The following is a 68,987-nucleotide window of genomic DNA, read 5'->3' on the forward strand; positions in this document are numbered from 1 at the left end:
TCTCAGTGGTGTTTGGTTCCTGGTACGACCATGTGACCGGCTGGTGGGAGAAGAAACAGAGCTACTCCAAACACCTCTACCTGTTCTTTGAGGATATGGTTGAGGTATCATCCAGATTTATGGGATTCTGAAATAGTCGGGGATTCAGGGTGGGATGACATGGCTCAGTATGGTACCTGTATACAGATACAGATTTTATACAGGCTGTATGTGTCTCTGCAGGATACTGGGAGAGAGCTGGACCGCCTGTGCTCCTTCCTGGATTTGTCTCCCTCAGAGGAGGAGAAGGAGAGCATACGAGGAGGAGTGCAGTTTGACAACATGAAGAAGAACAACATGACCAACTACTCCACCGACTCGTTGATGGACTTCAAGATCTCACCCTTCATGAGAAAAGGTTGGTGTGTGAGCAAGAGCCCAGAGAGAGAGAGAAGGAGAGAGAAAGAGAGAGACAGATATGATGAAAGTGCTACTTTTTAATCTTACCTGTTTTCTCTGCGTCTCCAGGGAAGGTTGGAGATTGGAAGAACCATTTCACCGTGGCCCAGAATAAACAGTTTGATGAAGACTACCAGAAGAAGATGCAGAAAACAAGTCTCAAATTCCGCACAACAATATAAGGCTGCTTGCCATTCAGCCATTAAACAGACTATATACGTTAAATGCAATTATTGTAAGTCGCTTTGATTAATAGAGTCTGGTAAAGGACTGTAATGCCTTCTTAATTCAAAGTACTGTGAAGCTCTTTGAGAATGTGTGTAGACATGTTCATTACTCACTACACATTGGTTATGTGGAATGCAAAGAGCTATGGATATAATAAATAAACTTAGGTACGGCATTTTACATGTCATATTTTATTTAAAACCAGATATGAGGCTGCAGCACAAAAATACAACTTTAATGAGCCAATTAATGAAAAGAGGACATTGGAAAATCTCTAGCACGGTAACTCTTTACTATGACCAGTGAGAAGAGGAGTACAGGCTCGTATACTGTGGCACATACTGCAATGGTGGAGGAGACCATACAAACATTCCCACGACCGTCAATCACTAATGAAGCCCTGCCCTTTCACTGGAGGAAGGGGGAAACAGGAAGTATTACAGTGAAGTCTGATGGGATCGCTGGAATGTCAACGACAACAACTTAACCCCATCGTTACTGTAAATATAAAACAAGTCAAGCATTTCACATCACAGGGAGAAACTGCAGTCACCCTGAGGCCAGCTGGAGCGGCAGCAGCAGCTCATGTGACCCAGGGACAGGGGCCAGTTCTGGGGCGGAGCCTAGGTGTTGGTTTAGGACTGAGGACAGACACCCCAGGCTAGGTTCAGGCTCAGCTAGTTCCAAGCTGAACAGATGTAAATCCTTCTGGGACAGTGGCATGTCACTGCCCTGTCCGCTCTACGTTAAACGTTAATCTAGAGAGGAGGTTGAGGTGGTGCACAACAATTTCACAGAAGATAATTAAAGTTCTCTCAACATTAGAAATCCTGACCACCTTCGATTGTCTTTCACAGTAAATACCTTTTGTTCTTCCAACTTTATTTACAAACATCAAAAAAATAACAGTATTTACATTATTTCTTATGTTACATTGTGTATCTGTATTATATTTTCCTTTTGAGTAGTAAAAATACTTCAGGCTAGTGCTCAGGTTTAGGCCCAGTCCTTCTCTGCGTTCTATCAGAGTCCTGCGGTCTATACTACAGGTACTGCGGTGCATACTACAGGTACTGCGGTGTATACTACAGGTACTGCGGTGCATACTACAGGTACTGCGGTGCATACTACAGGTACTGCGGTGTATACTACAGGTACTGCAGTGCATACTACAGGTACTGCGGTGTATACTACAGGTACTGCGGTCTATACTACAGGTACTGCGGTGCATACTACAGGTACTGCGGTGTATACTACAGGTACTGCAGTACATACTACAGGTAGTGCGGTGCATACTACAGGTACTACGGTCTATACTACAGGTACTGCGGTGTACACTAGGTCCAACGTTGGGTGGCAGCCCTGCAAAGCTGTGGACCGTTCCATGGAGCTAGCAAACTGTTAACAGTACCAACTGATATAATTATGTGAGCGACGCGCATCTCTAATCGTCTCTGTAGACCTCAACGGTACATGCTTATAGAATGTGAAAATCCTAAGCCAGAATCTTCAAGAAAATAGCACACGTTTTGTATTTGAATATCTTGGATTCACAAAAAAAAAACATGTTAGCTTCAGCCAGAGGCACCTGTCGCAGATTCACAGGTCAGTGGGCTTGCAGGGTGTCAGTGGTGTCCGCAGGGACTTGCCTGTTTACGTAATAAACCTCACATCATAGAAGGTTAAATGTAAAAATTTGCTTTATGGGAATAGCTAATTACCAGCTGTAGAAAAAGAACGTCATGATCAGGTAATGGGTATATATTTCTAAACGTGATATGAGCCTATACCGGTAGAATAGAATATGGCACATACCTTAACATTACAAATGAAATGCATCAAGTTGAAATATCACGGACGGCAAATTAACACTATAGAAGCAAAGTATCAGTATGGAAAAGTCATTTTCACAGGGAGCACAATGCCGCGTTCTTCTTCATCTGACAACCACCACATGTAATGGCCTGGTTCAAAGCACTGGGCCCACAGGGAATGCCAGCTCACTGGACTGCTATGACGAAATACATCTGACATCACCGATCTGAATCCTGTGCCAATCCATTTCTGAATCCCAGTTGCAATGAAATGAAATAGGACCGAGATACAGTACACAGGTGTGCTTGTAGTCTGTTCTATTGTTTATATCTGTGCTTTGTCTCAGTCTCAGTGAGGTAAGCTGCAGATATTCCCTAAATAACAACTCTTGAACTGTTGAATGCAGAACACCTTGTAAAATTCCATTCAGGACACCACAAAGGGACCAGAGGTTATGGAGGCCCTCATATAATTTCTATACTTCTAAAAAGAAGTCCTCCTCACAGTCAAGCAGTTCTTATGCAGTAGAGTCGATGTTAATGTCTGTCATAATGTACTGTTTAATGCAAAAAAAACAAAAACAAATTCCCCCACGGGATTATTAAAGTATATCTTATCTTATGTTAGGTCTTGTTTGATAATGGTCTCTTTTGAGGTTCAGTCCTTGGTCCTGATGTTGTAGGGAAGAGTTGAGGGTTCAGAGGTCGATAATCTCGCTGCTCACGCTGGCTGAGTCGTCCTGTCGGCTGACTTCCAGGAAGCCCCTCCCTGCCCGCGCCTCCCGCCCCGCCCTGCCCCGCTGCCTCTCCGAATCTGGGGTGAGGAAGGGTCTCGTGTCGTCCCCCCCCTCCTCCCCCAGGCGTCCCGTCGAGGTCCTGGTGGGGCGCAGGGACACGGGACAGGAAACAGAGGAGGGGACGCTCCCCCCCCCGTCCCCGACCCACCTGTGATGGCCCTGGTGAGAGGGCGTAGGCGGGGCTGTGACCTGCCTGCTGGGCACACTGCTCAGCACGCTGCCCCCCAGAGGCATGGAGGACTCCGTGCGGGCGGAGCGGTCCTCGCTGCTGTCGGAGATCTGGGGGTCGCTGTTCCTGCGGAGCCAGGGCCCCTGGCTGGCCCCTGAGCCCGGGGAGGGGGAGGGGGAGGGGGGGCACAGGGGCTGGAACAAACTGCCCCCCCTCAGGAGATGCTCCCTGTGCAGGGCCTCGTCGATGCTGCGGCTCAGGTCGATAGGGGACGGGGGTCGGAGGTCAAACTCGTACAAGGACAGCCCGGACTCCTTCTCCCGCTCCAGACTGCCGCTCACAGAGCGCTGGAGAGGCCTGCCCAGCGCCTGCAGCCGCAGCAGAGACCCCGTGGACCCCTCGGACACGCCCCTCTCCGCGGACCGCCCCCGCTGGTTGCGTCCTCGGTTGCTGTCCTTGACGCTGCGCGCCTGGGCGCCGGGCTGCTCGGAGTTCTGGTTCCGGATCAGACTCTTACTGATGTCGGCCCCCGGGCGCTCCTGGCCGGCCCAGTTATTGGGCAGCTCCCCCGCCGTGCCCCCCCCTCCTCCTCCTCCTCCGACGCCTCCGACGCCGTTGCTCTCGGACTTCCTGCAGGGCTTTCCCCTCAAGCTCTGGACGATCTTTGACCAGCAGGTGTGTCTCTGAGCGGAGCTCGACGACTGGACAGGGGAGGGTAGATCCCCCCCCGCCCTGCTCTCTCCTCCGGCCCCCTCCCCTCTCCCATGGGCCCCCTGGGGCCTCCAGAACACCCAGGAACCCAACAGGAGAAGGGAGAAGCCCCAGGCCAGCTCCAGCAGCCGGGCCCAGAAGTGCACCAGCCACCAGCCCCAGCCGAAGTGCCTCCAGTCCCCCAGAAGCCCGTAGAGCCACAGGGTGGCGTGGACGTGGAGCCCGCAGCACAGCGCCCCCAGGAGGGCGCACACCGCCAGGACGCGTCCCAGAACCAACCCGGTCCTCCGGCCCTTAGTCTTCCCCCTGGGCTCCTCGGGGCCTCCGGGCCGGGGCCCCGGGGGACAGCGGAGCCGGGGGAAAACGTAGCAGAGGAAGCCCAGGCAGAGAGCCAGGCCCCAGCACAGGGACAGGCACTGCAGAGTGACAGGCACGGCTGGGGACAGTGCCGGGGACAGCAGGTCCGCGGCCAACAGCAGGGTACACTGGAGCACGGCCAACACGGCCACCAGCGGGGGGCGCTCTAGAGCTGCCGGTAGCAGACTCACCCCCGCCCCCTTCAGGGCGAGCAGCGCCAGTGCGGCCTGCGCCCACACCAGCAGGGGCAGGGGGAGGTTGTAGAGGGCGGTGACCGCCGGGCGCGGGAACAGGTGGCGCGCGCCGTAGGGGTCGACGATGAACAGGGTGGCCCTGGCGCCGCCCACCAGAAGCAGGAAGGCATTGGCCAGGGCCAGGGCACCTCGGTGAGGGCAGTGCATGCTGGGAGAGAGGCCCAGGCCCAGGGCGGCCCCGGCCAGGAGGAGGAGGAAGAGGCCGGCCGAGCCATAGACGTGGAGTTCCCAGGCGAAGGCCAGCGTGCGGCTCAGGTCGTCCCAGTGGAGGGAGGTGCTATTGAACGAGGGCATGGAGGCGGGGGTGGGGCGGGGCGGTTGAGGGTGTCCCAGGGGAACAGAGCGGTTCGTCGGTGCGGGGACGGGCTGATCATCGGGGCCAAACCGCCCCCGACCGATGGGCAGAGGAGGAGTGGTGAGGAGAGAGGTGGTGTCTAGAGAGATAGAGAAAGAGAGAGGGAGGGAGAGAGAGAGAGAGAGGGAGAGAGAGAGAGAGAGGGGAATCATCATACTGAATGAACATTATCAAGCAACTAGGAGTACCACAAAGTCTCCTTTTTACATCAGAAATAATAATAATACACACGGTGAGAACGAGAGGACATGCAGACGGTCCTCTGTACCACTAGGGGGAGATAGCTACCAGATACCAGAGCAGTCCAGTTTACTGACTGGGGAGTGGAGCTCTGCTCCTCTCTGTGTTAACATAAGCCGCTACATTCACACAGGTTTTATGGATCTCAAGAGCACTCACGAGCAAACCAAGGCTGATCCTTGTGATTAAACACACTAGAACGACGTCTAAACAGCTTCCCTCCAAAGAGCCCTCGGCATTGACCTCTTCCCTTTCTTTTAACCTCCACCACCATAAGAGCACCAGCCTCCCCCAGCATGGACCCAGCATGGGAACACACACACACACACACACAACCAAACATGCATTAACCAAAAGTGAAATTCATAAAGATGGCTCAAGGCTGACATATTGCTGTGATACACTGCGTTTTTGGGAACTGAAAACTGCGTCTGTGCTGGAAATTGAAAACTTCACGTCTCATATGAGTTAAGTTATTTGCCTCATAACACTCACTACAACTATTCCTTTCTCTCTCTCTCTCTCTCTCTCTCTCTGTCTCTCCCTCTCTCTCTGTCTCTCTATGACACACTAACCTGTGATTAAATCTGTGGTTCAAGGTATAACGAGCAAACGAGCAGCCGGGCAGCAACTCCACCTCCTCCAGCCCAGCTGGCCGGGGAAACACCCCACAGTACTCCAATCACAAGGCCGTTCATCACTCACAACACAAGGTCATACACCAGAACACATGCATACACACACACACACGCACGTACAGAAGAAAAACGTATGATGTATGGTGGAACAGGATAATCTTGCTAACGCTCTGACAGAGAACACTCTCTGAGTCCTACAGTAACTCACCCTGGAGAAGAGCCGGTAAGGCTGACACTTTGATGGCTCACTCCAACACGCGTTCACACCCTCTTCGTCACACACACGCACGCACACACACACGCAAACACATCCACACGCACGCACACACATATGCTCATAGATACAGGCATCCACAGACATATAAATGGCCATATATGCACTCATGGACATGCACACGCATGCACACACACACACGCACGCACGCACGCACGCACGCACGCACACACACCCTTGTTGCCTCTCATGTGTTTGACTTCCTTCTTTTACTTCTTCATTCATTTCTTCACATGTACAGCAGGACTCAGACAAGTCCCAGATGTGCCGATCACATTTCACAGCTGGAGGCACTTACCCCTACCTCCTCACACACACACACACACACACACACACACACACACACACACACACACACACACACACACACACACACACGTGCGCCCACTCACTGCTTAAAAGGCACACATGGCTGAGCACGCACACAACGAAATGATATTTACACACACACATTTACACACAAACACATTAAGTGAGTCACTAACAGGCCGACTTCAATGTATCGTACAGAAGAACCAACAGAACTGACAGAGTTGGATCGCTGATGATCAGAACACAGTCGCCATGGGACAACAGGGAGAGATGAAGGTGGTTTAAATGTGGTTTAAACGTGGTCCCGATGGCATCTGAGGGCCTCATGCGCCCCATGTGTCAGACTTTTCCTCCACTCTTCTTTTCCTTCACTTCTCCCCTCCCTCCATCCATCTGGTTTGCATTAGTCTCCCTGCGCTCGCCGTGCGCGTTCTCTCTACCCCGAACCGTCTTCCGTCTCTCTCTCTCTCTTTCGCTCACCTCGCTGCTCTTTCGTCTTCACCTCCCTTTCCTATCCTCCACTTCGCTCTCTCTCTCCCTCCGTCCTCCTGTGCATACGTTCCTCCCGCTCTACTCTGCACACCTTCCACTTTCCATCTCTCTCTCACTCTCACACACACACACACACACACCGTCTCAACCTTTTCCCTCCTTTGAGCTTTTTCCAGGTTCTTCCAGTAAAAAATCCAGCTGCACAAATAATTCCACTGTAAATCATCACAGGAAAATGAAACTTTAAACTCAAGTCAATGCAACCATTGTTTTCAGCAACTGCGCTAACCCAGAGTGCACTACTCTTACCTGACTTGAACGACTGATTGGTGGTAGTAATTGCGGTTCTCCTTAGTTCCGTTGTGTTTGATGGTTCAACGGTTGACTTTCTTGCCGGTTCTGGTGTTGTCAGCTTACTGGTTGCGACTGCTGTGGTCCCCCCTAGTGTTGGGGCATTTGGCTGTTGATTGGTTGAGCTGAGGGTGGTTCCTTCCACCATTGTTGTTGTTGTTGTTGCTTGTTGAGTGGTCAGGACAGGTACAGTGGCTCTGGGTGGCGGTGATGTCACGGTGGCAGCCTGGCGTCCTATCGTGTCCTCTGGACGGGCAGCGGTGTTGGCCGTCAGTTCGCCTGGAGAAAGAAAGACAGGTAAGACGAGGTTATAACACACAGCCTTTCTTTCAACTACAAATAATATCCCGTTATCTCCTCTCAGGCCGGAGGCCCTTCTAAGAGGCTGTAATAACATCATCTAATGACATCACGCTCCCTGCACACCGCTCTCACTCGCCTGTTAACGTCTTCGCCACGACTGTCGTCTGCGTCGCCACGGAGCCGGATGTGGCTCTCGCTACCGGGGGCGCCGTGACGGGCTTCCTACCGGCCGGCGTGGAGGCGGAGGGGCGGGGCCGCGCGGCGGAGCTGACCGTAGGGGACGTGGGGGCGTCGGCCGCCTCGGAGGAGGGGTCGCTGCTGAGCGCGGTCTGAGCCTGCGGTAAAAACTGAGCCATTCCATCGTTGAACGCCGTCGTCGAGCCGGCCGGCAACTCCCCCTCCGGATCCGTCGCGGCGGGGGTGCTTTCGATCCCCGATCCGGTGATGATCCAGTAATCCTCGCCCCCCCGCGGGATCGTCGGTCCCTCGTCGGCTCTGCGCGCTGTGATTGGCTCAGCCCCGGAGGTGACTGCGTTACCGCTGCGGTCCGAGAGTTCGGTGGAGCGGGGTGGGGTCACCAGGGTCACGGTCTCAATTCGGGCCTCCTCAGATGTTGGCTGAGTTTGGGCTGGTCCACTGCTGGGTTTCGGGGAGGGGGGTGAGAAGAGAGTGGGGGCTGTAGACAGAGTCTTTCTAGTGGGAGAGACCATGTCTACGCCCCCTCTCCTCGTGGGCCAATTCTTCGGCGAGGCCTTGATGGGCACATCGCTGCGGCCTCTAGGAGGGTGGGAGGGTCGGCTCTGAGCCGTCTGATTGGTGGGTTTGGGAGACGGATTGATAGGAGGCCCCTGAGGAGGAGAAGAGGAGGAGGAGGAGGAGGAGCTGACGATGACCTGACCGGGTGAGAGATGGAGGGAGAAGAGGAGGAGGGCGAAGGTGAAGAGTGACACAGTGGCCATGATACGCCTCTAGGGAGGGACGTCTTCTATAGTCCCTCGGTCCGTCCGGCTGTCTGTCCGTCACACCATTCTCCAGCCAGGCTCTGTAGATACACACAGAAAAGAGAGGGATGGTGTTGGTGGACGAACTCAACCTCAACACTTGCTCGCTGGCTTTGTAGCGTTGTTTACAGCGTAATGAGTACAATTCCCTTCCGCACGTGTTGTCGTGTCATGCCGTACATTTGGGTTATATAAAACGGTTTGAGACTCGGGGATAATAGCGTGTTCATTGTGAGAATGTGTATGTGTGTGGGTGTGTGAGTAGGGGCAATGTGCAGGCTGTATTCTGTGTGTGTGTGTGTGTGTGTGTGTGCGTCACTATATTGGGAGGGTGTTTACTGCAGCTCTGCTGAGTCAGAGGCCAAGTCACTGAATCTCCAGAGGTCCTAGCACAACGACCCAGGGACACACAGAGGTGTGGTGTGGTATTTAGTTACAGAGACTCTCTCACACACACACGCACACACACACACACACACACACACACACAAACCAGACTTTGGCCTGCGAGCTAAGTTGCATAATGCAGTGAGGACCAACAAAATGACCAGGGTAAAAAGAAGCACAGATGGTTCCACTCCTCCAATGTTCTCTCTTTCTCGGCCCCTCCCTCCCTCCCTCCCTCCATCTGTGATCACTCTCCGCTCTATCCTTCACACTACCTTACATTATCTTTCTCTCCTGTACTAAAATATCCCTCAAGCCAGCGCGTTGTTTCTCGTTCTCTTTGTTCCGGCCCGTCCCCAGAGCGGCAGAGGCTCGGCAGGCCAGTGACACGGCCACCCAGAGGGCTTCTACGGTATTACGCCATCCTGTGAGTCGTGTAGGAAAACAGCTGTCATCCTGCATCTGTCTCATTATCACAAACTCCCACCTCCCTCCCTCCCTCCCTCCCTCCCTCCCTCCACTACCTCATCCACTGACTCACCCCCCCCCCCCGCCCGCCCCCACGCTGCCCCCGTCTGTGAATCATCTGGATGAGGAGGAAGGGAAGAAGTCGCCCCCGCCCAGGTGCGGAGCTAGGATCGCCCCCCCCCCCCTCTCTCCCCCGCAACTCTAAACCCGGGGCGGGGGGGGGCGGGGGGGGGCGGGGGGGGGGCGGCCGGCGCGGGGACGACCTCATCCCATTCCTTGAGACGGGCCCTCACCCACAGCTCCTCGGTCGCTGAGGCACGCGTGAGAAAGCTAACATGATGTGTGTGTTTCACACCCAGGAACACGTGTGTTATGAGAGTGGCCCGCCTAAGTATGCACAAGGGAGTGTGTGCACACCCTGATTTAGGGCGGAGCCCAGCAGTGTGCGAGCAGGAGCGCCGGTATATAATACAGTCGTTTGCATGATGATGACAGTCTAGACAAATGTACTTATACGCCCAACTTTGGATGAAAGCGTCGGCTCAATTACTAAAATGTAAACGTATAACGCATGCTCGGTTGTGATTCGACCAGTTTCCTTTTTCTATCCAACCCTTCATCCCTTCATCCGTAGTCGTCTGTTTTCTCAGCTTTACGTCGCTACATGGCGGAGAGACCGTACGGCAGCTGCACGCCGTCTCCGCTTGACCGCCCCCCTCGCTGGAAGTCTGGCCCAACAGCCGATCCGAAATCTGACGAACCCCTCTGTCGCTCCCCCTCCGCCCCTCTCTCCCCCGCTCGCACGGCCCCGGGGCGATGTTTCCGCACGCTCGTATTTGATGCGGCGGGCGCAGGCGGGCCGATACAGGGGTCAGGGGTCACGACGGTGGAGAGATCAGCGTGAACAGAAGAGGAGGACGGGAAAACCAGAGAGATAAGAGAGTGAGGGATGAGATCGGAGGGAGGGACACATAGAGATGGAAGAGGGGGAAAGTGAGGGATGATACTGTATAATAATGAAGAGGTGTAGGCAGACAGAAGCAACTAGAAGAAAGTGAGAAAGTAACAGATGTGCAGTGGAGCAGGAGAGAGTGGGAGGGAGACCAGCTCGGGGACTGACTCATAGGATCTGGAAAGTCTTCAGAAAAATGATTTGTGTAGTGTGTCCATGAATGTGAATGAGAGAAATATGAGGGATACAAAGTGAGAGTATGTGCATTGTGTGTGTGTGCATGCGTGTGAGCGAGCATGCGTGTGTGAGTGTGTGTGTGTGTGCATGCGTGTGAGCGAGCGTGCGTGAGTGTGTGTGCATGCGTGTGAGCGAGTGTGCGTGAGTGTGTGTGTGTGCATGCGTGTGAGCGAGCGTGCGTGTGTGTGCGTGCCTAAGGGGTCCCATCAGGCTGACACAGCAATAGAAGGTGCACAGTCTGTATTGGCTCTGGCCGTCCAAAACCTCACACTTGAGAAATGGCTGTTCTGATCCTGAGCATATCTTTCCATCTGAACCTGGTACCACTACCGCAATCCCTGTTATCCCTGCGATATTTACGATGTGTGTGTGTGTGTGTGCGTGCGGCTCATAAATATATGAGACTTTACAGGAATTTGGCCAAACGGGGTTTTAGAGAGAGAAGAGGATAACTGATTTGCACACGCATATGTGCACATGTACACGTGTATGTATGTACAGTACACACGGACACACGTACACACACACACACACACACATTAACACATAGTAACACCAACAAGTGCATCTGTCTTTCACTGAATGTCTGGGAGTCAGAGAGACAGGGGGCAGATGGGTATTTTTATCCTGTTCTGCCCCTGGGGGTAAGAGGGACCCATCACTGAGGAGGCAGAGGAGGAGGAGAAGGGGGGTAGAGGAGGAGGAGAAGGGGGGTAGAGGATGAGGACATGTCGTCACCCCCACTCTCACAATAAGTCCTTTATTAAGCCGAGAAAACGCCTGAGGATAATGTACAGTAGTGCAGCATGCAACAAGCTGTGGATTACCACACACACATCCCTATAGAAGAGATGTGTAACACCATCTCATGACTCACCAGTACTACTAACGCTGCTGTACTAGTATCGGTATTACTACAGGCGAGAATGACACTATTCTACCGATACTAGTCTCTTACTGGTCTTGGTTTTTTTCTATTTGGCAACTGATGGCAGGAAAACAGGTGCAGAACTTGAATTCAAAACAGTCAGGCTTCCAAAAATCACAGGCACTGATTATGATCTCTAAGACAAATTCCTGAGACACAATCTCCCCAACCTGAGACCCGACTGAGCCACTTACACTCCGCCAGCACTCGTCTGAGTATGAACGCAGCCGACATCTGCATCATACTCAAATGAAATTACCACTTTTGGTAACACGTTACTTCGCCTAGCACGGACAAACACACAGACGCACACCCATGCCCAAACACACACACATACAGTCGCTCTCTTTCTTGCACACACACTCTTTTTTTTGCCAGATTCCAGAGTCTGGGAGGCTGAAGTTTCCGTTAATTTGAGTGAATGCTTCCAGGAACAGACACCAGCCTGTTTGTGGACAGAGCAATCTGTGAGCTCTCCCCACCAAGACCCGCTCCCAACGCTGGCTTACTGCTGGTGTGTGTGTGTATATTTGAAAAATGCATGCATGTGTACCTCTACTTGTCCTTGTGCATATGAGTGTGTGTAAGTGTGTGTGTGTGTGTGTGTGTGTTTGCTAGAACTACAGAGGCTCCAATGTCAAGGTGTAGTTGGCCCTCTAATGAACAGGATTAAAGAGTCGGACTCAGACAGCCTCAGGACAGGAGGACGAGGATAAGGACAGAGGGGGAACACAAACAAAGACAGAGACAATACAATACTGGAATATAGAGTAGAACAATCTTCCTCAGATAGAGAATACGATTAGAAGAGTGTAGGAGGAGAGAGAGAGAGAGAGAGAGAGAGAGAGAGAGACTGAGCTGTTCCACAGAGCAACAGAGCAATTGGCGCATTACAGCTTCTGGTGTGCATGTACTATATGGCCTGTTTGTGCTGCACCATGTAGGGGAGAGGTGAGTTTGTGTGTGTGTGTGCGTGTGCGTGCGAACACACGCATACACACACATGCAAACACACACACACACAAACACACACACACTGTGGGGGAAGGTGGTTGATTTGACCGTTAAGATTCCACCATCTTTCAAGAATGTAAACACACCACTCACTATCAGAGCAATGCCTCCAGCGAAACACACACGAGACACACACACACACACACACACACACACACACACACAGACCATCACAGCTACCAAAAACCCAACTCCAAAACAACTGAGAACATAAACATTTGCATAACATAATCAGTTAGGTCCAACAATGTTCAGCCTATTAGGGGCTGATGATGAATGCTGAATAAGCCTACTTTCAAACTACTCTGAAGCTTTGTTTATACTCCCACGCAGTCGTGCACACGGACAGCTGCAGACAATGTGGACGCGTAGTATTTCTGCTCATGCTACTTCCTGGAGTCAACTTGGAGAATGCGCTCTGCACGTGTGCAGTAGATCAGTGGGAAGACGTATTTGCGCTACGAATCACTGTAGCGTTAGCATCTTCGACATATATATGGTTCTTTCAGAGAACACCTAGGCCAGTGACCTGGGCAGCATCTGTGTTAAATTCTTTATATGAAACCTTCCACATTCATAGCTGTCAGTTTGAGGATTTTACTGTGACGATAAATTACAAAAAACTATCTCTCTGTGAATTTGTGTTTTATATACAGTACCAGTTATTTTCGCTCAATATACCTGGACAGAATGCCATAGGCGTCGACGTGCCCTTAGCGCAATGGGTGTGTGGATTTCACAAAAAAGTTGGAGGTAAGCAGGTGTCTGCACAGAGCCTACACAAACACCCTCTGATGACGGAATTTACATCACGAGGACCCTGGTGGACCCTTGCATACAGCATACTCGCTGACGCGGAAAGTGTAACCAACAACAGGCCCACTGTACTGTCTGACTTCTGGCCGTTGGTCTAGCAGGGTCACTTCCCTGTCTAATGTGATTGAGCAGAGGGATTCCAGACATGCTCATTGGTCCACTTTGGGCTCTTTGATGGCTCCAGAACCAATCAGCAGATGTATCTCCAGATGAAGTGGAGGTTTCGTTCTGAGTCTGACATCTTTGTCTAATGTTCTGCCTTCAGACCAGCCACAGATCAAAGGGCAAAGGTCAACCCTGGGAGAGTGAGGTATTTTAATGGCACACACCCATCAACCCACACCCACATGAGTGTAAGGCACGCACACACACACATAAATCCCTCCAAACTCAGAGGTGAATAGCAGGTCACCTTAGTGGCATGATAGAGGTGCATACAAATCACACATGGAATCTCCACATTCTGTACATACACACACACACACACACAGGCGTGCACACACATACACATACACACACGCACACACACACACACACACACACACACACACACACACACACACACACACACACACACACACTTATATGTTGACTAAGCCAACTTTTGGGGGCATTGATTATTCCTTATAACCCAATAACCCAAATCCCAACCCCAGCCCCAATTGGGGACACCAATTTGGTCCCCAATTTGACATGGCGTCACCAATCAACTGGTTTTACATCCAACATTTGTCCCCAAATGTGGCCTAAGTTAGGAACACAGTCACACACGCATACACACGCACACACACACACACACACACACACACACACACACACACACACACACACACACATCAGAATTGACAAACATTGAATGACACATGATCACCAAAATTTTCACTGCGTACAACACTTTCAAATGAGTTGCTAATCAAGTCCCTGTTCAAGTATCTGTTGTGTGACTGTGCTCTGAATTTAGCTAGCTTCAGACTGATGGTCCTGCTGCTGCTCCAAGTAGCCTAACCTGTGTTCCCTGAGTTCGACAGGCTTTTTGTTTTCCAGTGCTGTCAGACAGTAGGCTACAGTGAACTTTTCAATTCTGCCAGGCGCTGGTATATCTGCTATGCATCTCTCTTTATGCTCGTTATCTCGCCAGTTTCACAATATTTCTGGCACGACAGATGAAGTGGATGATGAATCGATAACAGATAAAACCATAAAAGTATAGCCTAAAGCCTATTCAGTACCTTCGAGTTGGTCTGGTGGGTGGTCTGCACGGGTCCGCTCTGAGCACTGCCCAAGCCCTCTCCCAAACCCACTTCTCTAGAATAACACTTTCAAAGGAGGAGTTTAATCCTCCCTAGACATGGTGTCTATAGGCCTACTTGCCAGAGGAGCGATGTGGTTTTGTTTCTTATCCGAATCCAAGTCGTCTGTTAAGGCTCTAGCTATAGCGCGGATCAGTTTGCCTGTGCGCTGTGCGATCCAGGGGCACCCTGGCGCGGATCTCTCTCTATACCCCTCCCTCCGCTGGCTCCAGCCGCAGCGCGGTTCAACCACTGATGGGAAACAGGTGAATCCAGATTCTGAAACGGCCCTTATCCCACCTCGCCTTGGGCTAGACTCGTAAACACTAAACACTAAACACATACGCACACACATAGGCTACACTCACACACACGTCGCGCACGTGCCAGCGGTTGATGACAGACCCCCCTTGGCGCCTAACGCGCTTTCAGAGATCACTAGAAACATGAGTTGTGTGGACAGCGTGTTGCTCGAGCCTATAGCCTAGTTTAGCGCAGCCTATACATCTTCCTCTCTATTCGAGGCTAAACTAGGCCTACGAGGGTCAATTGGGGATCTGTTTGTCAGTAATTAATTATGAGTAGTAGCCTCAGCCTGCTATAGAAGAATAGCCTACAAGCCTTCAGTGTCGTATCGCATGGCATCACACTCGAGAGGCTCGTCTTTCCCTGTTCTTTCCGAGTGGTTAGGGTAGGATCTAGCCGACAACAGCCAAATGGGTATGGCAGTAAATGTCCGCAGCAGAGAATGTCCTCACGGTACACGCAGCCCCATCAGATGATAGTAAGCCTGGGCTACAATCTATCTACCATATACAAACGCCCCACTTAACGCTCTATAACACTTTGGATTTAGAGTCTAAACCAAGATCATAACTCGTTATACAATAAGAAATAGCTAGAACACACAGGTAAAGCTGTAGCTCTGTAAGACTACCCGAAGAATCGCCGCATAGCGTAGGCTGCCATACCCTCTCGTCCATTCTTACAGTTCAAATGTATCCCTCGACCATCGATCAATCCGTGTTAACATACCTGCTTTTTGTGCCTTCTCAAACAGCCTATGACGTCCTCTGCGTCTGCATGTCGCCGTGGGCACGGATTGTGAGTAGGCTATCTTTATCTAGCGTTGTAAATAGGCTACTGCTGTATTGCCGCAGGCTACCCCAAGCTACTGGAAGATGCAACGCATATAGACTATGATATAGAAATGAATTTCATCTGCTAGCTCACCCTAAAGGAACCAGCGAGTCACGCCCCCCTCCAACTGCTTCGTCTCTCCATCCCTCCCTCCGTCTCTATTTCTCACATGCGGATCAGCATGATTGCCAAACGCCCGGCGCGCTCTATTACACAACTACGCAGCTGAGGCACCAGCCGCGCTGAGAGGTTAACCTACATTAGGTAGCCTGGGCGATTCATTCAGCTCTCTCTGGGAGAAATACAGACGTTAACATTTTCCAGCCTTGGTAGGCTATAGCCTATAGGCAACCGTCCGCCTATTTCCTTTGGCCTCTGGAAGAAAGGACACTTGTAGGCTAGCCTACGTCATTTGACTCTTGAGGTCTCTGCTTGGTGTCATATTCACTCAAGTAGGCCTACTTTACTATTCAGAGAGAACATGTCTAGGCTCATTGATATCAGTATCGGATGAAATCAAAGAGGCCTCTTCTTAAGCGTGAAACACTTTAATTATAGTTAGTGAAGTGAAGGTCTAGGGAAACAGACAAGGGTTGAGTAGAAGAGTCATGTGGAGGCAGGTTCGAGATGTCTGACTGTTCTGGCAGGTTGACAATGGCGCAGCCCAGACAATAGAGCTGCTGGGACATACAGTGTTCTCATCATGAAACTCTACTCCCCTCTCCTGTCTCCCAGCTTCCCCCTCTGGAGGGAGAGACAGCCTGGGCCAAGGCCGTTTGTGTTTCCTAGTGCCAAGCCCTATATCCTGGCATCCCGCACCCCTCTCCTTTCTACAACTCTCTTACCCTTGGGGTAGGTGTGTACAGGTGAGTCAGAGAGAGGAGAAGGAGTGCCTCTCTCTCTCTTACCATTTAGATACTCATTTCCCCTCATCACTCACTCCGCTAAATAACCTGTTTAGCTTCACAGATTTCCCTAAGGCCATTACCATACTACGCCAGCATGAGTACTGGCAGAGGGCATGGATGCAAGGAAGCAGAGGTGGGAAATTAAAGTGGCATCAATCCCAGTGTAAACAAATTATTGCACATATAAATACTATTCAAAGAGCTTGATGATGAACTCAGACAGACATGGAAAGGTTTCTCTCTCTCTCTCTCTGACACACCACACACACACACACACGCACGCACGCACGCACACACACACACGCACGCATGCACACACACACACACACACACACACACACACACACACACACACACACACACACACACACACACACACACACACACACACACACACATATTCATCCATTAATGGGAGTTCTGAGTTTTAGTGGTACCAATGGATATGATACACAGAATAACAAACACAACTGTTGTAGCTCAATGTCCATTAGTGTTTCATAATAAATAGACAAAAGGAACATTTTGGGGAATGTGTTTCCGCCGATTGTCTCTGTCCAACAAAGACAGCTTGTTCTTGTTAGCTTGTGTGCCTGTCGTCCGCCTTGGTTCTCCAGTTGGAATGAGAGTGATGGTTGAGATAGTGAGAGTTCTGTTGAACTGTGTGTTTGTAAAGTGATATAATACTGTTAAGATGTACAGTCTGCACCATTTAGATGAATGCTTGATCATAATTGATGTGTGTCACGTAAAGCATGAGAGATACATGTTCCATGATACAGTATGTAGGCTACTGTATGTATTTTCACTGAGACCACAGGTCATGAATACACTATGAATCAAGTGAAGGCTGAATATTGTGTGTATAATCCCCTAGGCTGTAGGCTGAGTGTATGTGGTATGAGAGTGGCATTATCCAGCTATGTTCCTTTGGTAACAAGATTACAGTAATCTGGCCAGTCAATGGGGAGCCCAATTGAGCTGACATCCTGAAATCACACAGAAAGCCCCCCGTGGTCATCGCCCCAGTACGGGTGTCCATCTGTCTGCCTGTGTGATAGAAGAACATGCTTTAGAGAGAGGGAAGAGACGGAGAACGAAAAAAAAAAACATGATTGTCTCCTAACGGGAGAGATGGAGAGATAGCACATCTAAGAGAGAGAGAGAGAGAGAGAGAGAGAGTGCTCCTGAGGGAGAGATGGGAGAGATAGACATATGCACACTGGGAGAAGAGGAACAGATACAGCCAGATAGAGAGAGAGAGAGAGAGAGAGAGAGGGCCATATGCCTCAACGGTCCAGACACAAACAGTCTTGGAGCCATATGTGCTAGAGATGAACACTGTCTTTGTGAAACACCCTGGAGCTGGAAGAGTGAGTTAGCTCGTCAGAAAACATTGAGGCATTCACCATCTCCGACAGAGTCACAGCCGCATGCCGCTGAAAGTACACACTGTTGGTAGTGTTTATGTACCGTCCTGCAGGAATGTGGGTGATGCATTCCATGTAGTCATTATTGATCCTCCGGAGGATAGGAGTGGCAGAAATCTAACCCTACCTCAGAGGGAAGGAGCAACCCCTAAATAACTGGCACAGATATAACTTTAATCAAAAACATCACTGAGGCAGCAGGCGAGCAACAATCTGATTGTGAACTATATTAATTTTCTCATTTGTGATCAACCTCTTCCGAGGAGAGTGACCGGTCTACATCCACGCCGATGAGTCACTGAGGGTTTCTCTCAAAAATACCTCCACCACCAGCTCCGGTCCCTGCCTGGTTGTCTAGACGCTCAAGGATAATCCCCAGCTCGGGGCCCCAAAGAAGGAGCTCCATGTGGGGGTCGTTCTCCCTCAGCCTCCCCCTCTCCCTTCGCTAGCGTTGGGTTTCATCAGATCCGCGGGGGGACGGAAGGGGAGCGCGCGCTGCACCACCTCTGTTAATAACAGAGCAGGGCTCCATCTAAGGCTCCGTAACTGAGACTTTTATCACATCACATCTGTTATTATTCAGTGGTAATAGTAGCCACTACTCGCCTTGTATTATTAGTTGAAAGTGAAACAGTGGGAGATAGACCATTTTTGGTGTGTGTGTGTGTGTGTGTGTGTGTGTGTATGTGTGTGTGTGTGTGTGAGAGAGAGAGAGAGAGAGAGAGAGAGAGACAGACAGAGAGTGAGATACAGACAGAGAGAGAGAGGGAGAAAGAGAGAGAGAGTGAGAGAGGATGAGGGAGGGGGAGAGACTAGCCTAGTCAGTGTCAGTGTGTGAGATTAAGTGAAGAATAAGAGAAAAACAATCTGAAACAAACCAGGCCAGGTCCAGCCTGGCTTATGTGCGTGTCTGGCTAGTTTCTGTTCAGGACTGGTAGGACGGAAGCTAGTCATGCCACTGAAATAGCTGTAAATTGAAATGACATGAAATAATGTCTGATAAATTAAGATAGGTCTTGTCGCCTGGACACATCTGTTCCAATGCTCCCAATGCTAATCCAGCACAATAAGAGTGGGATAGCTTCCAAACATTAATGGTAGCGGTCAGTGGCTAAAGCAGTTAAACTGATGATAACATAAAGTCAACCCCACCAGGTCTTGAACCCCGGTGGGAGTCCAATGCTCTCACCACTACTCTACTTGTGCAGTGGAGATTGGGGGGTTGGTTTTGGTGTCCTTCTTCCAGTCCCTAGTATGGGTTGGGGTTAGAATAAGGGTTGGGGTTGGGACAGGATCTGACCTATAAGGCAAGGGGTAAAGGTTGGAGTGAAGGATGAACATGTGGAGGTTTGAGGTATAGTCCCATAAAGTCATCCCCACCGGGGCCTTTAACCCCAGTCTCCCGGGTGGGCGTCCAATGCCCTCACCACTACTCTATTTGTGCAGTCGAGAATGGCAAATTCGTTTTAGTGTCCTTCTTGATTTTGGTATGTTGGGACTACTGCCTCTTGTGGTGGCAACAGAGAAATGCAGGCCAACATTGTTCGGAGTGACGGAGGGAGGGAGGGAGTGATAACCGGACACTATAGTAGGTGCGCTGGCTTACAGCCACGCACAAAAACAGAGGCACGTCGTACCACTGTCTTTCACACTATCAGTCTATTTGAGCAGAACACAAAAAACAGACTTTAGCCATATCAGAACCACATGGAGGCAAACGCGCACACACACACACACGTGTGTGTGTCTATAAGGGAGCATGTCTATGAGGCTCATCTACGCTTTACAGCTCACTTATCTGGCCCCCGGGTGATTACTGTTTTTTTGCTTCCCTCTGGAATATGTAGAGTGGGTCGTATGCCCACCTCCCTTGTTCTCTGTAAAGCGCATTGTGTTGCCTCTGGGTATGAAATGCGCTATACAAATAAAGCTTTGATTGATTGATTGATCTACTCACACATCCAGTGCCAGTACCACCAGTACTATCTCTTTACCCTTCCACACAGACTCCTCACAGGCCTGGAGACAGACAAACACACCCCTACTGCGGCACATCTGGCCTATAGGCACAAGACCCTCTTTGTGCTGGGGCTCTGGGAGAGCTCCCCCTGGTGTTTGTGGCTAGTATCGACATGAGGATAGCGGGAGTTTTTCACTCAAGTGTATCCTTTCAGAACAGTACAGCACACTATAGAGCTATTTTGGTCTTTGAGCATATTTTTGTGTACATGCATGTGTGCACGTTTGCGCACGATAGATAAACTGTTATAGTTGGTTACTGTCACCCCCCCTCTCATCTCCCTGGAGCTCACATTTCCCTCTCTCCTCTAACCTTCCTCCCGTTATCGTTCCTCCTGTTCTCTCACGTCTATTTTTTATCTCTCTCTCTCTCTGGCCCGAAGCAGAGCCCCGGCTCCTGCCCAACTCAGCTGGGCTGAGGATGAAAGCTGACGCACTCGTTTGATTCGCACACATGGCTGCGCTCGCTCCACAAATAAGCAGCATACCTAGAGTTGAACGCACGCGCAGACATGCAGGACTACACACAGATGCACAAGTAGGCTACATGCAGTAGGCTACAGACATGCATGCACCTGCTCACAGATTACGTGAGCACCTCTCACTATGGGGTGAATGGAGAGGTGAAAGGAGTCCACACACACACACACACACACACACACACACACACACACACACACACACACACACACACACACACTCACTCACACACGCACGCACGCACGCACGCACACACACACACACACACACACACACACACACACACACACACACACACACACACACACACACAAAGCAGTGACGGCAGATAACTGCAACCCCATCTATAAAAAGACATGCTGACACAGCGGCCTATAGATAAATGTGAGTAGCCTACAGACATCGCAACACCCCACAGCTGCATGGCCCAGTCTGGGTTTCTTACAGACGCAGAAGCACAAACACATAAATACACCGTGTCACTGTATAGAATCTGCTAGAGATAGTGTAGACAGAACTGTAGGGGCATACCATGCTGTTTTTAGATGCACCCATACACGTCAACACTGCTCAGTGCGTGTGTACCCAAGGGCCAGCCCAGTCTGTCCTGAATAATATGAGCTTAACAGAATGTCAAACTATGTTCATTTATAGAGCCTTTTATTTTAAGAAATTTCCCTAGGAAACATGTTACATGATACTGTGCTGCAGTGATGCCTGTATCTTTATCACCATCTAGAGTTCACCTCTGAAACACAACTTCCCCTCAGGATGGAGATAGGGCGATTCTGTCAATATGAAGGTGGACTAGAAAGAAAGTGAAATGAGACCAAGACAAGCTGCGGGAAAACAGATTAGACCTCTTTTACTATCAGGTATGTATGGTATATATGGTAATATCTTATATTTATATTGTGGTGGACACCAAATTATTCACCCCGGACCTCTGGGGAAATGTTGTTGGTGGCGGTTGCTGCTTCTTAAGGGCTTATAAGCCTTCCGGTTCCTTGCAGTCTTTCCTGCTGGTGGAAGTTGATCAAATTGTTCATTCGCCTCTCTCCTAGTCTCTTGGCACTACACGGGTGACCTCCGATGTGAGTCTTTAGAAGATTCTTCAGACTGCCTTTGAACTTGACGGAGAGAAGAGACGAGGAGGAGAGACAGGGGGAGCGTGCATTAGCGGACGAGACGCGGTACTACTACCATAGACAGATCATGAAAAAATGGGCCCCTGGGCCTGGACATGTAGAGGGGCCCCCCTCCCTACCAGCTCCCCCCACCCCCCTACAGCCTCCGCCGCAACACTGTTGTTCTCAGTTTGTTTTCTTTAAAAAACTGGAAATGCGAGGAACCTGCTGTAAAGCATCTGACTGCCTTGACTCTTTTTATTTTTGAATCTTTTGTTTTGCTGCTCCGCTTAATACAGTATGAGACGGTGCTCCATTTTACATGTACGTCTCTTTGTCAAGATCAAACAGATTGAACCAATTGACCTTGTGACCTGCACCTGTGTGATCTGTCTCGAGTTCACAAACTTTAATAGTGCCCTCTATAGACTAGTTTTATAGCCTACTCATTTATCTATGGAAAGGTAGCCTACTCTACATTCCCAAATATGTAGCCCACAGAAGCTTCTGTCTTTTAAAAAAAGACGTGGGCCCATTTAAACTGTTCAAAATATTAATGTTTTTTGTTTGTGTAAGGAATCTCACCCTAAATTTATATCGGTGTGCCTGCAACAAGAAATGCAAAGGGCCCCTTGAGGTCTTGGGCCCCTGGGCCTGGGCCCGGTAGGCCCGTTCGGTAATATGTATTTGACTACTACGTGGTACTTCTACAGCGTCCAGAGTGAGGAGCCTCCTCACGGACCCTCTAGCCGTATGAGGCGCTCAAGACCCACCTCCTGAACACCTTCGAGCTTTCCTCTTTCAAGAGAGCACGCCGTCTCTTCTCAATTCAAGTGGGCAAAAACGGGCCAGATTTCCTGTTCGTTGAGTTATTCCTACATTAAATTCCCCCCTGGGACGGCGCTGGCCAGCACTACCCTCACCGACCCGTGCCCATGCTGAGGAGGCAGACAAATTCTTCCCCCTGCCACTAAAGGCCCAAAGAAAATCCCACAGCTCCTGACCGGCGACAGAACACCGGCTTGTGCACCTGCTGTTGGCTACCTCACACGGTTCGGCGCCCAGGCCTAACGGTGCCGTTCCCCTTGCAGCTACAGGCTGGCGGAAAACGCAATAGCCGACGCTCAGGAATGGTCCTTATTGGCGAGACGGGCAAGCTGCTCTTCACCCGTGACACCGGGTGCGTTAAGTAACCGAGCGGCTCAGCTTGGCTCAGAGCTTAGAACACACTTAACAGGTTGCTCAGTTACGCTCACTGATCTGCTCAGAGCGCAAGTGAGCACTTCTAAACTACGATCAGTCTGAGCAAACACAAAAGAAGATGGATCCCGAAAGGATGCTCGTACAAAAGTCATTAAGCTACAAGGCAGGTGAAATCATGTATTAATGTTTTCATCCTGACCTTATTAACATTCTGGTACCACTAATGTTTGGCCACCATAGTTGGTACCAAAATCTGCATTGGCCCCTGGACTGAGGTAAGAGGGATATCGACCCCCCCGCCCCCCGAACTGTTGTTTTTACCTCTTTTGGGGGAGTCCAAATCATAATTAGGGGGTTCAGACCCCCCAATCCCCTCTGTAATTCGAACCATGGATGTGACAGCTATCCTCGTGTAGCGAGCCTTATGACTGTGTGACTGCTGTCTCTCCCCTCTCCTCTTTCCTTTCATCTTCCTGTAGAGGCCCTACTGTTGCTACATAAAACGTTTAATTCACTCATTCAATGCTCTGAATCCCCTACTGGTTACACAGCCAATTACAACCCTCTGTCGGGCTCAGCGTCTACAACTCTGCCGCCACCAGCAACCAGCACCCAATCAGTTCATGTTTTTATTTTCATTGTAAAATTTAAAAAAAAGTTACAAATACAGTGTGATTAGTAGTCTATGGCATTCAGAGATGTACTTCTATGACATACATATAAAAATTAGATTTTTTTCAACAAAGAACGACTGAGACAAACCAACACAACTTCTGTCTCCTGTCCGAATGTAAATGATCTAACAGTCATAAGGAACGGTGAAGATTTAATCTCCATATTTACAGTCACCTCAACATCGCACAGCCTGACCGTCCAGTAGAGTGGTGCTCAGAGAATGGCAATGAGCTGAGCCCTGAGTCAACACAGATCAACTTTGACCCCATAGCTCTGCGATAGTCACTTTCCTGCCTCCTCCTCCTTTAACAACATCTTATTTTTCACTTTCCTGTCACACGTCTTCCTGGTTTTCTTATTCTTCCCCATATCAGTTCTCTCCATCTTGACCTTATTCTTGACCTTGACCTCCTCCTCCTCCTGTTTAAGAGAAGGCACTTCTTTAAGCTTCTGGAACTTCTTGAGATCAGCACAGAACAACACCTGAGATTGAGAGAGATCGGGAGGGGGAGAAATACATGATTTCACTTGCACTGGGCAATAAATGTAATTATACATATAAATACATGTAATTATTTAAATACATTTAATTTTTCACACACATATACCACTCACCGAGTGTGCCCAACCAGCATAAGGACCCCATAGCTGCCTGAAGAAATCTCCTGTACAGAAATAAAATTATTCAATCAGAGATGCCATACTAGGAGAGGTGAATACAAGACAAGACTGATGATGATGAAGAGTTTCTGGATAATCTGAACTGACGATGACTGGGATGCACAGTCGGTATACTCTCCAGACCAGGGGTCATCAACTACATTTGTCCAAGGACCAGAATTTTTCTCTGAAGACACTGTGGGGGGCAGACTTTCAAATTATATTTTCAAAAATATATTATTTTATATTTTAACTTTCTTGTGAAAGTAACTGTAACTAATGACTAATTTTCTAACTTACCCAACACTGGTGTGAACAGACTCCTAAGACCTATAATGCACCCAGCCACCAGGGGGCGATCAAGCTATTTTGGCTTCACTTAGTTGGGACTGGGAAGCCATAAACTAGGAAATACGTCACTCTTAAAGAGCCTGAAGAGGAAAGAGGGGAATGTAATTTCTACCATTAACCAAATGTGAGTAGGCCATTTCAGCCTCAGATTTGTATTTGTGGATTAGAAGCCGCTGTGAACCCGTTCTGTTCTATGGACTCTTGAAAGCACCATTTATTTAGGTTGGGAAACCCTGATCTAGACAATCATTCAAACGCTGAGAGGTATAGAGGAGCCAGGCCCACAGGAGACTGCATCAAAGCCCACTCAGTGTCCCGTACCAATGTCGCGGTGGACCTTGTCTGTGAGACTCTTCTGCCCACTGCCAGCAGCACAGTTGTAGTCCCGCTTAGCGATCTGCCACACGTGCGTGTCCACGGGCACGGCACATGCCTTATCCAGGGACATCAGACACACGCAGTCTGCCACCTACAGGGAGAACCGAGAGTAGAACTTTTTACGACATGCAGGGAAAAAAATCTGTAACCAGAAACGGTGCTCGGAGAACACAGACCTCCGCCCATGAATGCATTTCGTGGCTCTGTGTGCGTGCATGTGCGTACAGTACCTGCAGCAGTGTTAATTTCGTTGACGAGAACTATGACTAAAACTATTCGTCAACGACAGTTTTGGGGTTATCGTCACGAGACGATAACTAAATAAAAATTAATGTATGATGACAAAAACTATGACTATATCTATTCACATTTTCGTCAAGACTAAAATGGTTATGGAGGGACGTATGGGAAAAGTTCAAATCTGAATGTCGAGGTTCGGGATGTGCGCAGTTGGATCATGGATGTATTAATAGAACGAGTTGGATGCAACCTACAGGTAGCCTGTGTGTATTTAGCCTACATTTGAATAGTACCGTTGCTACACCGGCCGGCAGGAAGTCACCTAACAGCATACGACTGCTGCGCCTGAACTGTTCAGTAAATGACCACAGTTCAGAAATGTCTTTGTCAACGTTCGCACACACCGGGAGAAAGAGGAGAGCAGACATCTGGATAAACTTCATATTTGATGCAAAGGAAAACAAAACCATTTGTAAACCGTGTGGGGTGAAAATGACTGGCAAAAATACAACAAACTTAAAGCGACATTTGGAGAACAGTCATCCCGAAATTCACGAGAAGGTAAGCACCCCCCCACCCCCGGCTAACGTTACTGTATTAGCTAAAACCAAGCTGGTGTGTTTCTGAAATACTTCAAATACAATACAAGCTAAAAGAAACCAGTGTTTCACGTAGGTTTGTGGCGGGGGAGAACTGAAGTGTCTGATCATTGCAACGCTAACGTTAGTGGCTAGCTAATGTTAGGCACAGGTTAGCTAGCAACAAGTGGGGTGATGCTTGTGGCGGCTGGCGGGGGTATCTAGCGTTAGCTAGTCTGGGTAAGCTAGCTAAGCAACTACTGCTGCTGTCTGATGTTATACTGTAGCTAGATGGATAAGACACGAACAGTTAGCTACCTGGCGCCGTCATAGCCCCTCTCCTCCGGTGTGACTTTAGCTAGCCTGTGCCTGATGTTAGCTAGCCTGACTAGCCAACTAGTGCTGACATGATAATGTTATAGCTTGCTATATCAGGCACAAACACAGTTAGCATCAGACTGGGGGAGAGGAATGCTTCATTATGAAACTGTCTGACAGAAGCAGCCACGCTACAGATGCCCAGGGCAGCTGTGGCTACAGATGTAGCTTACCACCACCGGTATGACTGTCTGAATGAATACTGGACTCTGTAAAGCGCTCTGGGTTTCATGAAGGGCGCTATATAAATCCAACTTGATTGATGGATTGAACTAAGCCTGTTAAATTTGAGTTGTCTAAATCTATGGTAGATTTCGTCGACTAAAATCGTAATGATATTTAGTCAACTAAAACTAGACTAAAACTAAAACAAGTCAGATGACTAAAATATGACTAAAACTAAATGGCATTTTAGTCAAAAGACTATGACTAAAACAAAATCATAATTTGCTGTCAAAATTAACACTGACCTGCAGGACATGTTTGGTATTGCTACATTTGTTAGGTCGCAAACTTTATGCCAGTTCAAACCCCGTGCCTCTGTGACCTTCCCTTGTCGAGATATAGCCATTTTAATTCCCCCCATTGACAATGAATGGGGGTAATTTTTCGCTCCTGAGCCTAAGTCCAAAACATGAATTGAGGTGAATGGTATATATACATACTGCGTTTCTAACCTTCGCTATTTCCCACTGCAAAATACTTTTCCAAAATGTTTCGAGGAGCTCAACGTCAAATCATGCAATGGAGAGAGGTAGTCGTTGCTGCCATCTGGTGGTCGGTTGGAAGTATTAATAACTCCTATACATTCATCTATAGATTCTATACTATAATGAGAGAAACGGTAAGGAGGGCCGGGTGCGGGTATGTACGGCCAACCATGCACTTCACCACCTAGCCCCCAGAGGGCGCTGCAACAGGATTCAAATGGCCATATCTTCACGGGTGAAGGTTACAGAGACACACGGTTTCGACTGAAGAATTATCTCGATGTACCCAACGCAGCAATAAACATGTCCCGCTCCCACGCATGTGCAGGCGCACACAGCCCCCCAAAAAACTCAGCAAAGCCTGCTCCCCCCGGGGAGTTCGCTACAGACAGCCCGACTACGATGGCTGCATGGGCACTGTGCACTAGTAGATTTAAAGAGAAAAATAATTTGTGGATCTGCATGGTAATTCATATCTGCTCCAAAATGTAATCAGGTCCAGGGTACCTCGGGCGGAATATATGTATGAACGTCACAGGATTATTTGTTTTTGAGCCATGGTGCAAACAAGATCCATCCAGCCATATATCCAACCATCCACCTAGCCACCTACATACCCACACACAGACAGCAGTGAACACCATACTTTTGGTTTGGTATACTCCTTAGCAAAGGTGTAAAATCCAGCTTCAGAAAGTAAAAACACTGACCATAAATTAATAGGCTGATTTCACTAATTAACTCCCCTACCTGGCTCAAGAGTTAATTAGAATTAGCTGGTTCATATTGCATGGTTGGAGCAAATGCATGGTCAGTATTTTTACTTTCTGAAATGGGGTTTTACACCTCTGCACCGTAGGTCTTGATTGACTGTACCTTGAGGCCAACCCCAGGCAGAGTGCGCAGTGCGTCTCGGGCCTGCAGATAGGGGGCGCTGCGGAGGCCCTGGAGCCACTGGGGCCCATGTGTGTCTTGGATCTGCCGGGCACTCTGCTGCAGGAACCGGGCCCGGTAGCCAAAGCCTAGATCCCTTAGACACGCCTCTACACTGCTGTCTGCCAATCACAGCACAGAGGATTACTACTGAGATATTACAAGTCGACACCCCTAACACACACAGGTAAGGTAAGAATGGAAACATGCAGGTAAGAATGGACAAGGAACAAAAATGAGAAAGGGGGAGTGAGGGTGGAGGAGAGACAGAACACATGTCTAGATGCGTACGGGGAGTGCCCTGCATTGTACCTGCGAGAGCATGCAGTGAGGGGAAGTCATGGTAGCTGGTCTGGTCCAGCTGGCACAGCGGGGTGCCCAGGGACTGGCACAGCCTCTCCACCATGCCCTGGATACGGGAGATGTGGTTGTTGGAGGTGCAGATGAAGGAGAACAGACACTCGGTGGGGTCCTGGCGCAGCATACGCACACCTGTTGACACAACACAGACATCTTTGGGGTTATAACTTTGCAAGGTGCATTCACACACCTTAAATTCAGCCTATTATACACTCACATGTGTATTCTCTCTTCCTGTCTAACACACACACACACACACACACACACACACACACACATAACACACACACAGTCTATGGGAAGATCTTAGCAGCCTACCTGTAAAGATATTGGCGATATGTCTGAAGTGAGGGTCCGCTACTCCCCACTCACGGTACAGCTCCCCCAGATTCACCTTCAACTGGAAGTAGTCCCTCAGCATCTCCTCATCCTCCCTCCTATCCTGCTCCGGGGTTATGGGCACGGGCTCCTCCTCTTCCTCCTTCATCCCTTTCACTCTCTTCCCTGATCCGCTTGATTCTGGAGGCAAAGCCGCTCTCCTCTTCCTCCCTCCCCCCTCTCGTCCTGCGCAGCTGCCTTGGCTGGTGTAGGTGTGATACCACAGAGTATCGTCCGTCTGGGTGAGAGTCCATACTCTCCCCCCCATAACTCCAGTCCAGTGGCCCTCTCCTGTCTCATGCCAGCTGTAGGGGGTAAAGTAGTTCAAAGATGTGCTAGTAATGTGTTAGAGGAATTGGTGCACTACATTACCTACATACGGTGTCATATTATATGGTGTATAGGGTGTCAGTAAGGGTATCTCACCGGAAGGTCTGTCCACAACCGAGAGTGAGGTCCAGCCTCAGCTCAGACCGTGCACAGGCTAGGGACCGCCAAGCCTTCGTGCCTGCAGACAGCAACGCATGCTGGGGCATAGTGAAGATGTTCAGGCTGGCCAATCATCACCACGTTGTTTGCACCATGTAACGTTGCAGTCGGTGGATACCCCGTGTTAGGACGAGATAACGGTCAATAAAGCGGTTGTTTCCTATGGTATCTCCACTTTTTGTGGTGGCTAGCCTGGATGGCGTCTACTGCTGTTTTGTTCTGTCGCCCCGACTCGCCCGCTGTATAATGTGTGGACGACTAATGACTTTCACGGAGTTTGACAGACTTTGTTGGGCAACAAAGACATGACCATGCGATAAACTATAAGTAGCATGTTGGTTTAGAGTACATTGTAATGATGATGCTGTTTTATTATTATTATTGTTATAACAAAATAACCATCGGAACAGTCACAAAGTCGTATCATGAAGCGATGTAGTGGCATAAATCTGAATCTGATGCAATATTACACATAAACCTCCTCCCTTTCTGTTGTAAACACAACTAACGATTGGCTTCCTCATGACGACTCCAACAAAACCCACTTGTGATTGGAAGCTGCTTCCAGGAAGTCCTGTATGATTGGTTCGTACGCTTGTACAATTTATTCCGTAAGTAGAGGAAGTTCCGCCCGCCCCGTCAGTGAGATTCCTTTTGCGGCGTGACTGGCCGGTGTAGTGCAGCTGTGAAACATGGCGGACACGTTGGCCCTCTTTACTTCTATTGGCCTGACTGAGCAGAAAGCGAAAGAGACTTTGAAAAATGAAGCCCTAAGTTCTGCCCTGAAGGATTCCATTTCTCAGGTAGGAACAGACATGGAACCACGTGTGATATAAATGTTGACCATCATGCGATTATTGTTTACCGAGTTGATATGAGCTAACCGTAACGTTACTCCACTTCATTCTCTATCTTCAGCTGCTTGACTGAACAGAAAACCATTGAAAAGTCTAGAAGAACAGTTAGCTAGCTAACGTTAGCTATGTGTTGGTCTGACTGTCGGCCCCACCTTCCATTAATCTAATTTGCTCTTTGATCTGATCATTGTCTTTGATAAAGTGCTGGAATAGTCTATAAGTTTCGTTTTAAGTGTCCCCTGTCTATGAAGTTTCGTTTTAAGTATCTTGTAACCTCTCTCTCTCTCTCTCTCTCTCTCTCTCTCTCTCTCTCTCTCTCTCTCTCTCTCTCCCCCTTCCCTAGTATCCCATTATAGCCGATCTACACTTGTCTTTGTAAATGACAAGTGCACAGACTGAACTTCTGAATTAAACAACTAGCCCGTTCTCTCATCATGGAGTAGTATGAGCTGTTTGTGGATGACATGACATATTTGATGACTAATGCTAGACTGTTTTCCCCCATCTGCTTGTTGTCCATAGGCCCAGCTGGTCCATGGGGTGGACAAAGCCATGGGCACCATGCTGTACAGCATGGCGTCTCGCCTGAAAGACCTGAAGCGCCTGGCCTTCCTCACAGAATACATCGCCCAGCGCAAGATCTGCACAGAGCTGCAGCTGGCAGGTAGGCAGGCTATGCACGCACACACACATACACACACACACACACACACACACACACACACACACACACACACACACACACACACACACACACACACACACACACACACACACAGACTGTCATGTTGATACACTCATGCTGTCTCCAGCTGCTCTGGACTTTGTGAAGAGCCACCCTCAGGACCCCATGAATCAGAAGGAGTTTGAGTCGGCGTGTGGAGTGGGAGTGGTCGTCACACCAGAGCAGATTGAGGATGTGGTGAGGACTTGCGCACATCCCATATCAGCTCCTGGGAATGTAGAAGCTCTGGATACACCGCAACCTGGTTTATATCAGAATATTCACGTCACTATGCATACAGTGCAGCAGATCCTTCCAAATCAAACGGGGTCAGTTGGTTGATTTAAGGAGAGGCAGGGTAGCGAGGAACAAGGTACTTACTGTAGATTTGTGTATGATGATGATGATGATGACGATAATGACGACCATGATGATGACGATGATGATGATGATGATGATGATGGTCAGCTACTGCTGCTCACTACCATTGGTCTGTTCTATTGAGGTGGAGGCGGTGATCCAGAAACACAAGGAGCAGCTGGTGAAGGAGAGGTATCGCTTTAACATGGGATTGCTCATGGGTAAGACCTCAGCCCTGTCTCAGCTCGTACTCTCACACTAACTGCTGCTCGCTGGTCTCATGACGAATGTGAATCATCCATTATAGGAGAGGCTCGCACTGCTCTGAAGTGGGCTGATGGGAAGATCGTCAAAAACGAGGTGGACATGCAGGTGAGGACGTCCTGTGTGTTGATGATGTCATACTGTATGACATCACCAATGACGTCAGATATGATACAGTTTGACGGTATATTATCCTAAGCCAAAGCACACAAGCACGTGAAGGCACACAGTGTGTACATGGTGTGAAAACCCCCGCCTTGCTCTCTCAGGTCCTGCAGCTTTTGGGCCCCAAGACAGAGGCAGACCTGGAGAAAAAACCCAAGGTAACGCCTCTCCACACCTTACTGCTACACACCGTAGAATCCTCTCCACACCTTACTGCTACACACCGTAGAATCCTCGGGATCACGTGGCACACTGACTAGTAATATCCCATTTTCACACCTTGGCTTATGATATTAAAGGTGCCATGTCATATTTATGGGGGTTTTCTTCATATATCTATATTAGCAAATTAACCAGGTTAAATATGCATGGTTGTTGAAGGGAACATGTCCAAGTATTTTCCCATACTGCATATGTTGACAGTGTAGTCTGTTGAGTGTTCCTGGCCAGACTGCACTGTTCACAAACTGGACGACACCTACATGTACTCATTTTGCAAACGGCTTGCATGTCAACGTAGATGATATGTAATATTGCGAGTGCAGGTCCCGAAGGCCAAAGCACCTGAGAGTGAGACCAAGGTGAATCAGGAGGAGGTTGCAGTGAACGGTAAGAACCAGCTGAAGGTTTGGAATGCTCACTGTGGTGTCATTCTAATAGTAATAATTAATTTTATTTATAGTTAATTCTTATTCTCTAAGTACATGGATGTACAGAGTTCAAAGTATACTTATTGTGTGTTGCTTTGGATACAAGTGTCCATACCACCAAGTGTTATACCAGTGCTATAAATGACTAACATGTAAATGTGTTAATGTAGGGGATGTGAAAATGGAGGGCAAATCGTTGATGGAGCAGCTCAGAGGAGAGGCACTGAAGTTCCACAAACCAGGTGGGACGGAGTCCCTTTACTAGCAGTCGCTACGCTACAAAATGCTAATCTTACCACTGAAGCCTCTTAACCCCTGCCCCTCCCTGCAGGAGAGAACTATAAAACGGAGGGCTACGTGGTCACTCCCAAAACCATGGAGCTGCTAAAGAAGCACCTGGAGTTCACTGGTGGACAGGTAGGCGAGATGAGGCTTGATGATGATGAAGGGGCCAGTGTTGCCTTACTCATTAGGAAGCATCATACTGGTTTTAAACGTAGGCTGAACGATGTCTCACCTCCTCATCTGGGTTCCCCCGTCCCGCCTCTGAACCCCTGCAGATCCGCACGCGCTTCCCCCCCGAGCCCAACGGGATCCTCCACATCGGTCACGCCAAGGCCATCAACTTCAATTTTGGTTACGCCAAGGTAGGTAGGACCTAGTGTTGCTCCGCACACACACACACACACACACACACGCACGCAGGCACACAAACACACACACACACACACACTGTTATAATAGTTTTGCTTTTTTCATTCGTTTTTATTTTTATATATCGTTTAAACTTAACTTAAACTTAACTAGTTTTTTTTTTTTTTTTGATGCTTAGTTTTAGTTTCGTTTTTATTAGTTTCAGTATTAGTTTTATTTATTTTTTCTTCTGCGCTAGCCTCATGAGACCATCCTGATCTTGTGAGCTCACATTATTTCACTCTGTGTGAAACAGACCATCTTGCACACGTCAGGTTACTTCTGCGCAGGGGCACAGCCCCAAAAAAATGGAGGATAGATTTCATATCCACCCAAAATACTAGGCTTATGTATGAAATGAAAAAGACTAAAACTAAGGACGTTTTCTCAATCATTTTAGTTTATTTTAGTTAGTTTTGTAAACACACTACAGTTATAGTTAGTGGTCGTTTTTTTGTAAAGCCTAGTTTTTGTTTTTATTTCGGTTAATTAAAATGTTTTTTTACACCTAGTTTTCGTTTTTTAGTTAGTTTTCGTTAACTATAATAACCTTGACACACACACCAGTACATCACCCCCCCCCCCCCCACACACACCACTACAGTGAGCAGTCTCCTTTGGCCCTGACATGGTCTGTGGCTCCCCCGTCAGGCCAACGATGGGATCTGCTTCCTGCGGTATGACGACACCAACCCAGAGAAGGAGGAGGAGAAGTACTTCACTGCCATCAAGGACATGGTGGAGTGGCTGGGTGAGTCTAACCGCTGCCCGATATTATCATAATATCAGTGTCACTACAACATTGTTACAACATCAGTGTAACAGATGAATTAGCATGGCAAAAGTGCCACTGTTGGTTTGGGTTGCTTTATATGACAAAAACGCTGAGAGAGAGCACACCCAGTGTGAGGTGCTTGCTAGGGCACTATACCATTCAGATTAAGAAGAATAGCCACATACTCACCCACATACTCTCAGGGTTGCTCTACAACCATGAGAACTCCAAATGCCTAAGAGTCAACAATATCCTTGTCCACAATGAGCCACCATACGGTATTAATAAAGTGAGTGTTTGGGTTTCTCCCCCTCTCTCTGTCTCAGGTTATAAGCCCTATGCGATCACTCATGCATCAGACAACTTCCAGCGCCTCTACGACCTGGCAGTGGATCTTATTCGCAGGTGAGTAAGGCTATAAGTCAGAGGGACAGAAGTGTGTGCGTGTGTGTGTGTGAGTATGTGTTTATACCTGAATGCATCTTAATTCTGTTTAACTGCCATTCCAGGGGCCACGCCTACATCTGCCACCAGCGGGGGGAGGAGCTGAAGGGCCACAACACGCCCCCGTCGCCATGGCGAGACCGTCCTGTTGAGGAGTCATTGGTCCTGTTCGACAGGATGAGGCGGGGCCTGTTCGCTGAGGGCGAGGTGACGCTCCGGATGAAGATGGTGATGGAGGACGGCAAGATGGACCCCGTGGCCTACAGGATTAAATACACACCGCACCACTGTACAGGAGATGAATGGTATGACGCACACACACACACACACACACACGCTGCTGTGTTTCTGTTCTTTTGCACTCATCCCTGTTCTGCTTCGTCCTCCTCTCTCCTCAGGTGTATCTATCCCACCTACGACTACACCCACTGTCTGTGTGACTCCATCGAGGACATCACACACTCACTTTGCACCAAAGAGTTCCAGGCTAGGTGTGTTGTTTGTGTGTGTGTGTTGTGTGTGTGTGTGTGGGCGGGCCATCTGCTATGACAGTTATTCCTGCATGCTTGTGTGTGTGCATGTTTAAGTCATGTGTTAAATAAATATGCATGAGTTAAATAAATATGCGTGTGTTTCCCAGGCGGTCATCGTATTTCTGGCTGTGCAACGCTCTGGATGTGTACTGTCCAGTGCAGTGGGAGTACGGGCGTCTGAACCTCACCTACACCGTCGTCTCCAAGAGGAAGATCATCAAACTGGTGGAGACCGGAGCTGTCAGGTCAGAAAACTCTATGGTGGAGTGTGTGTGTGTGTGTGTGTGTGTGTGTGTGTGTGTGTGTGTGTGTGTGCGCGTGTGTATTCACTGTTTGTGTGTTGCAGGGATTGGGACGACCCTCGTCTCTTCACTTTGACTGCGCTGAGGAGGAGGGGCTTCCCACCCGAGGCCATCAACAACTTCTGTGCACGGGTAGGATGGATGGAGGGAATGATGGATGGAGGGAGGGAGGGAGGGAGGGAGGGAGGGATGGATGGCTGGATGGAGGGAGGGATGAAGGGATGGATGGATGGATGGATGGATGGAGGGATGGAGGGATGGAGGGAGGGATGAAGGGATGGATGGATGGATGGATGGATGGATGGATGGATGGATGGATGGAGGGATGAAAGGATGAGGTGAACAGTAGGGCTGTGTGAAGCTCAGGAGAAGAATAATTTTGCATTATTTTAATGAATGTTGGCAGTTGAGGAGTAGGAAAGGGAAAATTATCTACAAATAGCATCAAATGTAGCTTTTTGGTTGTTGTTTTTTTCCAGGTGGGAGTCACTGTTGCTCAGGTAACGATGGAGCCCCACCTACTGGAGGCTTGTGTGAGGGATGTGCTCAATGACACCGCCCCTCGCGTCATGGCTATCCTGGAGCCCCTTAAAGTGACCATCAGCAACCTGCCGGAGGACACACAGGTGTGTTCTCACACACACACACACACACACACACACACACACACACACACACACACCGACTCTGTGGATATTGGTCTTGCATTGTGATTTACGCACCGAGGCCAACAACCTCCTTTTTTCTTCCCAGACGGATGTGCACGTACCCAACTTCCCTGCCAACGAGGCCAAAGGCAGCCATGTGGTTCCCTTCACGCGCACCATCTTCATCGAACGGAGTGACTTCAGAGAGGTCAGTCTGTTCGAGAACGTGCTAGAACAGCCTCCCAGCAGCGTGTGACCGCGTGTCTCTGTAATGCTCGTGGTCTTTGCGTGTCTGGGAAGATGACTGCTCTGTATCTGACTGACTGACTCTGACTGACTGTCTCTGACTGACTGTCTCTGACTGTCTCTGATTGACTGTCTCTGATTGACTGTCTCTGATTGACTGTCTCTGATTGAGTGTCTCTGACTGAGTGTCTCTGACTGACTGTCTCTGACTGACTGTCTCTGATTGACTGACTGTCTCTGACTGACTGTCTCTGATTGACTGACTGTCTCTGACTGACTCTGATTGTCTGAATGTCTCTGACTGACTGTCTCTGATTGACTGACTGTCTCTGACTGAATGTCTCTGACTGACTGTCTCTGACTGTCTCTGATTGAATGTCTCTGACTGAGTGTCTCTGACTGACTGTCTCTGACTGACTGTCTCTGGCTGACTGTCTCTCTGCAGGTGATGGAGAAGGGCTACAAGCGGCTGACCCCAGATCAGCCTGTTGGTCTGAGGCATGCTGGGTACGTCATCTCAGTGCAGCGAGTCGTCAAGGTAACACCTCCCTCAGACCACCTCAGCACCGTCACTAAACGGACGACTTTATCGAGACTATGAACATAAACCTCATCTGTTATTCTAACATGCTACTCTAAGAAAATAACAGCACACCACTCCCTCTGCTCCTAATCTCTTTCTCTGTGTCTTTTTACCCTCTGTCCTCTTGTGTATCTCTACCTCCGCCTGTTCTCTCCGTCTCTCTCCCAGGACTTGGAGGGGAAGGTGGTGGAACTGGAGGTGAGCTGCTGCGTCTCCTCCGAGGCAGCGGAGAAACCCAAGGCCTTCATCCACTGGGTCAGCCAGCCCCTCCGGTGTGAAGTGCGCCTCTACGAAAGACTGTAAGTGACAGAGAAGTGTCTCTGTATTTAAGAGATTTTTTCATTATTATTGAACGGAAACCGCGTGTATTTTAAGTCAACATGAATACGTAATTAAATCCTCTGTCCGTTTGGACTGCCCGTGTAGATTCCTGCACAAAAATCCAGAGGACTCATCTGAGGTGCCTGGAGGCTTCCTTAGTGACATCAACCCTGTAAGCATGGTGTAATGGAGACCTACATATACATGTACCTAAATATAAACTCAATGAACAGGGTGGATAAATCTCTGACATCACTTCTCTTTTTGTCTCTCAGAACTCCCTCCAGGTGATTGACAGTGCCTTGGTGGACTCTTCAGTGAGAGCGGCGAAGGTCTTTGATAACTTCCAGTTTGAGAGAGTGGGTTACTTCTCTTTGGACCCTGACAGCACTTCAGACAAGGTACACCCAGTTAATATCAAAAACATGGGCAAACTATTGAAACCATACACAGTCTAATGTGTTAGATTTCTACAAAAAAACAACACATAAATATGTGCATAACCTCTTGCCTCCAACTCCCTACAGCTCGTCTTCAACAGAACAGTCACCCTCAAAGAGGATCCTGGGAAGATCTGATTGGACGGACCGGGATCAAGCTGTACCACCTACTTCCCATGAACCCTTGGAAACATTTTGAGTGTGTGTTTGAGAGGCATCTCTCCCAGTGGAGCATCAGCACAGGCTTTGGGCATCGTGTCACACAAGTGACCTCCGGAGACACCGGCCGATACTACTACTGTGACATCATCAGCGACAATTCCTCCTGGCTTAATTTCTCTGTCCACTATAACACATCTCTCCCATTATCATAAACATGGCAGTGTATTGAGGGCCTTACTGTTCATTTTTATTGGTGAAGCTTCGTCCGTAGCCTGTACAGATGCCACACAGAATGGAGGCTCTCAAATGCAATGTTTGGTTTTCTTACTTAGATGTGGTGTGTCACCTTCTCCCAGCAGCCATATATGGTTGTGTTTTTTGTAACCTTAGAGAGAACTGTGACAATTTACATTTTGAGAAGAAACCATGAATAAATATTTAAATACAAAACGCTTCTGCCTCCTTCAACACTGCAATCACCACTGATGTAAACGGAGTGGCCTGAATGAACTGACCAGCTCAGTCAAATTGTTCACACTGTATATGGCAATACACAAGCGCAAGAACTGTCTTTAGGACAGAGAAGAAATACCTCAAAAGAGTACTTATCATTTACTGTTGGGTGAGATTAGGGTAAATGCATGGGAAAGCTTGTTGCCAGTTCAAGACATCCAATCATTACCAGAAAACTAAAAAAATAAATAAATAGGAGCACAACCTTAAGACAACACAAGAAACCAGTGTATGTCTAGAAAATGTCTGTCCTTTTAAGGTAGACTGAAATAGACATACGTGCCAACGCAAACAGCCTCTCATTTACTAGTGTTGATTGAATGGTTTTGGAAATTGTCCACTTTAAGAGGACCACGCTTCTCGCGATATATTGTTGACGTAGTCTCGCGTTTGCCGTAGGCCACCTCAGAATGTGAGCTGATTGGTTGATCTACTGCTGTTGTAAGATGGCGCCCACCGTAATATGAGTGCAATGTATAAAAATAATTATAGAGACGTTTAGCTATAAACCGTGAAAAAGAAAGGTATTGCATAGTTATACTTTGCTATTTTCTTGTCGTGAGAACAAGGCTCGTTCGGAATTCGAGGAACCGTTCTGGCCCAGTCTAGGGTGCAGACTGGACGGCCCAACCAGAAGAGAGGTAAGCGGTAAAGGCAGGGAGGGGAGTGGAGCGGAGTGGAGCAGAGCTAGCTATGGCTCGCTAACTGATACATTTTCAGCTAGCTGAATTATTGCGTATTTAGCTGGCTATCAGTCCTCTGCATATCATGCATTTTATGCTGTAAATGCATAGAATCCTGCGTTTCTTATTGTAACTACTGCTAGCGGGTGGTGGGAGGACGTCACGTTATGAAATTGATAGCCAGCTAGCGTGCTACGTAGCTCGCGAGCTGCTGAAACAATAACTTATTCGTCGCACGCGGCAAAAAAGTCGCTATCCGCTCTCAGTGCTTTTTCTGCTCTAGAATTATAACGTTACAGCGTCAAACTTGCCCGGAAGATACTAGAATAGACAATAGAAAGTGTATTTGCCATGTGTTACAAATGCGGGTATAGGTATATTGGAAATTGTAATCGCTTGTATCTTATCAATGCCGACCAGTTCCTCATTCCTGTCCTAGGTAATTTACGCAGCTAGACATTTAAAGGTGCCAATTTACGATACTATCCGTCGTCTAGCAGTCTAGCAGTATCATCCTCATCTAAATGCCATCCGACCATGGATGACTGTCTGTGTCCATGGTGTAGGCAGTGCAATTAAATAACGTTCTAGTATACAGTTGTGCATAGTGTTCAATAGCGCCGAGTGTGGTCAGGTGTTGGTTCAACTGCACAGTAGTGCAGAGACCATTGTTGTCTTATTGTATAGACAAGAAGTAAGGTGCTCAAAGTGTCAAGTGATCAATTGTTGGTCCGGCCGGTAAGTAGGAAGGCCAACGGGTGGTTTGGAGTGGGTGGTGCCGGCAGGGGAGTGTGATTGAGTGACAGGTCCGTCAGAACAGCCCGGTCGTGGGTGGAGGGGTTGTTAACTGTCCAGGCAGAAGGATGCTGGTGGGACATAATGGGTCGTGGGGGTGTGATCTGGCAAGGGGGTGTCTTCTGTGTCAGTCTACTGCAGCTGTTGGCTGTTGAGCTTGCAGACTGCGTCAGAAAATAAGCTGTTGTGGAACCTCTCCATCACGGTCCTGATGCTCAGCCATCTTCAGTCTCTCCCGCAAGATGGTGCGAACAGGTGGTAGCTGGGGTGGTTCTGGCTGGTGTCTTTTGTGATGGAGATGGACTTCCTGCGGCAGCATTGGTTGTAGAGATCCTAGATGGCTGGGCGCACCACACCGATGATCTTCTGGATGGCGTGCCTGTCCTGGGTGCTAGTGTTGCCATACCAGGCTGTGATGCTTCGTCAGGATACTCTCACGATGCTGTGGTAGAAGTCAACAAGTGTTTGTCTTTGTGCTTCTATTAGACTGATTCTTTTTAATTCCATCCATAGGCATACTCGGTTGACGAGAATTGCTTTGTGATGGATGGCTCAAGCTCGTTTGAGGAGCTGGTGAGGCTGAAAGCTCGCAGTGTCCCCCAACACCGTATGAAGGAGTTCCTGGAGTCGCTGGCCAACAAAGGCCCAGATGCCCTGCAGGAGTTCAACCAACAGGGCGATGATACTTCAACTACCACCACCACCATGGTGTACCAGCCAGAGACCAACTGCATCTACACAGACAGCACAGAAGTGGCTGGCTCCCTACTGGAACTGGCCTGTCCGGTAAGATCGAAATAAAGGACTTGAAATTTTGATAGATCGTTCTTTTCTTTTTCGTAAGAGATCTGTGTGTCTAGCAGCGCTTCTCCTTCCTCCCGCTCTGTGGCGCAGGTGCAAGTTCAGGTCCAGCCGTCGGCACAGCAGCAGCAGGTCCAGGTGTCCGCGGGTCAACATCAGGTGATGTCTACCGAGCTGTCGTCTCAACTCGCAGCCGCCGTTCACCAAGCCGCCGCAGAGCAACAGATCGTACAGGTCAGTCTGTCTGACCCCCTCACCAGCACCTCGTTCTCTTCAGTCATTACATACATTACATTCATTTAGCAGACGCTTTTATCCAAAGCGACTAACAATAATTGCATTTAACGTAGGAAAAGCCAATGTACTACTACTATCTTCTTTCTAAAACAATTGACTAAGAGCATAATCTAGTAATAGTCATCTAAAATACAATAGGTGCTTAGGAGGGAGGATTGTTGTAGTACTTCTTGAAGTGATGAGTTTTGAGCCTGCGACGAAAGATGGTCCCCTTCCTTGAGCTCGCTATCGCTTCTTCGGGCCCATCTTTGCGCGGGTGTGCTCACTCTATACATTTTCCTCTCCGTTTCAATTTCAAGCTTTATGTATACAAACAAAAAACGTAGGAAAGAGCTCTGGCCCTCCCCTGGGCGAACGAGGGCTCAGCTGCGGGTTCGCTCTCCCCTGTCGCAGGTGCAGATCCATGGGGGGCAGCAGCAGGGGCAGATGGTGGGCCAGGTGGTACAGGTGCCCTCCGGCTCCCACCACCACCTCCAGGGAGTCACCACCGCCCAGCTGATCCAGCCCGGGGACCTTACAGAGGAGCAGCAACAGCAGGTACGCTGGCGGACGCGCAAAAACGCAGATGTAAACAGCTAGATTCTTGTCGTTTCTAAACCTCTCCCCCCCCCCCTCCGGGCGTGTCTCAGTTGCAGGCCCAGATATTGGCGGCGATGGCCGGCGGTCAGCAGATCCAGATCCAGACGGTCGGAGCCCTGTCCCCCACCCAGCAGCAGCAGGCGGTAGGAGGAGGGGTACTGCAGCCGGCCAAGAAGCGCAAGGTGGACATGCCCATCACGGTGTCCTACGCCCTCCCTCAGGGGCAGCAGGTGGCCACCGTCCTGACCATCCCCCAGGGACAGCAGCAGAGCTACCTGTCCCTGCGCCCGGACCTGCTGACGGTGGACAGCACCCACCTGTACAGCGCCACGGGCACCATCACCAGCCCCACCGGCGAGACCTGGACCATCCCTGTCTACTCCGCCCCCGCGGGGGGTCGCGACCAGGGCGTCACCCACATCGCCATCCCCCAGGACGCCTACAGCACCGTGCATGTGGCCGGGTCGAACGCCACAACCATGCCGATGCAGGTCACCATAGACAATGACAAACTGAAGACCGCGCAGGCGGTGTCCACCATAACGGGGTCGGGGGTGCTGGCGGGTCAGGAGGAGGTGGTGCAGACCCTGTCGGCCAACACACTGTTCCCAGCGCAGCTGATGAACGGGAACATCCACATCCCCGTGGCGTTGCAGTACCCCAACGCCACGCAGTCGCTCATCTGGGACCCCCAGCAGCAGGTGCTGCACGCCCAGGAGTGCCAGGAGGTGACGGGGCAGGAGGGCACGGTGGAGATCGATGGCCAGGGGCAGGTGCAGACGGAGCTGCTGCTGCCTATGTGTCTGAAGCCCGAGGAGGGCCTGGAGGTCTGGAGGATCTGGGCCCAGAGGAAGAACGCCGAGCTGGACAAGGACGACAAGCACAAACTGGCCCCTATTGGACGTGAGTGGGCTGCATATGATAATACGCACGCTACATGGCACACACGCATCCCGCATAATAGGTTTACTCGCTAGACTAGAAATGGTGAGCGGGGAGCACAGACCTCCACACATGAATGCATTTTGTGGCTGTGTGTGTGCGCAGGTGCGTGCGAGCAAGACATGTTTGGTATTGCTGCGTTCATTAGGTCGAGAGCTTTATGCCAGTCCAAGCCCTGTGTCTCCGTGACCTGACCTCCTCACGCTGAGATATGGCTGTTTCAATCCCCCCCCGTGGACGGATGAATGGGGGGGATTTTCTGCTCCCGAGCCAGTGGTTCGGTGCACGGTGCGCTCTCCCCCCGCACCCCCCAGTCCAAACCCTGTGTCTCTAGCGCCCTCACGCTGGGATTTGGCCTCACTCAAAGGCCTCACTCATTCGTGGATCCGCCCCATGAGTCCGATCCGCTCCCAAATTTGATGGGTTCTGAGTTGGCCAGTGCTACACCCCTACACAGAGTTTCATGAACATCTTAATGGTAGTTTTGGCGTAATTCTGCTAACGAACCAACCAACCAACGAACACACGCCACTGAAAACATGACCTTTCACCCTGCGCTTTTGCTGGGGCGAAGGTAACGATCAATCCTATCAATTATTAAACGGTTCATTTTCAATTAACAAGGCTGGAAATTTCATTTGAATCAATCATTGATATTGTTGACATGAAAATCTTTTATTTAATTTTAACACATTGAGGGTGCAATACACAATATTCCCACTGGGCATAAATCCTAGAATCGTGCAAGGTCAGCTGTGCAGCTGAACACACCCTGGTCAGGCTGCATGTTAATCATTGGCTCTTTTTTTGTGCGTGTGCGCGCGTACGGGCGTGCGTGTGTCTAGGTCGCCAGGCGCTGCGTTTCCAGGAGGACCTGGTGTCGAGCGCGGTGGCGGAGCTCAGCATGGCGCTGTCTCTGATGACCCAGGAGGCGCGGGGGATGGAGGGGGAGTCGTACGACGCCGACGTGCTCTTCTACGTCTTCCTCTGCATACAGAAAGTAGGACCCCTCCCCCCACCCAACGTACACAGTATTTTACAAGTCTTTGCGAAACTACTCATTCTCTGTCTCCCCTATCTCTCTCTCTCTCTCTCTCTCTCTCTCATCCCTCTCTCATATCTCTCTCTGTAGTATCTGTGTGATAACGGCCGTGTAGATGACGTGTTCTCAGATACCTACTACACTCGCTTCTCCCAGAGTCTGCATCGGATACTGGAGCCTTGGAGGCCATCTATTCATCCACTAGGTATGAACAAATCAAATCAAGCTTTATTTGTATGGCGCATTTCATACACAGAGGCAACACAATGCGCTTGACAGAGAACAAGGGAGGTGGGCATAGGTCCCCAGGGAAGCAAAAAAACAGTTTCACCCAGGGGCCAGAAAGGTGAGCTGTAAAAATTCTTCCCTGGCCTCTCAACAAGACGTTCGAGCAAGCTAATACCTTTTAAAGTTGCTTTTTACAAACAGCTCTACTCTTTTCAACTGTGTTTACGTAACACCCTCTCTGTAATGTGCCCTGTTTTGAGCCAGTACGTTATCTGAATATGGATGTATTTGAGAATAGTACGAATGCAGTCTTGCTATATTGACTGATCCAGGTCCTTGTTGACATCTCAGGGTACATCATCCCCAGTCACGTGACTGAGGAGATGCTGTGGGAGTCCAAGCAGCTGGGTGCTCACTCCCCCTCAACGCTACTGACCACACTCATGTTCTTCAACACCAAGTGAGTGACGTGTGTACACACACACACACTTTGCCTACTTACTTGCTTATGGTTGTCCATCGAATCCGATGATGACGTCCACTTCTATTGGTGAGTTCTTTGGTGACTGAATAGCCTTATCCTGGACCCACAAATCCTAACCCATCACACACACACACACACACACACACACACACACACACACACAGTGACACTCCTCCACCCCTTTGGCGTGTGTATCAACTGTCCCTCTGGTCCTCAGGTACTTTGAGATGAAGACTGTGGAGCAGCACATGAAGCTGGCCTTCTCCAAGGTGCTGAGACACACCAGGAAGAGCCCCAACAACCCCAAAGACAAGAGCACCTGTATCCGCTACCTGAAAGCCCCAGGCCTGCACATAGGACAGAAGGGTGAGAGTCCACCCCCCCCCCCCACACACACACACACACACACACACTCTCACTCTCCAGGGCAGAGGAATAGTACATCAGCATAACATAGTCCAAGCACCGTCCGAGACTTGTTCTTAGTCAATTGACCATCTCCATCAATAAAATCATTGATCTTAACTAATCGAGAAACTTCTTCCTGTAGTGACCGATGACATGTATGTGGAGCAGTTGGAGAACCCAGAGAGCCCTCTGCGCTGTCCCATTAAGCTCTACGACTTCTACCTCTTCAAATGGTGAGTAGAAGACGGGAGGTCAGAGGTCAGAAGAAAGGATGGGAGAAGTTTTAAGAGAACCGCACATTTTCTCAGCAGGAACTACACTGCTTACCGACGTCTGTATCCTAATTTCTCTCTCCTCTCCGTCCGTCAGTCCGCAGAGTGCCAGAGGTCGTAACGACACGTTCTACCTGACCCCCGAACCCGTGGTCGCGCCCAACAGCCCGCTGTGGTACTCTGCTCAGCCAATCACAAAAGAACAGGTGGAGCTTGTGCTCACTCGCATCCTCGTCATACGTGAAATCCAGGAATCCATCTCCATGTCTGTAGTGGACTTGCACTAGCTGGACCAGAGGAGGAGAAGGATTCATGATCCTCTTCTCTCTCTTCAATGGACCTTTGTTCACTCATCACTGCTTTTTGTTTTTCCACATACCTCCCTTTGCGCCCTGGGTGGTTTGTCTTTATTAAAAGAAATTGAAATGAAATCCGTTTATTAGTCACACGGTAGTTTATTGACACACCAACGCACACACGTGGAATGAACAGCAACGCGGACTGCACACACTCCTTCAGCTGTCGGCGGTGAAAATTGGTCCTCTGCGCTTCACCCATCCGAGTTGTCCTCCAGGGCCAGCCACAGGAGTGGCTCAGTGCTCAGTCTGCATGTTTTTATATCGGGGTTCTATGTGGAGGGAGGGAACCCATGTGAGCACGGGGAGAACATGCAAAGTCCACACAGAAAGGTCCGGGAGACGGCCCAGCGCAGCACCGTCACTCCTGGGGGGACGACGACATGCCCCCGGTTCAAACCCAGGACCTTCTCGCTGTGCCACCATGCACATACAATCATGTTCTCATCTGAACATATGGCTCATATTCAACTGTCATCTATACACAGATGACACATGTCGCCTTAGAGAGGCATGCTCTCACAACCCTACCATACCATCTTTTTGCTGAAGGATATTGTTGCCTGTCGCCTCGGTTGAACATGGACTATAGTATAAGCGTTATTGTAACTGTTCTCAGAATGTCATTTTTTGTGTATCAAAATATTTTGTTATTCTTTGTAATATATTCATATGTTCTAATTTCACTGAGGTTGAGAATGGACCTGTCTCTTTCTGCGTATCATTTGGCTCACATTAAGTCATACTGTCCTGTTTTTGTTGTTGCTAACCCTCCTTTCAGATTCTTAGCAGGATTCTCTCTTTCTCCATCAGTCTTTGTTTCTTCTCTTTCTGTGCTGTCCTGAACTACATATACCTGTGCACAGGGGACACAACGTCTCTTTAATTTATCCTTTATTTAACCTGGAGGGTCCCATTTAGATGCAAGGTCTCTTTTACAAGGGAGACCTGGCTAAGACAACAGCAGGAATAAAATATACAGTTCATAAAAAAACAACCACACAGAGTAACCTACAGTGCTTACAGTACAACATACAATACATCACACAAAAAGAACAGCGTAGCCTACATGGTAATGAAAGTACATGACGGAGGGTGGTACAGTCATTTTTCAACGGGGACCCATTCTACAGAAAACAATGACATTCTCCCTGAAATAATTTATGTAATAAGGATTTATATTCACCAGGTGAGACCCGGGTGTGTAAGTGGGTTAGGTCTGGTAGTCCACATTGAACTCTTGAGTTCACTTTGAGTTTATGCTGAATGGTGTTTAGGTTATAGTGCCACCTACAGGACAAACATCTCAAAGGCAGTGGGTGACCTTTGTGAAACTAGTGGGCCTCTGTCCAGAGGGAGGAGGCGTGAGGCTGCTTCCCTCGTTTAAAGGTTAGCCTTCATGGTTCTATTATTTGCATAATTTTCATGGCTCCTACATGTACTTTGAGCAATGCCACCACCACATTAAGGAGACTGGCAGTGCCTGTTGATGAAACATGAAACCCTTGCGTACAGCTACTCCACTGCCTGTGTGCCTGTCCTCTCCTTGTATGTGAATATCCATGTGTCATTTTTTTTAATGAGCAGACAAACATACAAAATATACATATTTATATACATAACTAACATAACATCATACAAAAATATTTTCCATCACTTGTCAGCGTATAGTACTTTGGCATTTCCACATGGTTTGAAACACTGATTTCTACCTGCCATAGGCAGATAGTGTGAAGTATGGAGTGTTAAATAACTAGCTAGTGTGCACCATCAAGGTAAAAACAAATGTGTCTCTGGGTTTGTCCTGTTGATTCCAGACTGGAGAATCAGGTAGAACTAGAAGAACAGGTTCTCTCTCTCGATCTGTGCCTGGGAGGAGTGGGTTAAACTGCTGCTGTCTCTGTTGTCGACTCCATTATCAAACACGGGCTGATCCCAGGTCTGAGCCAAGCCCACTCGGTCATTATCACACAACGTGCGGTACACTCCACATCACATACTGTACACGTTTGTCCTCTTAATGTCACAGTGAGAGCAGGTTAGGGTGTCAGGTCTGGTGGGTGTGGCCGGGTCTGTGGATTAGCTCTTCTTTACGAACGCTGATCAGCGTTTGACGACGAAGGCAGGAGCCTCCGTAGAGGGTGTAACAGCTGCTGAATGGTGCTCTGAGTCTGCGTTAGGATTGGGTGAGGTGTGTGTTGCTCCTGGCTTCTTCTCCGCCTCGCCCGGTCTCCGTGACCCGAGGAGCTGAGGGGGCGGTCCTGAGAACGCTCGCCATGGAGAGGGACCCCCCGACTCTGCTGAGCAATACTGAGAGGCAGAGGAGGAGAGGCCAATTAATGAACACAATATACCAACACAGTACACCTTCTTTCCTCATAACATGAAATGATGTGCTAGAATGTACCGCAAATCAAATAAACCTTTATTTGTATAGCGCATTTCGTACACAGAGGCAACACAATGTGCTTTACAGAGAGCGATTACATTGATTCCGTTGAACTTTTCCAAAGTATGTTGATCAATAGAAAACAAATGTGACTGTCTTTAGTGTGTGTGTGTGTGTGTGTGTGTGTGTTCTCTCACCTTTTTCTGGGTCCTGTAGTTCCTATGCTTAGCCAATGCAGCAGGCACTGATGAAGAAATATATACTGCTCCTGTGTACACACATAAAAATGTACTAGAACATTCCTGAAATGATGGAGCAGCACAGTCTTAAAGCTTCATACTTCTGATCTCAGATATATGAGATTTATGACAGGAGCTGGTAGAGCAGAGAGATTAATATCATCTACTACAGTAGTTGTAAATCTTGCCAGTGATATGGTTACTAGTCCTCAAATGCTCTGCCAGCATCATTATTAATAAGCATAATAAACCTGAAGATCATTCGTTTTCGGTGGGAAAATCAAATCCACCGTGGGCTAGCTGGGTCCCTGGGTTAGACGTGAACTGACCGTGTTCTGGACCATCATGACCCTGTGTCTGCGCAGGTCCTCCACGGCCGCCCGCACGTCCGGCTGGATCCCGCGAGCGCACAGCTGGATCAGCCAGATCAGCGCCACAAACGTCCCCGACCGGCCCACTCCTGCGCTGAGAGCCCACATGTGCGTCACGTCAGATTCACTCCTCAGGATGTACCGGTTTGTACCGGTATCGGGAATGTGGGAGAAAGAGTGTAGGCTTATGAGGAAGGGCGGCAGCGGTAGACGGTGGGGTCAGAGGGGAGAGGTCAGACCTGCAGTGCACCACAGTTGGCCCCAGACGTGGAATGGAGCCCAGATGCTGCCGCACGTGCTCAGTGAAGACGCAGAGAGTAGGGGCGTCCTTGGGAACCCCTTGATCCGGCCAGGCGGGGTAGTGATAATGTGTAACTATCCTCTCTGCTGAACAGCCGCACTGATTTATCACACACACACACACACACACACCCACAAACAATCCATAAACATCAACACATGCAAGATCTTCCTGTTGTCCGTATCAGATAAACAAAGTGTGTTTGGGACTCACATGCCGCAGGAGAATGCTGGTTATAAAATAGTCTGGACCCTGTCTGCGACCCACTGTGGTCACTTGGATCAATCCAAAGTACGCTGTCCCTCGCTCCAGAGGCCAGTACTGGTCACACATCATCTGCGGAGAGATGGTCAACAAAGTTACAGTCATGACAGCGTTCGAACGGTTAAGACACCTTGACGTATACAGGTACACAATCTCACAAACCCACCATGTCCTTTTGTCTCAGAGCGGTCACCATGATAATAACCCTGACGTTTTGCTCCCACACCATCCTCCAGAAATCAGCCATGGTGCCGCGAAGGGGCCCCTGGGTACAGATGAAGTCTCTCTCAGAGCCCCCACCCTGAGGGCCACACACAGACGGACACGTACTGTAAGACACCAGCCATGTCCAGATGACAGATACGGCACACTAAATGTAATACTTACGGGGACAAAACTAGCATTGATATAATCCGAGTGCTGTTGGTAGTCTTGCAGGGATAGTGTCACACGACAGTGGTCATCTGTAACCATACAGTACGTGGTCAGAGAATTGCTATTATCATATAGAATATGCATCTTTGCAGATACTGTAATGTGCTAGATCATTATGTATATGCACATTAGAAGACTGTAAGGGTATGGTAACGCCACGGCTAAGTGTTTATCATAGGGTATCAATGAGATCATACTGTACATATAGGGCAGTATGAGGTCATACATAAAGGGCAGTATGAGGTCATACTGTACGTACTGGGCAGTATGAGGTCATATGTACAGGGCAGTATGAGGTCATACGTACAGGGCAGTATGAGGTCATACGTACAGGGCAGTATGAGGTCATACGTACAGGGCCGTATGAGGTCATACGTACAGGGCAGTATGAGGTCATACGTACAGGGCAGTATGAGGTCATACGTACAGGGCAGTATGAAGGGATATCTGTTCTTCTCTCTGTTGGCCTCTAGCTCTCCCGCTCTGGTAGTCAACTCTTTCCCAACATCATTTAGCTCCTTTACAAATGAAGACAAACAATCATAACCAACCAATGATATAATGATCAACTGACAACTGTGCAAGAACACACAGGTCTGTGGAATTCCGAGCTCATAGATATAATGTAGCACTGCAGAATATACTGGTTGAACTTTACCTCAAACTCCTGCTTAAAGCCACTGTTGTCTTTGGCAGCGAGGGATTGACAACGCCGCTGGAATTCCTGGAAAATCTGTGCCTTTGAAGATACTCTCAACCTGTAGAACGTTGTTCAAGTGGAGGCATGTTATGTTATTAAAAAGCAGGTTTTCGGACTGATTCTAAGCCATCCTGTGACCCACTGTTATGGTCAGAGTTCCTCACCTCATGTTGGGTTAAAAGAGGGATTGCCAGGCGACTGCCTTTGGATGAGTCAGTTCCTCTCAGCTGTTCCTTTGGTAGACAAAGTCCTATAACAATTTTAAGTTTTAGTCCAACTTAACACGGCTAAACTAAAACACCTTTAGGCAGCATCACAGCTAACCAGTCCCCTCCCCTGATAGTTATAGACTATAGATTTTCTCTGAAAAGACACCAAACATGCACAGGAAATACCCTCTAAAACCCAAATGTGCTGATATGCATATAAGAGAATGTTTCCCGTCACAGGAAGAGTGAAAAAATGTCATTGGTTGGTTTGAATTTGCTCGATATATTTAAGAAGCAGTTAAATACATTACTTTTATATTCCCATTTTTCAAACATGAAATATTGAGGTACACAAAATCAACACTTACTACACTTCAAATACTCTAATGGACATATCTAAAAAATAAAACACAAAGGGCTTTCCGACCGCAACCAGAGCACTAGACCTACACCAAGAAGAGAAAACACAGGAAGAGTAAAACAGCAGTAAGCCAGTGCAACATCTTGTTTTCTGTGTTAGTATTGTATTACCTTTCTGTTCCTATTGAGAAAGCAGAGGCACTGTGGTGATTCCCAAAGAGTGTGAGAGCAAGAGAAAAGTGTAGAACCCAGTGTTACCAGTTCTGTCCAGACCCCTCTCTCTCTCTCTCTCTCTCTCTCTTTTTCTTTCTCTGTTTGTAAAGTGCCCGAGGCAGGAGGGAGGGAAAGTGGGCGGAGACACCTGTGGAGAGGTGGATGTGGACGGCCTAGATGTCTGTCACAGGAGTGATATAATACACAGACATGACATAATACAACACAGTTCCCCAGTTTTATTTGTATGCATTATTTTCTCTTAACACAAAGACTGAATGATGAAAAATCTCTGAGCATGAGGCTCCACACATTCTCTAAAGAACACTCCTTTGTTCTATTGACCAGATTTCTGAAATGAAAACGGATAAATATTTCAACAAAATATCCAATAGTTATTATTTCCGGGAGAAAAGGGACATTTCCCTGCAGTTTGACATTTTTTACATTGTAAATAGGCTAATAGTGATATCAAGAACTCTCGCAGGCGTGTAATAATAACAATAATAATAATATTATTAATAATAATATTATTATTGTTATTAATAATAATAATAATAATTATCATTATCCCCCCATTTGTATTTTGTCATTAGTAAACTTATTTCACAAATTAAAAAATTAAATTTAAATTTAGCCCTTTTTTTTTTTTTTACCAAGGTGTTAGCTAGCTAGTTTAGTCTAAATTAGATAACAATTTAGTCTAGCTAGCAGAAAGACCGAAAACGTTAACAAATTAAGCCGATGGCAGTGTTGTTTTTTTCTGCAAAAACAAAAGGCTATAAGACACCATACTCTTTGACAACAGCAGAACTCACTGCTAGGATCTTCCATACCTCCATGGGATGTTCTGAGTACATATTCTCGGCAAGCACCAGCCACTGCACCACTGGAGTAGTAGAATAGGGAGGTAAAGTGATGAAGCGCCCTCTAGTGGCACGGTTCGCAACATTGTATTAAAATGCATTGCAATTTTTAAATAAAAAATATATTTTGCTGCATTGCTATTCACAACGTTTTTAAAACGTTTTTTGGAACGCTGGGTGTAAACTGACTACAGTTCCTTATAATGTCTATGGTTTCGCCGGTCTAGAGCGGAAGCGCGATGACGCATCGCATAGGCCTAATCTACCGGTCTGGACCGGAAGAAGAACAGTTGTAATGTTTTTACTGTAGGCTGCACATGGTGAAGTTTAGAGTAGATAACATTCGCGATGGCATCACCAGGCATAACACCGACGAAAATTGTAAAAGAAGATGCGAGGAGAACTACCAGTTAAGGAAAAATAAAGCAAGCGGAAGTAGGAGGCGGGCTCTACAGGCTCGAGCCGGAAGAAGGGGCGGGCTTAAGGCAGTGAAGTAAATAGACACCAGACTCTTCTCCCCGAGGAGAGACTGGTGACGCGAGGCTAATTTGTATTTACATTATATTTTAAAGTTACACAGAAACGGACGTTTGAGATCATCTAACTTCCATAGTTTGACGTATTTCCGACGGAAACAAGCTATGAGGGTGGGACATAATGTTTAGAGGAATTTGATTGGAACATTGACAAGTGGACGGGTTTTAAGAACTTTAGACAGATTCGATAGAAGGATAGCGTTGATTGACGGGTGGATGTCGTGAGATTATTGGCCTAAAATCTAAGGTACCTGTTGTCGTAATTGCACGTGACCTACCGTTTTCCGTTTCCTTTTTTCGTTTACAGGAAGTAAGAAATTATATATACTTTAATCAGATTACAACAAAAGTAGAATTTTGTTAATTTTTGGGCATACATCGCTGAATAGGTGAACACTATGACCAATTATGTGAACCAAAATGGGACAGAATGCTTTTTTCATTTCTGTGCGACTTTAACATTTTTGTGACTTTTTCTTATGTTTGCTTTGGCAGTGTAAACCTATGTTTCCCATGCCAATAAAGCCATTTGAATTGAATTGAACTGAAAGGTGAAGTTGGCTGGCTGGGATGTGGTTTTAAATTAAAATATGTTAATGATCAAAGGTCCCTAACCTCCCGCTCCCACCCTAGTCAAGTCTCTGTAGTTCTGCCAGGAGCAGGTCAACTTTTCTGTTGCCCGTTTTGGTCTCCACGGCCCTCGTAGAAAAAGGCAGAGAACTGTTCTATGGAAAGCCCAGATGTTAAGACAGCCTTCTTCCCCGAGGAGGTTAAATATTAAGTCCCCTCCCCCCGTCTACTTTTCTAGGCAACAAGAGAAAGTGAAATCGTCAAGAAGGATATGAACATACAAGAAACCATTGGTTGAAGAAAAATATGACGCAGAACGAAGAAAGCGATATCGAAAAGAAACGCCCTACCGGCATCATTAGGCTAGTCTCAACGCCAGACCCGTGAAAGTTTTCGCTGATACACTACGTAAGCCACGCTCACGTAATATTTGACTCTGGAGAGAGACTAGGCTAGAAATATCTGCACGTGGTTAGAGCGCCATCCTCTGGCCAACGCTGCACAGTAGCCTACAACGTTTCGTATCGCCTGCATTTATTTCTCAGGTGTGACGGCGAAGGAGTCGCGCAGGTGACAACTATCGAGAAAGTACAGATGGTTGGATCACAAGTATTAGCCTATAGTAATGTACAATAGCAATAGTACTTACTTGCTTGCACTAATTCATTTTTAATCGCTCGCTGCGAGGCATGTGAGCTCAGTCTCGTTATGGCCTATCTTTAAATGCTTTCCGCATTTCTCAATGCGTCCGTATCCGCATTGATCAGCTCACGATGAGCAGAACTTGGACGTTCATGAATTTAAATAATAACAATAACTCCACTCGGGATAAATCGTAAGCAACCTAAAGTTTTGTCAGGACGAAAGTTTAAAAGTAACAATGAAACCAACTTGATAGCGCTAAAAACACTACTTCCTGATCACGTACAGTAAACGTGCACTGGTGGTTCAGTCAAACCGACTGCCTATATCCAATCTATCAAGAAGAACAAGATACAGCTGGACAACCCAAACGAAATACATGGATTTACGATCTCACGAGACTCAAGGGAAGGTGAAAACGACCTTTAATTTGTCCATCTGTTGACCTTTATTGTTTGGGACAGGCTACGGCTGATCGGAATCGAATTGCAACCCTGTATTTCATGCTTGACTGTTGGAATAGGCGAAGCATTCAGACAGACACTTCACTTTTCAGACTATTCAAAGGTAGCTTACACACTACAACACAGTTGTATCATCAACAGTAATTTATCAATGTATTGGGACCAAATGAAATAAAGATTATGTTGGTACTTTCATTTTGTTGCAAGGACACTTTTATTACATTACATTTAGCTGGCACTTTTATCCAAAGCGGCTAGTAGGAAAAGCCAATGTACTACTACTTGCCAGAACTCACAAGTGCATCTTCTTTCTAAACAAGTGACTAAGAGCATAATCCAGTGCTGAAGGCAAAGTGCAAGAATAGCAATCTAAAATACAATAGGTGCTTAGGAGGGTGGATTATGTAGTGATTCAACACTTTTACTTTTGTTTTTATCAACGTTTCACTTTCCAGAGCTCTTTGGTGAGGCACAGAGACCGCAATGAGGGTTCAAGCGACCACAGGCCTAGTAAGGGCCCCGTCAAACGCAGTCCTCAGGTACACTCATCCACCAACTGCTCATCCACTAACCGCTCCTGCCTTCATCAGACCAGAGTAGCCGACAGTTCTCTGACCGTACTCTGCAGAATGTTGCCGTTCTCGGCTGTGCATGTTTTCTGTGAACGGAGGACCTTGTGCATGTCTCATTTATCGCTGCCTTATGTCCGTCTAATTCTGTGAATGTAATAGCCTGTTGTTGTACTCAAAGGATGAGAAAAGGCCCTTCAGGAGAGTAAGAAGTCCATCCAGGCCCAGAGCAGGCCTATCTGGTCCCTTCAAACCCAGATTCGGGGGAAGGTTCTACAGGCCTCGGTAAGACCAGAGCACGGGCTTTCTGAGGGAAGAACAAACCCGCGAGCTCCGTAGTCGTGATACGTTCTCCTTCCCTCTGCAGTTTCCTGCGGGACGAGCATCCGTTCCGGAAGCCAGGCTTCGGCTACGGCTTCGGGTTCCAGAGGTACCACCACTTCACCCCGCGCCCATGGTACCACTGGAGGGACCAACACAGACCCCACCCCCCAGCTCCGCCCCCGACCCCTAGCTGCCAGCACAGCATTGAGCCGAGGAGCCCCCCCGCCAAGCCTAAAGAACACACCAGTAGGTTCACACACAGTCAAGCCTAAAGAACACACCAGTAGGTTCACACACAGCCAAGCCTAAAGAACACACCAGTAGGTTCACACACAGCCAAGCCTAAAGAACACACCAGTAGGTTCACACACAGCCAAGCCTAAAGAACACACCAGTAGGTTCACACACAGCCAAGCCTAAAGAACACACCAGTAGGTTCACACACAGCCGGGTGGCAGGGAGAATGATATGGGTAGTGGTAGTATTGCTAGTAGTGGTAGTAGTATTGCTAGTAGTGGTAGTAGTATTGCTAGTGGTCAGTAGAGCATAATGTCACATAATGTTATACAACGGAAACAAAATCATTGTCCCTAGTGAGCATGTTGAAATAGCCCCTCCCTCGTTTGAATCTACAGTAGAAAAGTAAAATCATAGAACCATGTTCTATTGTTTTCCTCTACTGAACAACCCTATTCCTTTTAACCAGAAAAGAACTGTGAGGTTAAACTCTTTTGCAAGGGTGGCTGGGAAAGACAGTATATTCAGTTCTGTCATCTTTTCCATTTAAATGACAGTATTGTCTCCGGGTGGCAATATCTAGTGTACAGACATTTTAAGCGGTGAAATGTCAGTAACATCTTGAGACCATAAGATGGCAGTAGTAGCAGTAATGGACACATCAATAGAAGCACAGAGGCAAGTCCAAACCACCGTGTCTCTAGCGCCCCCCACATGGGGAGCTGGCTTCGCTCAAAGTTTAGTTTTGGTCATTTTGGTAATGCTGTGTCCGTTACACCGAGACCTTTCTGCCAGTCCAAACCATGTGTGTCTGTGACTTTCCCATGTGGAGATAACCACTTCAACTATTATAGTTCTGTCTATATGCTATAGATTGTAGTCCATTGATCTGCCAGTTATCTATCATCATAGAGCCACAGGAATTGTATGACCTCTACTGGTGAATGTAGTGTAGTTATTACTTTACCATGTTGTTTACTGCTTTTGGTAATCAGCTAATCAAGTGACGTCTTTGTAAACAAATAAGGGAAATCAAATTGGCCTATTTCAGAACTAGTGTGTGTGTGTGTATGTATGTATATGTTATGTATGATATCCCTATGACCTATTTGTTATTATGGTGGTTTAGTGGGATTATCATATCTGTCGTACACAGTGGTGTTTTTGACTGACTTCTGCTTTAGATTAGGTGAAGACACACCTCCTCTAGCTACTGTAGCGGCAGAATCGATATCTTTCATCTCTTTGATGTTGTAGTTGAGCACTATCTCAATTTCCTACCGTGGGGAGATCTGTGTTCCCTCTCTCTCTTCAGTCAGCTGCTCTGTCTCTGCACAGACTGCAGAATTGTGGAGGTGTGTGTGTGTGTGTGTGTGTGTGTGTGTGTGTGTGAGTGTGTGTGAGGAACAGGTTTCTGTATGTGCCTGAGAGATGTGCTATGCTCGTGACTCATCGGTGTGCTGTGTGTGTGAGAGAAATAGAGAGAAATAGAGAGAGAGAGAGAGAGAGAGAGAGAGAAAGAAAGAGAAGCACTGGGCTTACAGCCAGCTGCATATAATGAGCCATAACTAAGCTCTCGCCTCACATAGGAACACTGCAGTCAAACGTTGCGAGGCAGATTTCTCAAATCACACCCAATCAATTCTGCTTAGAGAAACATCATTAATAGCTGCATGCAGATATCAACTCCCTCGCCGACAGACAGATCGAGTTAGCGACGTTAGCAGGGACACAGCCATGTCGATTAAGACCCCGATACCTACGGTCGTCCCGGACATTGCCCGTCTTGGGATTTCAGAAATCCACCTGCATGCGAAATCCAACGTAGTTACTGTCATGGCAGATATGCCCTGTATTGCGTCTGTGACAGCGGTTGGGGTGTGTGTTGCGTGCGTTGGAGACATGTGGGTCTGTGTGTGTGTGATTTGCAGGTACGCCCAGTAGATCGTCTGCAGGTTCCAGCAGCAGAGAGAAGGAGAAGCCATCTCTGTCTTTCACAGTAAGTGTGTGTGTGTGTGTGCGTGTGTCTGTCTGTCTGTGTGTGTGTGTGTGTCTGTGTGTGTCTGTGTGTGTCTGTGTGTGTCTGTGTGTCTGTGTGTGTCTGTGTGTGTGTGTGTGTGTGTGTGTGTCTGTGTGTGTGTGTGTTTCTGAGCCCCTCTCTATTAGAGAAGTACAGAGAGAGCCCAGCCTCCGTATAAAGGGATGAAAATTAGTGTTGGGTTTATTGACCCAGAGACAGCTGGGAAAGAAACAGGGCAGTTTAACCACGCCCACGATGACGCAGACGCCGCTGGCGTCCTCATCTCAGAGGGACACAGACGAGGCGTCTGAAAGTCAAGGCCAGACAGACGAGCCGTCACGTATTAAACCGAATACACCAGACCTTACTGGGACAGGAATGTTGATCCAGTGTGACTGAGACAAATGTGACAACTGGGATTTTGCTTAGCAATTCCAGATGAATGATAGGTTCTTCTGAGCTAGACCTGTAGGTTAAAACAGCTTTTCCTGTCAGGTTTAACAATCGTGGAAAACAGTAGCTGTCAGACATTGTTGGATTGAATGAATGGAAGTCATCCTAGTGCATTCTATACAGGATTGGGATCATAGATTTGGGATGAGTGTCACAGGTTCTACATGTATGATTCCAAGGGTTACATACTTTAAAAAAAAAGGTATACACACCAAATGTAAACATTTAATCCAAATATAATATAATATTTAATCCAAATATAATAATATATCAACTGAAACAAGCTTTACTGTGCCCCTTTAAAATGCCATTTTGAATCAGTGTTAAATTAATAAATGCAATATTTTATTGTGATATTGTTGTTTTGACAACAGTGCTGCTTGTTGGTGTCGTTACAATATGCTCAATAATTACTTGTTTCCACTGTGTCCATGGGTAACTGTCCGTCTGTCTGCTGAGTCTCTCTCAATCTCTCTCTTTCTCTCCCTCTCTCTCTTTCTCTCTCTCGCTGTCTCCCCCTCTCTCTCTCTCCCTCTCTCTCTCTCTCTCTCTCTCTCTCTCTGTAGGTCTCTCAGGAGAACGAGGGAGCCCAAGTCAGAGAGAGAGAGAGAGGGAGAGAAAGGGATCTCACCTCTACATTAGGCCGGGCGGCGGCACGAAACGGAGCCATCCAGGAGAAGAGGAGGGAGATAGAGGAGGTAAAGTACTGCTGAGAGAGAGACGGGAAAGACGAGTGGACAGAGACAGAGATGGAGAGATAGAGAGGGTTTGAGGGCGAGTTGCACAGTAGGAGAGGAGAAAGGACGAACACCGTGTCCACTGATAGACAAATATAGAAGTGGGAACACGGGTGGAGAGAGAGATAAGAGGAGGGAGGCTTAAAGAGAGGGGGAGAGAGAGAGAGAAAGAGAGAGAGACATTCCATGCCAATAAAGCATCGAAATGTAATTTAATCGAGAGAGGGGGAGGAGATTTGAGGGCCGCAGTCAGTCTGAACATGAAGAAACAGCGAGCCCGTCTCTCCGGCTCTCCTTCGCGTCCCAGCGGAGTCGGCAGGGAACGGGTTAACAAGTCGTCGTCTTTGCCGACGGACTGGTCGGCTCGTGTCCTAACGTCCCCTCAGACCGATCAGAACCTCCGGAGGTAGGACCGGCCAAGTTTCCATCTGGATCGCCGTGACTCATCGTCACGGTAATACCGTGCGCTGTTGCGCAACAGCGCCCGCGCACGTGTCCTGCTGTAGCCACCGGGCGCAATGTGACGGCACAACACATGAAGCGTCGGTGTGTGTTTGTGCATGAGAAAGAGTGTGTGTGTGTGTGTGTGTCCTTCCACTCAACCGAAGAGAAGGTCTCCATATCTCCATGGTTACTGGAGAAGGTGGGCTTTGTGAGAAAGCAGTCTGGTAACAGGTAGCTGATGCAGACGTACGCACACATGAATGCGCGCGCGCACACACACACACACACACACACACACACACACACACACACACACACAGTGTTATGTGCAGTGGGAACAGCTGCCCGCATATGAGTGCAGCCATGGACTGCTAATCCACTCAGTGGTAATGGTATACACATGACAAGACCCTTCCTTTTGGCTTGAAGGATTTCTTACAGCACACTCTCTCACTCTCTCTCTCCGCCCCCACCTCCTTCCCTCCCTCCCTCTTATCTCCCTGCATCACTATTCCTTACTTCCTCAAGCCTGTCCTCCTTTCTGACCCCTTTTTTCTCCCTCCATCTCCTACTCCCTCTTTCCATGGCGTCCATCTTTCCTTCATTTGTTGTTCTCACCCTCAGCCCAACATTCTGTTGGTAATTGAGTGAATCTTTAGAGTGATCTTTAGACCATCTGGACAAGGCTTCTCAATGGAACAGGAGCCACGATGTACCGTATTAGCAAACGTTCAACATTATATCTACAACTAGTACTGAGGAACACTGGGTTTGCTGACTACGTGTGTGTGTGTTTGTGTGTGTGTGTGTGTTGCAGGTATACCGTCAGGACAGCGACACGTTCGGCGCCGTGGTGAGGATGCTGATAGCCAAGGACCCGTCGCTGGAGCGACCCATCCAGTCGTCCCTGCAGGAGAACCTGAGCGAGATCGGCCTGCGCTGTGTGGAGGCCATGCAGCACTTCATAGACGACTACGACTCCAAAGACCCCTCCCCCAAGTGACGGGCGGACCCCCCCCACCTCAGCCGCCCACCTGCCTTTTACCACGGGACGTCCACTAGCGAGAGCGATACGAATCCACTAAGTCCTCTTTGGAATGCTCAGAATACCGATTGTGTTGGTAGCTGTGCCTGATGTGTGTGCGTGTGTGTGTGTGCGTGCGTGTATGTGTGTACACTACTGGCCGTGGCACTAGTCCTCCCTACGAGCTGGACCGTCCTTGTGTGCAGGCCAGTCAAAGTCACTCCTGGTGCTCTGCCTTCCACTCCGACTCCAGCTTCCTGTTGTGACCGGCTGCCCAGTGGAAGGACTCTGGCGCTCGGGGAACCTTTAATATTGGCGTTGGCTGGGATTCGCTGCCTTTTACTGGAGTATGATTCCTAATGTCAGAGTGGATACTTGATTTTTCTCCTTTCTTAAAATGAAAACGGGACTTTGTTTAATTTGATTCATGTACATATAAATACATTGTATTTTCATCCAAAGATGATCATTTAAAAAAAGAGGAATGCACTGATTTTTTGTATAAATGTTTTTTTAAAACACAAAACCATATGCTCTCCATATTATTTCCCTACATGGACACACTGAATCGCAATCCCCCTGCTGTTACTTTGGAGTTGGTGTCTTGTGGCAAATATTGTACACAAGATCCATTTAAAAACACTGCTGCTGTTGTTCTTTTTTTTTGGGGGGGGGGGGGGTCACAGTAATAATTTGTTAATATGTATTGAGCTTCTAGCGAAATAAAAGTGACTGAATTCTGTTTCTGAAGTACGTAGGGCCATCGGTCAGCATAGTGCAGCTATCTGTCCAGCCTGTGTTTCGGGACCTGGGGAAGCTGCCAGGGGCGTCTGTGACGGAGCGGTTGCGCTGATCCGGTCTGATGGGTGATCATCGGGCAGGCAGCCAATTACTCAGCCTGAGCAGCGAGGAGGATGATGATTAGCAGATGGACGTGGTCAGGAGTGAGAGAGCCTGTCAGTCAAACCCAACCAACGCGGAGCAGCGACACACCAACACGCCGTCCGCCCAGCCGACAGCTCGCACACCAGGAGGAACAGAGGAACAAGACACCGCCTCTTCACCGTTCAGTGAAATACACTTTAATTCCAATATGCGACATCAACAAATGAACATGCAAGCCTCTCTATCTCTACATAATGTTATACAAATAATGATTCTTTAGATACAAAATATATAAATATTTAGGACCAGTATGTACAGAACATTTACATTACTACATCCATAACTTAAATAACAATTCCGTTACTGTGTATATACATTTAACAGGTATTATCAGCATTATCAGCAGTGTTATTAATCTAGTGGTAACTGTCAAAACGAAGCATGTCGCAGGAGAAAACGAGACCGTACATTACTGAGCCTGAATGGGCAAGGGGCAGAGAGCAGGCCTCCGTCCTTGGGAAAGCATGGCGAGCAGGCTACGAAGAGCACAAGGTTAAACAGGTAACACTATAGCTTTACAGTGTTAGAACAAGTGGGTCAACGGAGCCAACGCTATATCCAGCAGCTCTGGCAGTCCGACAACGACAACACAGCTCAGGATCTAGCACGCGCCGGCAACAAGCACGCCATAGTTGACTATCTGGCTAGTCTGATTAGTCTACAGCGCACACGCGCGCGTGCACACAAACACGCTGGAGGCTTTTGATACAGATGCAACATTTCGGAATGTTTCAATCTTTTTATCAATAAGCACTACACACAAGCACACACACACACACACACACACACACACACACACACACACACACACACACACACACACACACACACATAGTTTACCCATCATTTCACACAACCATTCTTAGGCTATATATGAAGCATTAAACCATAAAGATAATCTGTCGGTGGCATCATCAAGTCACCTGACTCCTCCGTCATTGTAACATTCTATTTGTGTATGCCAGCGCAGGCTTCATCTCATGATTACATCATATTGTGTAGGTGTACACCAACCGCAGCCCCAGTGCAGGGCCAGTTGTATAAGCGCACACATCAAAAATGTGCCGCTCTTCATCGTCCCGCCCTCATCTCACTCTCTCATTCTCCGTTTCATGCATACTCTCTCTTACCCTCCATTTCACTCTCACCCTCCCACTCTCTCTCTCTCTCTCTCTCTCTCTCTCTCACACTGTTATAGTCTCCTTATCCCTTTCACTGTCACCCTCCCACTCTCTCCCTCTCTCTAGCTCTCTCTCCCTCTCTCTCTCTCCCTCTCTCTCACTGTTATAGTCTCCTTATCCCTTTCACTGTCACCCTCCCTCTCTCTCCCTCTCTCTCTCTCTCTCTCTCTCTCTCACACTCACACCGTTATAGTCTCCTTCTCCCTTTCACTCTCACCCTCCCACTCTCTCCCTCCCCCCTCTCTCTTTCTCCCTCTCTCTCACACACTGTTATAGTCTCCCTCTTCCTTTCACTCTCACCCTCCCACTCCTTTTTCCTTCTCTCTCTCTGTCACTTTCTCTCCTTCCCACTCCCCGTCCCTCTCTCTCTCTCTCTCTTTCTCTCTTTCTTTCTCTCTCCCTCTCCCGCTGACTCTAGGAGATGATGCAGTTCTTGCTCTTCCTCCTCTGGCGCGCGTGGATCTGTCCGTGCAGCTGTCCGTGGTGGTGCTGCCCGTGGAGGGGCGGGTGCCCCCCGGGGTGCCCCCCCATGCCGGAGGGGCTGTAGCGATGGCGCAGCTCCTCGTTGTTGAGGTAGCGCAGCTGCACGGGCCGGGGGATGGGCTCGCCCAGGAAGTAGCCCTCGTCCTCCTCGGACTCGGACGACGACGAGCAGCTGGAGCACCAGGGGTCGCCCCCCACCTCGCCATAGCCCTCCCCCCAGTTCGGCCCGCCCAACCCCAGGGGCTGAGCCCCGCCCCCGGCCGCGTGCTGCAGGGTGAGGTCAGAGGTCGTGCGGGGGCAGGGCCGGTACGGCTGCTGTCTGTAGACCCCCGGACCGCCCAGGATCAGCATCTCCCTGGCGGCGCGGCCGGCGGGGAAGCGGTCGTAGTCCTCCTGGACGCGGCGGTGGGGCGGTTCCGCCGCGTGGCTGGGCCTATCGGCCGCCAGGTGCAGGGCGTTGTCGGAGCGGGAGCGCCGGGAGCGCTTGTGGTGGCGCCCGGCGCGGTGGTGGCCGTCGCCGTGGTTGCCGCGGTGGTGTTTGCGGCGGCGCGGTGGCGGCGGCGGCTGCTGGGACAGGGGCTCCGGCGCGTTGACCCGTCGCCGGGGCGTCCTCTCGCCCACGGCGGCCAGACGCAGGTTACCGCTGCTGCCCACCAGAGACACGCCGCCTTTGCCCTCGAAGGCCAGGGGGTGCGGGGCCTCCCAGTACTGCAGAGGGTAGCCCACTCTCAGATGGGCGTCCATGTTTTCGTACGGCCGGGAGCAAGACAAGGACTCGGTGCTCCGGAACTGAACGGAGGAGCTGAGGGTGCCCATGTTGCTCTTCTCAGACACGTTCACACCAGAGTCCTTACTCAGGTCCGGCATGGAGAACCTGGACAGATGCTCCTGGCGCTTACTGGCCCCGTCCAGAGAATTACCTGGGGGGGGGGGGGGGGGGGGGGGGGCACAAACACACAGGTGAGGTCTGTGAGGGAGGAGGTACATACCTGTTATTCGCTATTTATATACCTGCACTCCTGCCTACTTGCTCATATTCCTGCCTACTCAATACCTGCATACCTTCACTGTATATATAATACCTGCATACCTTTACTGTATATAGAATGCACTTTACTGCTGTATCTGCATATCTAGTCTGTATTTATCATACTCTATCACCTGTACATTGTAGATTGTATATTGCACCTGCACTTATTATTAATGTAATTTGCACTCTGTTTGGATTCTAAACTGCGTTTACTTGTGCTGTATGTTGACATTTGAATCTAAATCTAAAAGGTATCTGATTTACTGCTTTAAATGAGCAAAGCTAGTCCGGGCGGTAGAGTCTCAAGGAGCGGTCACTGGCTACCTCAGCTGTCGGTCAGCTGGCAAAAATCGCCAATGTTCACACGTGGCCCTTACACACTTACACTAATAGGGAAAACCTTACATGTGCGTCACAAAATGCATTTGCTATTGCTTTGCTGCTGCCTCCACCTGTGGTTCTGTTCTCTTATCTGTCAGATAAGACCATACCGTACCGCCAAAGACGCTTATATGGGCCTAATAAATACTGTCAAATGCTAAACCAATATGGAGGCATGACTGATCTATTCTATTCTTCTCCTGGTCACCATACTCCTACCTTTGACTCCTTCAGGGGAGTGTTCTGTACCTGTAGCGTTGGACATGGTGAGGGACTCTATGGATCCATGGGGGGTCTGCTCCAGGGGGGTGAGGGGCTCGTTGAAGCCCAAGCCGTTGATGGGGTTCCTGGTCCTGGTCAGTGGGGGCCGGCTGTCCCTCTGGAAGCCGTGCAGGCTGATGCTCCTCTTGTCGGAGAAGCCCTGGCCCTGGCTGGACATCTCGTTGAAGCTCATCTGCGTGCGCAGCTTGGTGGGCCTGAACTCATCCTGGCTGTGGTGGATCCAGTTCTCGTTGAAGGAGTGGCCCCTCAGGGCGGCCATGGGGGTCCTCTTGATGTTACCCTGCTCCTTGGCCCAGGATTCGGGTCTGTTCGCTGGGTTGACGGGGCTCTGGGCCGGAGGGTGGGGGTTGGGGCTGGGGTTGTAGCCCTGCCTGTTGTTGCACTGGCCCAGCAGCTGCAGGGGCGTGGGGGAGGGCTCGCGGGGGGCGCCCTCGTAGGCGGGGGGGTACGGTTCGTCCCGGCTCATCCACACCTGGTTCAGGCTGGGAGCACGGCTCGGGGTGCGGCTGGGGGTCCTGCTGGGGGTCTGGCCGGACGAGAGGCTCAAACGGTCCATCTGGACAGACAGGGGGTCCAGTTCGGCGGAGAGGCGGTCCGGCATGGGCGGCGGCGGGGCCTGGCGCGCCTCGGCGCTCCGGCGGTCCTGCTCGGCGCCACGGCGCTCGTGTTTCCCGATCTTGGCGCTGTGGCGCGACTCCCGGGAGCGCGCGCTCTGGAAGGCGGAGTCAGACGAGTCTGACTCATCCGGGTCCTGTTACGATTCATGGGTTAAAGTGAATACTAGGGGCGTAACGATACACTAATCTCACGATACGATACACGATATTGGGTTGACGATAACAATACGATACGATACACTAAGGGCAGGTGTGAAGCGTTGCAGTAGCGCTGCTGTTCACACCAATAGTGCATTTCTCCACATCTCTACTCCAATACACTTTGTGAATTTAGAGCTTAACTGTTATAATATCATGGATAAGCCTAGACACAAAAGACATGTTTGTTACCAGCGTTGTGTAGCCAGCGTTCACTGTTTTCACCTTGACGATACGTATTGTGACATTTCTGTATCGCAATATATTGTGGCACAATATATTGTTACATCCCTAGTGAATACGTTAATAAAAACGTCGATTTCCATTCATGCGGCCGTTTCCCGTTTCGGGGAAGACGAACATCATACTGTACCTCTCCGGCGCTGCAGGAGCGCGAGCAGAAGATCTGCCCCTGCTTGGGCAGGAAGGGGCGGCCCAGGAGAGAGCGCTTGCAGCGGGCGCAGCAGAAACACTCCTCGGTGGCGTGCCAGTGCTGCCCGTCGTACGTCATCTGGCCCTGGTCTATACCTGAGGGAGGGAGAGAGGGGGAGAGAGAGGGAGAGAGAGGGAGAGGGAGGGAGAGAGAGGGAGAGGGAGGGGGAGAGAGGGAGAGGGAGGGGGAGAGAGAGGGAGAGAGAGGAAGAGGGAGGGAGAGAGAGAGGGGGAGAGAGGGAGGGAGAGAGAGGGGGGGAGAGAGAGGGGGAGAGAGAGAGGGGGAGAGATAAGGAGGGGGAGAGAGAAAAAGGGGGAGAGAGGGAGGGTGAGAGAGGGGGGGAGAGAGAGGAGGAGAGATAAGGAGGGGGAGAGAGAGAAAGGGGGAGAGAGGGAGGGTGAGAGAGGGAGGAGGGAGAGAGGGGGAGAGAGGGAGGGGGAGAGAGAGAGGGAGGGAGAGAGGGGGAGAGAGGGAGGGGGAAAGAGAGGGAGGGAGAGAGAGGGGGAGAGAGGGAGGGGGAGAGATAAGGAGGGGAAGAGAGAGAGGGGGGAGGGAGAGAGGGGGTGAGAGAGAGAGGGGGTGAGAGGGAGAGAGAAAAAAGTGATATAGGCCATCTAATCTATTGGTTCCATCTGTAAACACGCTGGTGCATAAGATGTCTGCAGCCAACACTTGTAGCATTACCAGAGCAACATAAAGGACTGAGCGAACGCCATTATCTCCAGTGCATGATTGTAGCACTTGTCTATAATGAACACTGTCAAGCACACAGTCTCGGATGATTTGGTTTTGGAGTCACAGCTAATCAGCAAAACACGCCCCTCTCAAGAGTCTAACGATATTTACTGGGATAAAAGAGACACTGGGCTTGATTCCCCTGTGGGTGGCTGGTATGTGATCTTACACCCCAGCACCCTGCATCTGTAACCCTTATGATAGCAGGGGAATCGTTTGACTGGAGCACCCCCCCCACTCCGCCAAGAGCCCTGGGAAGGAATCATCCCTCACAGCCTCCATCTGGACACAACGTGGTGTCTTCTGCTTTCAATGGCTCCCCGTTTGCTCTATTCTGACTGGGTCCTGGGAGGATAATAACCCCCCCATCGACCTCCTCTGCTCTGCTCCGCGCTGCCCTGTCTCCCCAGCAGAGCTGCAGGTCTGCAGAGACACGGGAGACGCTCTCCACTCACGATTGCATTCATGTTTAATAATACCCAAATGTTATTGTGTCCATACTGTGCTAAATCTGAGGTTCTCTGCCTTTCTGCTTGCTTCTACTCTACCGAACCGGGTTAATATGAACTGTGACGAGAACGCAGAACAGAAACAGGAAACCCAGATAGCAAGCGGATCTGGGCCATATATGGGCCGGAACTAAGCCACAAGTGCCAGATCTGGCCTGTATATGGCCCTGATCGGATTGCTATCTGGGAAGTAAACACAGGTAGAATGTACCTATGTGCTCTCCACAGGCGTCGCAGTATTCCGCGTAGAGGGACTCGAAGCAGTTACAGCAGTGAGGCCGACCGTCCTTCATGATGTAGCGCTGACCTCCCAGGGTGGCCTCGCACTCGAAGCAGCAGAAGTGCTTCATGTGCCAGTGTCTGCCCTCCGCCTCGGTGCACTCGTCAGCAAAGATGATCTGCAACACACGGGTACATCGCGCTCATCGGCGAAGGACGAACCGCGACTCCGATCTCTTGGTGAGAAATGGCCTGCTACGGCGCAGAGAGAGATCTCTCGTCGGTGCAAGTGACGTGTGACACGGAGAGAGATCTCTCGTCGGTGCAAGTGACGTGTGACACAGAGAGAGATCTCTCGTCGGCGCAAGTGACATGCGACACAGAGAGACATCGAGAGAGACGTCATCTGCAACACGGAGACCAACAGTGCAGTGTTTCCACTGGGGGGGGGGGGGGTGGATTCACCTCCGGTCCCCAGTCCCTCCGGGGGGGTTCGGGGGGGAAGTGTACTCACCTCATCGCAGGCACAGCAGCGCGGCTTGAGCCTCTCGGCATGGTGTCGGCCGCAGTAGATCTTCCCATCCTGGTAGAAGTAGATGAGGTCCACCAGGAGCTCCTCGCACGTGCTGCAGACGAAGCAGTGAGGGTGCCAGCACAGCCCGTGGCCCGCCCGCGTCGCAAACACCACGATGTCCCCTCCGTTGACCTGCCCCCCGCACTTTGGGAGAGAGAGGGATGGAGAAAAACGTAAGGCAGGAGGGGTCGAAAGAAAGAGGTAGAACGGGAAGAGGATAGGACAACGAGCAAAGAGGGGAACGTGGGAGGTGGGAGAAACATCAGTGACACAATATGAATAATCCAATCTTTTAAAGATATTCTTTAGGGCATTGCTGCTTTATTGGATAGGACAGTTGAAGGACAGACAGGAAAGGTGGGAGAGAGAGAGGGGAAAGGGCGTGGGCCGGATTCAAACCCACGCCACTACAGCAAAGGCTAGCCTTCACACGGTACATGCCCCAACCCATTGAGCCACCAGGGCGGCACTAATCCAATCATTTCAACATTTAAAGTGCATGGTCTTGGCACCGAAGGGCTGCTTTTCCCAACCTTCTGATGTAATATCAAAAGCCAGGCTTAAGACAGGAGAGAGATAACCTGGCTACAGTTCTGCCATCTTAGTTCATAAGCGCCAGCGGGAGCGAGTACCGTCAACGAGCGTGACGACGGACAGCCCGTTCACGGCCCGTACCTGTTCACACACGGCCCCGCTGGCGGTGAGGGGGAAGGGGCGGACGCTGCCGCGCCCCAGGCTGTCCCTCTTGCGTTGGTTACTGAACACTTTGAGCTCACGCCTCTCCTCCTCGTCCAGGGTGTTGCAGTAGCGCACCTGAGGAGCACACCAACACAGCGGCTCAGCTCGGCTTGGCTCGGCTCAACTCGGCTCAGCTCAGGCTCTGGTGGCTGCTGCTGGACTATCGCTGCCGGCTGTCTTTTACCCCATTAGGACATAGGCTACTCCTACTGTTAACTTCTCACTTTGTCTTTTGGGGGTTGTGGAGAGTCTAGTACCTCGTTGTCGTGCGGGGGCAGTTGGTTAAGCAGTTGTTTGATGCGGTGTTTCTCTCCGGGGCTGTTCATGTAGGGCACTTTGTCCTCGGGCAGGGAGCCGTAGTACTGATGCACCTGAGAGACACAAATGCACACACACACACACACACACACACACACACACACACACACACACACACACACACACACGGTTGGTTTAATAACAGCAGATGATCTTAAATGTTTGCTCAGAAATATACTTTGTGATTGTGTGGAAGTAGCAGCTTCTTCATGGCATCACAGCTTTACCCGCCTAAAAGGATCATGATCAGACAAGCAGCAAAACGTTCTAGCAAACATTATGGAGCCTCACTTCAGACCTAGAGTGCAGGGGCTGTAATGGCTTAAGGTTTTGAAAGCTGTAACAATGGCATTCGTCCTTGTCTGTGTTGGTGCTGTCTTTCATTAACTTTGCACTTGGACAGAACGGCTGCAAGAGAAAGCGTCTGTACAGAGTCTCATGGCCAAACAGTGCTGAGCGTTTCCTGCTGTAGATACAGCCTTGCTGCCCAAGGAACAGCACTGGACGAGAGGTCATGTTATATTGCGTCCGTTCGTTTGTTTTTTAGCAAGATTACGCAAAAACTACCAAACCGATTTTCATGAAACTCAGTGGAGGGGTGAAGCATGGGCCAACTTAGAACCCATTACATTTTGGAGTGGATCCGAATCACAGGGCAGGTCCATGACTGCCCAAACATGAACGGCCATTCATCACCATTAATTTTTTGGACTTTCATTAATTGTCAATCCAGCCCATTATCTGCGCGGGCCAATTGTCATCCGGTTGAAAATCCGACTGGATTCTCATTGGTGTCCATTAATATCATAGTTTGTTCACAGAAGTTCTTGCCGTAGTGAGACTACTCAGAATAGGAAGTATATAACCATATAATTAAATAGAAACAGGTATTGTTGCATTTTCCAGCTCTGATTCCATGTTATTACATAGAAACTACCATATCTGTTCCCAGGTAGCAAATCATGATCTTAGTTGGGATTTTAGGAAGGATATAACCAAGGAATTAAATAGATACTAACAATGTTGCATTTTCCAGATCTGATTCCATGAAATTACATAGAAACTACTTCTCTGTTTCCATGTAACAAATCATGGGGATTGGGGGTAACTACACAGGTAACTACTTCTAGGAACTACTGGTATTTGCTG

General features: G+C 49.1%; 7 protein-coding genes and 1 pseudogene across 10 annotated transcripts in view; 4 read left to right on the forward strand and 4 right to left on the reverse strand.

Annotated features, from left to right (window-relative positions):
* LOC311315228 (cytosolic sulfotransferase 3-like) overlaps nucleotides 1-620 on the forward strand; it is a 1,857-nt pseudogene extending 1,237 nt beyond the window's left edge. The window contains exons 5-7 of the transcript in view: nucleotides 7-104; nucleotides 223-397; nucleotides 508-620. The product of the transcript in view is annotated as a cytosolic sulfotransferase 3-like (transcript). The remainder of the gene's footprint in view (nucleotides 1-6; nucleotides 105-222; nucleotides 398-507) is intronic.
* A 2,558-nt stretch (nucleotides 621-3,178) lies between these two features.
* Nucleotides 3,179-8,692, reverse strand: LOC311315460 (uncharacterized protein; the record flags this gene model as incomplete). Its single annotated transcript, XM_084446130.1, has 3 exons — nucleotides 3,179-5,134; nucleotides 7,648-7,709; nucleotides 7,870-8,692. 3 exons carry the CDS (start codon nucleotides 8,690-8,692, stop codon nucleotides 3,179-3,181), a joined length of 2,841 nt encoding a protein of 946 aa, XP_084302256.1.
* Nucleotides 8,693-23,823: 15,131 nt separating this feature from the next.
* Nucleotides 23,824-29,476, reverse strand: ogg1 (8-oxoguanine DNA glycosylase). Its single transcript, XM_084446255.1, has 7 exons — nucleotides 29,200-29,476; nucleotides 28,714-29,078; nucleotides 28,348-28,527; nucleotides 27,979-28,157; nucleotides 25,140-25,287; nucleotides 24,423-24,472; nucleotides 23,824-24,290 (listed from the first exon to the last, which is right to left on the reverse strand). The coding sequence occupies exons 1-7, from the start codon at nucleotides 29,307-29,309 to the stop codon at nucleotides 24,090-24,092; spliced, it is 1,233 nt and encodes a 410-aa protein (XP_084302381.1). The 5' UTR covers nucleotides 29,310-29,476; the 3' UTR covers nucleotides 23,824-24,089.
* Nucleotides 29,477-29,928: 452 nt separating this feature from the next.
* qars1 (glutaminyl-tRNA synthetase 1) lies at nucleotides 29,929-37,854 on the forward strand. Its single transcript, XM_084446250.1, has 23 exons — nucleotides 29,929-30,065; nucleotides 30,642-30,783; nucleotides 30,932-31,041; nucleotides 31,349-31,424; nucleotides 31,511-31,575; nucleotides 31,737-31,790; nucleotides 32,178-32,241; nucleotides 32,453-32,524; nucleotides 32,614-32,699; nucleotides 32,843-32,929; nucleotides 33,627-33,726; nucleotides 34,077-34,155; nucleotides 34,260-34,499; nucleotides 34,593-34,685; nucleotides 34,835-34,972; nucleotides 35,074-35,161; nucleotides 35,509-35,655; nucleotides 35,783-35,884; nucleotides 36,368-36,460; nucleotides 36,674-36,804; nucleotides 36,932-36,998; nucleotides 37,102-37,227; nucleotides 37,354-37,854. Exons 1-23 carry the CDS (start codon nucleotides 29,955-29,957, stop codon nucleotides 37,402-37,404), a joined length of 2,322 nt encoding a protein of 773 aa, XP_084302376.1. The 5' UTR covers nucleotides 29,929-29,954; the 3' UTR covers nucleotides 37,405-37,854.
* Nucleotides 37,855-38,403: 549 nt separating this feature from the next.
* Nucleotides 38,404-45,461, forward strand: LOC311314756 (transcriptional regulator QRICH1-like). Its single transcript, XM_084445240.1, has 11 exons — nucleotides 38,404-38,582; nucleotides 39,933-40,205; nucleotides 40,314-40,454; nucleotides 40,911-41,054; nucleotides 41,147-41,999; nucleotides 42,884-43,038; nucleotides 43,171-43,285; nucleotides 43,660-43,768; nucleotides 44,010-44,158; nucleotides 44,343-44,433; nucleotides 44,570-45,461. Exons 2-11 carry the CDS (start codon nucleotides 39,963-39,965, stop codon nucleotides 44,757-44,759), a joined length of 2,190 nt encoding a protein of 729 aa, XP_084301366.1. The 5' UTR covers nucleotides 38,404-38,582; nucleotides 39,933-39,962; the 3' UTR covers nucleotides 44,760-45,461.
* A 286-nt stretch (nucleotides 45,462-45,747) lies between these two features.
* LOC311314754 (receptor-type tyrosine-protein phosphatase beta-like) lies at nucleotides 45,748-50,362 on the reverse strand. Of its 3 annotated transcripts, none has more exons than XM_084445238.1 (11): nucleotides 50,268-50,362; nucleotides 49,692-49,777; nucleotides 49,486-49,585; nucleotides 49,255-49,345; nucleotides 48,780-48,856; nucleotides 48,559-48,693; nucleotides 48,342-48,464; nucleotides 48,067-48,227; nucleotides 47,786-47,921; nucleotides 47,415-47,485; nucleotides 45,748-47,138 (listed from the first exon to the last, which is right to left on the reverse strand). In XM_084445238.1, the coding sequence occupies exons 2-11, from the start codon at nucleotides 49,694-49,696 to the stop codon at nucleotides 46,919-46,921; spliced, it is 1,119 nt and encodes a 372-aa protein (XP_084301364.1). In that variant the 5' UTR covers nucleotides 49,697-49,777; nucleotides 50,268-50,362; the 3' UTR covers nucleotides 45,748-46,918. The 3 variants fall into 3 exon arrangements, with proteins under 3 accessions (XP_084301364.1, XP_084301363.1, XP_084301362.1); XM_084445237.1 differs by having other exon boundaries at nucleotides 47,786-47,916; nucleotides 49,231-49,345; XM_084445236.1 differs by having other exon boundaries at nucleotides 49,231-49,345.
* A 2,882-nt stretch (nucleotides 50,363-53,244) lies between these two features.
* LOC311315461 (uncharacterized protein) lies at nucleotides 53,245-59,174 on the forward strand (the record flags this gene model as incomplete). The annotated part of the gene is made up of 7 exons (XM_084446131.1): nucleotides 53,245-53,335; nucleotides 53,843-53,926; nucleotides 54,138-54,241; nucleotides 54,324-54,526; nucleotides 56,449-56,516; nucleotides 57,557-57,688; nucleotides 58,989-59,174. The coding sequence occupies exons 1-7, from the start codon at nucleotides 53,303-53,305 to the stop codon at nucleotides 59,172-59,174; spliced, it is 810 nt and encodes a 269-aa protein (XP_084302257.1). The 5' UTR covers nucleotides 53,245-53,302.
* A 2,561-nt stretch (nucleotides 59,175-61,735) lies between these two features.
* LOC311315631 (prickle-like protein 2) overlaps nucleotides 61,736-68,987 on the reverse strand; it is a gene marked incomplete at its 3' end in the record, with an annotated part of 9,837 nt that continues 2,585 nt past the window's right edge. Inside the window, exons 2-8 of the mRNA XM_084446325.1 lie at nucleotides 67,778-67,891; nucleotides 67,458-67,595; nucleotides 66,723-66,926; nucleotides 66,201-66,387; nucleotides 64,686-64,840; nucleotides 63,465-64,248; nucleotides 61,736-62,724 (exon numbers count right to left, since the gene is read on the reverse strand). Of these exons, the coding sequence (XP_084302451.1) occupies nucleotides 61,736-62,724; nucleotides 63,465-64,248; nucleotides 64,686-64,840; nucleotides 66,201-66,387; nucleotides 66,723-66,926; nucleotides 67,458-67,595; nucleotides 67,778-67,891 (2,571 nt within the window). The remainder of the gene's footprint in view (nucleotides 62,725-63,464; nucleotides 64,249-64,685; nucleotides 64,841-66,200; nucleotides 66,388-66,722; nucleotides 66,927-67,457; nucleotides 67,596-67,777; nucleotides 67,892-68,987) is intronic.

Source organism: Borostomias antarcticus (assembly GCF_949987555.1).
Source record: "Borostomias antarcticus genome assembly, chromosome: 11".
Classification (NCBI taxonomy): domain Eukaryota; kingdom Metazoa; phylum Chordata; class Actinopteri; order Stomiiformes; family Stomiidae; genus Borostomias; species Borostomias antarcticus.

What these genes read in the sequence shown, in the direction of transcription:
- LOC311314754 (XM_084445236.1), bottom strand. An exon ending in GCTTTAAGCAGGAGTTTGAG is followed by an intron (nt 49,346 to 49,485) that starts GTAAAGTTCAAC and finishes TCATTTGTAAAG; the next exon opens with GAGCTAAATGATGTTGGGAA. An exon ending in CCAGCATTCTCCTGCGGCAT is followed by an intron (nt 48,228 to 48,341) that starts GTGAGTCCCAAA and finishes GTGATAAATCAG; the next exon opens with TGCGGCTGTTCAGCAGAGAG.
- qars1 (XM_084446250.1), top strand. Translation starts at nt 29,955, where the DNA reads ATGGCGGACACGTTGGCCCTCTTTACTTCTATTGGCCTGACTGAGCAG. An exon ending in TAACATGGGATTGCTCATGG is followed by an intron (nt 31,425 to 31,510) that starts GTAAGACCTCAG and finishes CATCCATTATAG; the next exon opens with GAGAGGCTCGCACTGCTCTG. An exon ending in TCCTTAGTGACATCAACCCT is followed by an intron (nt 36,999 to 37,101) that starts GTAAGCATGGTG and finishes TTTGTCTCTCAG; the next exon opens with AACTCCCTCCAGGTGATTGA.
- ogg1 (XM_084446255.1), bottom strand. Translation starts at nt 29,309, where the DNA reads ATGCCCCAGCATGCGTTGCTGTCTGCAGGCACGAAGGCTTGGCGGTCC. An exon ending in TATCGCCAATATCTTTACAG is followed by an intron (nt 28,528 to 28,713) that starts GTAGGCTGCTAA and finishes TTGTGTCAACAG; the next exon opens with GTGTGCGTATGCTGCGCCAG. An exon ending in ATGCTGGTTGGGCACACTCG is followed by an intron (nt 24,291 to 24,422) that starts GTGAGTGGTATA and finishes TCTCAATCTCAG; the next exon opens with GTGTTGTTCTGTGCTGATCT.
- LOC311314756 (XM_084445240.1), top strand. Translation starts at nt 39,963, where the DNA reads ATGGATGGCTCAAGCTCGTTTGAGGAGCTGGTGAGGCTGAAAGCTCGC. An exon ending in CAGAGCAACAGATCGTACAG is followed by an intron (nt 40,455 to 40,910) that starts GTCAGTCTGTCT and finishes CCCCTGTCGCAG; the next exon opens with GTGCAGATCCATGGGGGGCA. An exon ending in CTCATGTTCTTCAACACCAA is followed by an intron (nt 43,769 to 44,009) that starts GTGAGTGACGTG and finishes TCTGGTCCTCAG; the next exon opens with GTACTTTGAGATGAAGACTG.